General features: G+C 38.1%; 3 protein-coding genes across 3 annotated transcripts; 1 reads left to right on the top strand and 2 right to left on the bottom strand.

Moving 5' to 3' along the window:
* Nucleotides 1–5,593: 5,593 nt before the first annotated feature.
* Nucleotides 5,594–15,785, bottom strand: LOC122641586 (pre-mRNA-splicing factor CWC22 homolog). Its single transcript, XM_043834869.1, has 7 exons — nucleotides 14,230–15,785; nucleotides 13,933–14,122; nucleotides 11,656–11,759; nucleotides 11,462–11,564; nucleotides 11,061–11,356; nucleotides 6,170–6,475; nucleotides 5,594–6,081 (listed from the first exon to the last, which is right to left on the bottom strand). Exons 1-7 carry the CDS (start codon nucleotides 15,472–15,474, stop codon nucleotides 5,701–5,703), a joined length of 2,625 nt encoding a protein of 874 aa, XP_043690804.1. The 5' UTR covers nucleotides 15,475–15,785; the 3' UTR covers nucleotides 5,594–5,700.
* Nucleotides 15,786–24,224: 8,439 nt separating this feature from the next.
* On the top strand, nucleotides 24,225–42,285 carry LOC122641487 (sm-like protein LSM7). The gene is made up of 6 exons (XM_043834741.1): nucleotides 24,225–24,270; nucleotides 24,518–24,600; nucleotides 24,724–24,805; nucleotides 32,117–32,188; nucleotides 41,124–41,176; nucleotides 41,904–42,285. The coding sequence occupies exons 2-6, from the start codon at nucleotides 24,598–24,600 to the stop codon at nucleotides 41,991–41,993; spliced, it is 300 nt and encodes a 99-aa protein (XP_043690676.1). The 5' UTR covers nucleotides 24,225–24,270; nucleotides 24,518–24,597; the 3' UTR covers nucleotides 41,994–42,285.
* Nucleotides 42,286–46,667: 4,382 nt separating this feature from the next.
* LOC122641521 (serine/threonine-protein kinase UCNL-like) lies at nucleotides 46,668–48,220 on the bottom strand. Its single transcript, XM_043834780.1, has one exon. It carries the CDS (start codon nucleotides 48,198–48,200, stop codon nucleotides 46,836–46,838), a length of 1,365 nt encoding a protein of 454 aa, XP_043690715.1. The 5' UTR covers nucleotides 48,201–48,220; the 3' UTR covers nucleotides 46,668–46,835.
* Nucleotides 48,221–60,948: the final 12,728 nt, after the last annotated feature.

Below are 60,948 nucleotides of genomic sequence, written 5' to 3'. Positions count from 1 at the left end.
ACAACCAATGCATTTAAGGAGTCGTACTAACCTTGTGTAATAAACATGAAATCTACAGACTAGTCTCGGACAAAACTTTGCTGCTACACTTGTAAAAGGAATGCAACCAAGGAAATAAGATCTTAAAAGGTATTTTAGAAAATACTAAAACCTAGGAAGCTATTTATGAACCCAAAGGAGAAGTGAATTATTCCATTTCATTGGCTACCAGAAGGGTAACGAAGAACATTCCTGCTACAAGTGTAGAAGCAAAAAATTTTCAAACTGATCTCCAAAACGAATAAACACAATGAAGAGCATCAACATGAAGCTTCTAACAAATAGAAAAATTTTAGAACAATTACCCATAAAACTGTCATTAATTAGTAGAAAAGAGAGTATGAAACGACCCAAATGGAGTATGAACCCAACAAAATTCAGAAGATATAGCAAAACAACTATGTTTAACTTCTGCAAGACATGAACATGAACATATCTGCTCTTTGTAACATAGATGCCATTTGAGAAGAAAGGCAAGAAAGCTTTCTAAACCATATACACCATAGCTCAAGGACCTATCTGTAAAGTCCAGAAGATTGCGAAGGCTGTGAAGGGTGAGCAGAGTACAGGTGAGACCTAGTTGGGCTTAGGTTTCCACCATAATTGACTGGGTTTTCAGTAACCCCATACAATCCCAAAGATGAATTTCTATAGGGGCTAGAGAAGAAGGGACTTGCAAGCCAAACCGCCTAGCCGCTGAACCCAAATAGGGCGCAATTCGATCCGGCAACAAATCAGATTGCTGGTGAAGACTAGTAGTAGTCTCAGACATGGAATTCTGGGAAGCAGCAAACAGCAGGTGCAGATGGTCGAGGACGTTTAGTTGCTGCAGAGCGTTTACTCTTGGCCTTCTTCTCCAACTGTTTGATGCGCTTCTCAAGATTCTCACGTGGGTACTATGATGCAAGGTTGTGTTCTTGGATAAATCTGTGTCCTGTTCTTAGGCGACCAATTTTTTTTTTTGTCATAGCCTCATTTTGCGACTTTGAGTCGAGAGAAATTTTCCTTTACACAAATTTCCTGTGCTATTTTCTTGGTCCAGTTACAACAAACCGGTTGGTTCCAAATAGCTTTACCCAAAAAGTGAAACCGCAAAGCATCAGGAGTTTTTGGTAATCATCCCATCAGTAGTCTTTGGACCACTCTGTAAGTTCTGTTTTTTTTTTTAAAATCTGCATTAGAACATGATCCTAGATTCAGAGACTTGGATATACTGAAAGTGTAGTCACAATAAGAAGAAAAAAAAAAATCTTTAACTGGACAATTTGAAGATGGATATGGTGAGACAAACTTCAATATTACATATGATAATATATATAAGAGGCAAGGAACCTAAGGAGGATTCTCGACGGCAACTCCTACCACACATGGAAAGAATCGATCTAAAATGGAAATTACCTAATTACACCACTCCTACCATAGATAAACTGGCTTTAAATCGGCAAGCTCTATCTCAAGAATATATGAAAATATGTAGAGGGTTTTTTACCCCAAACAAAGAAGTGGAAGGAAAAAAAGATAAGAGTATCATGATATGCTTGTAGACTATATGGCGAACTATATTAGCAGATACAGTATCATCATTATCATAGAATTACAATTGGAAAATGCACGTTTATTAATATTTCGTGATCACATATGTACTTACTTGGATTATTGGTTTCCTCCCATGTCTCAGTATCATTCTTCATAACCAACACGCATAAATTTCCATGTTATCTGTAGACAAATTGATATTGATCAAAAGAGAAATGACTAGTTCTAAGTATATGAAGAAGGGTTGTATCATTTTGACTCTATTCCTAAAAATTATTAGAATTGGTTGTTGAAAAATCTTAAATGACAATAACGAACTAGAAGAAGAGGAATAAGAGTATCAAGAGGTTGTTCTAACACATCAAAGATGAGGAGGACAAGGATGGAGAAACAATAAATTTTCATCTTTTACAGAAAATGATTGTTGTTCTGTTTTGATTTCATGAGACACTAATAAATATGTATTTACTTGGCTTATTGGTTTCCTCCCATGTCTCATTATTATTCTTCACAACCCACATTCATAGATTTCCGTGATAATTTTATGGTAATATCATTTTACTTGTAGACAGACTGGTATTGATGAAAAGAAGAACAACTAGTTCTATAAATGTTTATTTTGTGATGAAAATATCATTGTGAATATGCTCCTCAATCTCATGCATAATGAATGTCTAAGAAGGTATAGTATCAATTCTAATTGGTTTAGAACATAAATTGTGTTTAGTTGGGCATATGCTGAATCACAAGGTCATGTATTGGTAATGAGTCTATATAATTAAACTTAAAAACTTTTGATCACGGATTTTAGGAAGGGTGACTTGTATAGGACAAGTCCATCTTTAGGGTGCTGATTTGGGCTTGATCTTGTGTGGAAATTTTTTCAATGAACACAATTACAACAATTGAAGGGTATTGGAGACATGGACCACAAGCCAAAGGGCCCATACTGCTTGCCTAGGAGAGAGGATCTGTTAGGGATTGACCATAAGTTTCATAAGTTATAAAACAAGTACCATATAGTTTCCATGTGAGGCATTTTCCTAATATTTGAAGGCGAAAGTTTTTCCAACCTAGCAAGACTAGAGAGTGATCTTAGACTAACATCATGTTTTGCCACATGAAAATGTGATATGGCAATTTTGACCATATGGATATCTAAAAATTGGTCTAGATTGGCCACATGTCAAATTTTGAACTTAGGTTCAACTATATATCTTCTTATTTTTTGTGTCAGCTATATAATCTCCAATTACTAATATCAATTATGGGGCGCTATTCTCCGTGTCGCAACGCAGGCTGTGCCCAAGCACATGGGGGTGGGTGCAATAACCACCCTGCCCTTTGCACAGGCTGCCCATGTGCCTGGGCGCAACCTACGCTGTGGCACAGAGAACATTCTCCCATCAATTATATACCTAGCATCCCATGTATTTACATATTCTTTTATATTGAATGCCATTCATTTTTGTTTAGAAATGTTCTTTTTTTCCATGTTAGGATCTACTTATCTATAAAATTTCAAACTCTATCTAATCAGCCACATGGCAAATATTTGCTTTAGTATAGAGAAACTCTCTAGACTTCGACTAGAAAATTTTCATCCTGTTTTGGCACTTATCCATTTTAGGTTATTGGTCCTGAGATAAGTGTAGAATCCTTTTCATAAGGATCCATCCAGGTACCATAGTTACCACGGCTTCTAGGCAACCCAAGGTGTTGGAGAGTACCTGGATGTTGGGTGACACCAACTAGACGATCTAGGCAATCAATACGCCCACCTAGGTGACCATAGTTGTCAAGGAGCATAGACCTTGACAACTATGCTAAGTACCACTACATGGTTGCTCATTATCCATTAAGGTTTATTGAAATAGTAAATTTTTAACCCTTTAAACATTTTCTTTTGGCCAAGGTTTTCCTCCATCCATAGGGTGCGGTTCACGCCCACCAATCTAAGGTTCACAAATCGCTCCTAGAGTTTTTGTATGTTCCAAAATACCTTCCTGATACCCATTCCTGTCTTCTCCTCCCACCTTCGGTGGAGGGAAACTAGGTCTTTTTCTTTTTCTGACAAGTATATATAGGAGACATACAGCATGTGTCAAAGTTCTTTTGTATATCTATATCATTTCCTCTTCCAAAGGGGAAAAAAACAGAAAAGGGAGTTCCCTTTCCTTTTCTATTGTCAAAGCAGTGGAGATATAAGCTCATGTTTATCAGTGTATGCCAACTTTTGAGAGACCATAAGAGCAAGTGATGTCTCAGAACTCTTTATATATCTTGGTATATATGCTAGTTATCAAACATGTATCGTGATTGGTACTGTAATGGCATCTCTATGGACTAAACTTTCAATAGTTTAATTAGGTTTGTCTTTAGCAGAGTTAATCGTTCTAAGTATTATAGCAGTTTACAGGATTCATTATGGAAGATTTGAGTTGTACGTGGACTATGGAAAAACTTTATATTTTTAGTTTGATAGCTACGATCTTGTATGGTTTATAGATTCAAAGAAATGATATCCTCAAAAACCATTCAAGCCCAAACCCTTACAAAGTCCCCATCTCTTGGAAGTCAAAGAAATATCATATTGTCTCTCAGTTCTCTGTTGAAGCCAAATATCGTACCATGGATAGGTACTACTTTTGAAATCACTAATTGGCTCCAATAATTGCTCTCTGATCCTCGTATTTCATGCCACACATCTACACGAAAGAACGAAGCATATCGAAATCGATTATCATTTTATACATCAAGATTTCTTTCGCTCCTTCTAAGCACCAAGTTGTTGATATTCTCAATAAAGCTTTAGGAGAGTCTGACCTATATAATCTTCTTGATAAGGTTTGTGACGTCCAGTTTCCAACTTGAGGGAGAGTATTGAACATATCCTCCACGTGTACAGAATATCGGCCTGCCTGTTATGTATCTTTCTTTCATTGCATTTATTCTTTATTTGTTAGATTCTTTCACGATGTAAATATTAGTTTATTGCATTCTCTTTTGTATATAATACCCTCATTAGCAATGAAAAATTCAATTTACTTCGATCTTCAATCCCTATTATTACACTTGAAAGTGCCAGCTTGTCGTGCTGGTAACATGGTTTTAGGTATCAGTAGTAGATTGGCCGTAACTGATACCGATACCTGATCGATACAGATCAGCCAATGTGGTATGGACAACTAATTTTTTGGCTTAAAAAAACGCTGTTTTGATCCAATATCAACTCGATACAGCTGAGACATATCGATATTAGTACCAGCATCGGCATCAGCATCAGTATCACCAGCGACCTATACTGGTGCCGATACCGTTAACTAATTTTGTTTTGCCACTTGGCAAACTTGGATTACCCCGGTAGCCGTTATTGCAAAGCGTGCATGCTTGCAGATCTACTTCCGAGGAATGTCGAACCCCACTCCCAAAACTTCAATCCCATTCACAATATTTGACTACAAAGCCAAATTTGTAATTGTAAAGTTAAAAGAAACATTATTAGTCGAACAGTTCAGATTAGCGATATTAGTCATAGAGTGAGAACTAACCTAACTAAACTCTTTTTTCCTTGTTTTGTTGCTTTCTTTACTTCACAAGACTTACAAAAGCCCAAAAATTTGTTTCACATTGGAATCACAATCCGCTTGGGATATGAAGTGAGACAGAAGTGAGGGAAGGAGTTGACCACTGCCTGACATGGTTAGATTGCCGCCTCACCCGATGATCTATCTGCAAATTCGTTTGTTTGATGCTTGATTTAGTTTTAAAAACTACACAATATAATGCAGCAGAGAGAATCTTTGGACTATTAATACATCGGATGTTCTATTATCAAAGTGTCAAAAGCCTAGACTCCCTTCCATATTAGATAAAGAATAGACACCATTTTTTAATGGCATTATAAAACAGTGGATTGAGAGACTTTAGAACCAAAACTGTATAATCAACTACATTTAGAAGGAACAAATGGTGTAGTTCCATCATACAAATAACAAAAGATACAATCCTAACATGAGATAGCCATCAGGCTAGAAGCCCGCACCGGGATAAGCAGTTTCAACTTCTACAAGTACTTCTGTCAATGCATCTGCTCCCTGACCCCAAAGCCACACCCAAAGAATCTTAATCTCTCCTGCGACGTTTGTGGCGTCTCTTATCCCTTTCACTTTCAGAATCATCACTACTCGATGACTCAGATACAGATTCAGATTGAGATTCAGAACTTGAGTCGTTAGACTCAGACGACTCTGATTTACCAGAATCTGATTCTGATTCTGACGCTGAGACTGCCTTCTGTTGTTGCATAATTAATCTAGGCATGTTCTTCAAGTACTCCCGCAGATTTTCTGTTATACCACCCAGTCCAATGGAAGTAAAGAAGTTAATCGAAAACCTTGTGTTCTTGGGATTATCTTTTGGGAAAATAGACTCGAAAGATTCTTGCATGGAAGGGTCTGTAAGGCGTTCATTCAGCAACCGGATTCCAAGGTGTTCAGACAATTCCTGCCATTATAGAACATATTACGGTAAGAATAAAAGCATCAACAAAGGAAACAGACAAAATAATGCTGATTGCAACCAAATTAGATACCTGGAAGAGAATTTTAATAAAAATACGCGATGATGATGTCGTGTCCTCTTCAGTCAGACGTATATAGGATAAAACATGCCAAGGTAGAGCATCTGTTCCGAGTAGATGAGCAAAAAACTTGGCGACATTGCGCAATTTATTGGTTTCAAGCCTGTGAATCATTGAATATTGTTGGACAAAGCATTTCTCAAAATTTTCCTGGTGAATTTTGTTGATCATGCAAAACCGCTGTCCTAAGAGACCATAATATCGAAGATATGTTCTCTCTTGACTGCAGCATTCCAACAGCATGATACACAACTCCATCTGCATAACCCAGATCAAAATAACTATAAGCTTCGAATGGCTGAATAAAAAAACCAGATAAAAACAGTTCCAGCATAAAAATTGCTTAATCTAAATAACCAAAGACAACTCATGAAACCAGAGTGAACAGCCATAAAAGTGTAGTGCGAGTTTGAACTCAACCCTATTGTAATATCACTCGATGTCTAAGGCCAGATTTTCTGTTTAGATGGTTTAAAACCCCATTTATAAATTATTTGGACCAACGACAGTAGGCAGTTGAGTTTCAGCCTAGAATGGATAGGCATTTTTCTCCCTTTGTATAGCAAGTATCACTAAACAGTCTCTGCCAAACAGCAAAAGGCACCTTTTTGACCCTTATGTACTAATAAGTTGCAAATTCGACAAACACCACAAATCCAATGTCCACAAACTCGCACACATGCACGTGTAATTACACACACAACACAAACACAGCAAGCCAATATCCCTATTTCCCCCTCCCCCCTCCAAAAAAATAAATAAATAAAAGGCAGAAAAAAAGGTCCTTCAATCCTATTAGTATATTGATGCACTGGTTCCACATGACCCTCAAATGTTCTCTCGTTTCTATACCTACAGATTCCAGAGTGAAGGCCCCAGGACCAAGGACCCAAAGTTTCTTGCCCCTTATCCACTAGCTGTTGACATCTGTAACCAAATACAATACTCTCTTGAAATAACCAACAAACCCATCACACAACAATGCTAAAAGGGAACTTGAGGAAGATGTTGGAAACATATTCAAGTCATTCAACAGCCATTTAGATCATATTATACATTCTGGAAATACTAATGAAATTTTCATGACATTCTCCTCCAAGCTCTAATATAAACCAAGGTTCCAAAACACCTAATTAGATCGTTATGGGGCCACCAAAGTGACAAAAGTCTCAAATAGAAGGATTACTGGCATTTTCAAAAATATTCAGAACACTTTAGGATCCCTTTGGAGTAAGAAAACAGAATCATGGACAAAAAATTCGGAAATCAAAATTAAACGTGAGGACGTTATTAGAATTTCTGAATAGAGTGTAGCTAACCTAAAAAATTAAGTATAGGATTTTAAATAAATCACAGAAAACCAGTCCTTAGTTTTAATTTATGAGAGTAGGTCATCACCAATCTTATGACATTAACAAACCAGTGGTCATCTCGCTTAGGAGATTTCAGTCTTAAAAATGCACCGTTTCATTGAAATTTTGGTCATTTTGTTTCGGTATTTTGTTCATTGCGGCATTTCACACCCCCGAAATGGCCAAGTAAAACTCATAGAAAAAATACAATGTTTCAGCAAAATTTTGGTAACTTGGAAATTCGGTTGGCTGAAATGGCCTTCCCAGACGAGATTTAGTACTATGCCTAGGATAGCGATTCAAGCCCCAAAGTGTGAGGCTGAGAGTGAAGGACACGAGAGAGTTCAAACTCTACCTAGCTGGACTCAAATGTCAGGACTGTGTATCAGCACATTTAAAAAAAAAAAAAGGGACAGAAGAAATTAGAATGGAGAAAAAAGAAAGGTTCACAATTAAGAATCAAGTATGAAACAGAAACACAACAAAGAGGTGAGTTCAACCCAACCAGTGGTCTCCAACACATGGAACCAGTAACCATCAAAAGGAATTCTATTATTTCAACTTTGCCTTCTGATCGATGGCTTGAAAGTATATAAATAGCATCAAAACTTCCCTAACAGTAATCTGAATAGAGTTTGAAACAGACTAGAACTCCTACAATCGAAAGCTTGCTCTAATGAAATTAAAATAAAATTCAAATTACAGAAATAATCCCCAAAAAAACACTAAATATCCCTTTGGACCAAAAGCCAGGGTTGAACCTGGTTCTTCTCGGTCTGGATCTACAGACAGAGTCATGTCGGTCCAGCCATGCATATACAACTGCATCAAACTCAATAAACCACTTTTACTTTAATTACGTTTTCTGCCTCAACCAACAACAGGCTCTATTATTATACAAGATCATTATACATATTTGCATGGGCTGTGCAGAGCCTGGACGAAACATAGTTAGGTGAGGCTCTGGCACAACAGGGTGGACTGAACTTGGCCCAAGGCTGACTTACTAAGGAATAGCTAACATACAGTCCTATGATAAAACCAAACTCACTTACCAAAAAAAAATAAAGATAAAACCAAACTCTAAAACCCCCTAAAAGTAGAGGGTGTATGGACTTCCAAAGACCACAAAGGATGGATTGAAACCAAAACATTTACTTCCACAAAAATACACCAATGGCTCCGACCCAACCAGGCAAGAATGAACCAGACATCACAAAACCAGAGATTGCTTTAAATATGGAATTGCAATCCTATATAAAGATATGAAGCCGAAGATCAATAATATAAGACTGATATAATGTGTGGATTCATGATGGTTGAGATGGAGAAAGAAAATAAGGTGGCTTCCTTAGATTCTACTTGGGTGGATTCTGAAGGACCTCAGGTGAGGTGGATTCGTAGGTCAAAGCAGGTGAACTCCTGGACCCTGTCTCTTTCCATATTCTCTTCTTATTTCTTCATTCAATCAGTTTTCTACACCTATTAGTGAATTGTGGGACCCCTGTTTTGAGCTTAAATTCTATCAAAATAATTCTGCTCGTCTCTCTCAGATTAGTGATCAGATTTTAAAAACTCAATTATTATTTGTGATCAGATTCTAAAAACTCAATAGTTATCATTCCAATATTATTGTTTGTTGATCTGATAAACAACAACAACATAGCCTTATCCCAACTAAATGGGGTCGGCCACATGGATCCTTGCTCTCTAGTCAGTTCTATTTGAAGTCATACATGATACAAGGCCTAAGCTAATCATGTCTTTCCTAACCACTTCTCCTACGGTTATTTTAGGCCTGCCCCTGGCTCTTTTAGTTCTCTCAATCTGAATCAAATCGCTCCTCTGTACTGGGGCATCCCAAGGCCTTTGTTGAACATGGCCATGCAATCTCAAATGACTCTCACAAAGCTTATCGTGAATCGGAGCTACTCCCAACCCAGCTCTAATATGGTCATTCCTTACTTTATCCTTCCTAGGTTTGCCACACATCCATCTCAATATCCTCATCTCCGCTACACTTAGTTTATTTATATGACACTTCTTAACTGCCCAACATTCTACACCATACATCATAGCCGGTTGTATGAAAGTCATATAGAATTTTCCTTCCAGCTGTAAAGGAATACGCCGATCACACAGCATTCCGGATGTACCTCTCCACTTCATCCATCCTATTTTTTAATTCTCTGGGCAAAACATCATCCTCTATGTAGCTTCTTTATTTATGATTGAGCTCAGGTATCTAAAGTAGTCAGTTTGTGGAATCTCCCTATCCTATATGTTGAATCTGATCTTTAGATTCTAATGTCTGCTACATATCACTACCATCAATACCTTCCGACCTGTTTTCGCCATGGTTCAAAAGTTTGACATTTCTAAAATGCTGAAATTTTGGCGAAATATTAGTTTTAACTATGGTCAAAACAAAACGACTATCAAATTTTTACCATAGTTGTCACGGCGTCACGGCGATCCAAGTCGGTGGAGGGGTGTCACGTCGATATATCGACATGTCGCCCGCCATGGCGTTGCCATGGCGAGCATGTCGACCATGTTTTATTTTTTATTTTCTCTATTTTTAATGTGTTAATAGATGTATACTCAAGCCATGTTTTATTTTTTCTCTATTGTTTCTAAATGGGGGGAAAAAGAAATTGAAGAGGGAAAGAAGAAATCGAAGAGGGAAGAAGAAATCGAAGACAGGAAGAAGAAATCGAAGAGGGAAAGAGAGTCAGGAGGAAGAAATCAAAGAGGGTCGCCATGGCGTAGGTCGCCATGCAGCCCTCTCCAGCGCCAGGACGCCATGACAACTATGATTTTTACATGCAAAAGTTACCAAATTTTACTGAAATTTCACCAAAATATTTCAGTTTGGGCGGGGGTGGAAATCCCACCAAAATACGAAATTTATAACCTTGGTTTCGCTAATTGTCCCTGACAGTCCTATCTTGTCTCTGTTCAGAGAAATGATGGATTTTGGTTTTAGCTCTTATCCACAGGATAACTCAACCAGTCTCCAAGGTTTCAGATCCTGGTTGCTAGTTTATTCAATTTATCCTGTTTTCACCCTTTTCTGGTCATTATTGATTTCTGCTTATTCTATTTTCTTATTCAACTTAACTTTTTCTTTCAGTTCAGATCTGCTATTCTATAATTTCCAATTCTTATTTATACCATAATTCCATATCTGTCTCTATTTCTTGTTTCCCGGGAAATCCAAATTACGAGGTTCTATTTTGAACTGTAGATCAAGGTCTGGAATATCAATCTGCATAAAGCAGCCAAAAAACACAAATACAAAGATAGCAAAACCAAATAATTGTGTTATATCTTATTGGAAATGCATGGAGATTTCTAAAAGGCACATTCCTACGTACATCATGAGCTTAACAGCAACTTATAAGACTGAAAAAATAGTGGGACTGCATAACTAGTTTGTACCTTCGATTTATATCGCAAGTACAATAGGCAGAATTTGTACAACTTACCTCTTGCCCTGGCTCTAGTTTGATCTTTAATAACTTATGACCAGCCTCCTCGAAATCAACACTGGACATGATTGTCAGATAAATTGTCCTCCGTAGATTTACAAGATTTGTTTCTGTTTCATCATTTATCTGCATCATTTCTTCTTGCTCTTCTTCATCATCCTCATCATCCTCATCATCTGTGCCTTCATCTGAGCCTTCTTCATCCTCCTCCGACTCCTCCCCAAGTATACTTTTCTTCAACTCCTCAAAACGCTTCTCATTCTCCAGAAAATTTGGATCCGGCTTAAAAATATCTGATTTACAATAAAAAATATCAAATATAGCAAACCTCAGCAAATGTAATCAAAGGTAGAGAGCAATTTATTAAATCAAAAGATGTTTTATCTCCCTAAATATACCTAGAGCAATCCGTGGATCGATCTCATCATCAAGGGATAACTCATGAGTTAATTGATCTTCTTGCTCCACAAGGTCCAGTTCTGGACGGACAGCTGGGTAACCCTAAAAAAGGTAGCAATCCAAATTTAACATTTTTGGTTCATTTATCATCTCAAACCCATATAGGAAACCAGAATGTATAACAATATTATACCTGAAATTTTGCTTTTCTTACTGCAAAGAGGCCTTCAATTAAGAACTGGACCCTCTTGTCAATTTCTCCTTCATGAAGTATTCCACGAAACCGCTCAAAGATACCTACACAGAAATAATAATATTAATGTGGTTTTTTCCTTATCTTGTATAGACATTATCATCAAACAAAATAATCAGTAATAAAATACTAATAAAATAAAATAAAAATTTTAAAATCCAAAGACATCAGAACTCGTCAAAAACGAAGAACACTCACTACCATTGGCAGGTAAAAAAGCAGTAATGTTAGCACCATACTTGTTTGAAGCAACTTACATGAACAAACTTAGGTTGTAGAATTGAATATATTCATAAAACTAATAGCAAGGATGTAAATAAAACATACAAACAAAGACTCTCCACAAGAAAATGTAGACCTCATAACGCATGCTAGATGTTAATCCATGCAGTTCTCATGAAGATCTGGAATTACAGAAAAGGGGCGTTCCCCAGTGCATGAGGCTCCCGGCACTCTGGGGTCTGGGGAGGCTCACTATGCGCGCAGTCTTACCCCCACTTCACGGAGAGTTTGTTTCCCAACTTGAACCCGCAATGGAGCAACCTTACCATTGCACAAAGGACCGCTAGATGAGGAAGAAACCTAGGCCACTGCAAGATAATTTATGCTTTCTATTGCTACCATTATGCTGTCCAATGTTAATACTAGTGATTAATACTTGTTTATGAATTCTACTCCAAGTAGAGGTCAGATTATTCGATTAGAAAATTCTCTTTTGACCCTCTCTCAAATGAATTTGATGTTCTTTGCCATTTACTTAGGGGTGATTTCGATTTCAATTTCGGATTGATTTCACAAAATAGATCAACAAATAGATTTTTGGTCAAGAAATTGAAATTGTTTTGGTTGCATCAATCTGAAAATTTTCAAGAATAAGAAATCCATTTGGTAGTTCAATTTCTGAGAATATATTCTCTATATTTCTTTGGGAGAGGGTGGTGGTGATGGTGGCGGCAGCGGCAGAGGCAGGGTGGGGTTGGGAAGGGTGGTGGTGGTGGTGGCAAAATAGAGTGATTTTGCTTTCATTTCTTTTTAAACATGCAAATGACACATTTACCTGTTATTACCACATGCATACTAAAGTGGAGTGCAGAATAAACTTGAAATTGATTTCATTTTCAATATTGACACAGGGCCCTCAGCTATTTCACTATTTCGGATGAAATTGATTTCAATTTCTCATAAATAAGGTGAAAAATCATACCAAACACCATAATTTCAATTTATGACCCCCCATGAAATTGAAATAGAAATAGAAATCCTACTACAACAGCCCTTAATCACTGAGTACATGAAACTAGATTCTTGAGACTTGATCCGTTTTCTATGATAGACAAATCTGCAACTAAATTCTGTAAGCCTTTCTCTCCAGTCTCCCTGATGCAGTACAAGGCCAGCATAGAAGGAAGAAGGCCCAGCTAAGCGCTTATTTGGTCCCATTGATTTAAGTTATAACCAGCCAAGCCAAGCCCCTCTTCTGCCCATCGATTTAGTTACAATCAGCCCCATACTTAAGCTCATACTCTAGTTATATCCAAGGCCCATATAGGTTATACTTATTAAACCCACATTCTTCCCATAATATACCCATCGACCTACCCATCTAAAGCCCCTATTCTGTCCCCATAATGTGGCCAAGGACCTACAACACCATTAGTGATTCCATTCATATCTAGCAATCTTCCTAAAAAAAAAGAGCATCCCAGTGCACAAAGCTCCCGCTACTACAAGGTCTGGGAGCGGCAAATGAATGCAGCCTTACCCCCGCCGCTTCACAGAGAGGCTGTTTCCATGATTCGAACCCGCAACCAACAACCTAATGGTTGCAATAATGCAACTTAACCATTGCGCCAAGGCTTGCCCACTAGCAATCTTGCTTATCCATTTTCCAATAAATCCTTTCACAAAAGTTTCATGACTATTTATTTTTAAAGGACCCAAAATCCTCTTGTTTGAGTGTTTCCACAGTTTTTTCCTCCTAGATGGTCAAATTTCCCACTGGAAAACCAAGAAATTAAGTTTGAAAATAAGATTCTTAAAAACAATGAACATGGTATTTAAAATAAAAAATATATTTTAAGATTGCAGCAGTTTTAGAACATTATAAATTTAAATATAGAAAATAAGAAACAAAAGAATGATATGGGAGTTCAATAACTATGCCAAAAAGGAATTCTGCTCCACTAAAAAATCATCTAGAACCACCAGCACCCTCACCGTGGAGGCCTTGTGGTGAAAGGTCTTGAAGCAATGAACCGCATTCTGTGACAAACCCAACAGCCACCTCAACACTATCATCAGTAGGATTTTCCAGCAGTAGAGTGAGCAACTCCAAAGCAATAATCTCATGTGCCACTTGTTGATTCACAATATGAGCTATAAATTTAACTGCAGCCAGCAATTGAGGCTGTCCAAGGAAAACTATGTATCAAGAGAATGATCATAAACAAAAACAGTGCATCAATGCTAGCAAGTAATAAAATAGAGAAAATGATGAAGAAAGGTAATATATACCTTGTCATTCCTCTTATATGCCCGTTTGAGCTGCAAAACAATCCTTCTTAATAGAAGATCACCCACTTCAGGAAACTTGGTGTTGACAACAGCAACCAATGCTGCAAAAACATCTGTAAAACCTGGGGATGCCATCTGTGACTTCATACATGACCGGCAAAAGAGCCCTCTACCCCGTACAAGATTCTCAGCAAATAATTCTGGGATAATATTCTTAATGTTAGTCGCATTAACCTTGTTTACAAGTCCATTTATACTCTTACGAAGAGCATCCCACGTCAACCGCTGGTATTCAATGCTATTTTTATCTTGCACATCCTTCATCATCCGAGCCAACTTAAATGGAGGAATGTAAACTCCTCCACTCCTCCCCAAGTTTGCTGTATCACCATTTGGGTTCCCATCTTGTAACGTCGATGGCTTCTGAGATTTTGAATCTTCCAGTCTCTTACCATCTCCTTTCTTCTCATTGATTACCTTTGTGCTCTTCTCTCTTCCATGCATTTGATCATCTCGTCGCTCCTCTCGACTCTTCTTATGATTTGTATCATTGTAATCGCTTTCCCGCTCACTTCTAGACCTCCGGTCATGCCTATTATCATCTCTTCCATTTTTTTCTCTGTCTTGATTATGCCCTCCACTACCATCAGTGTCTAAATTCCTACGTGATTGCCTTTCTCCGTTCCTGTCAGTTTCTGTGTCTCTCCCATCATCATCGCCTGAATCCTCACGGAACCGCCTGTCCCTGTCCCTGTCCCTGTCTCTGTCCCTGCGACTCTCAGTTTGTCGCTGTCTACGGCCATTCTCATATCGGTCACCCCCATCAGCATCTGCTTTGGACCTTCTACTATCATTATGCCTCATACCCTCATCCTCCAATCTCCCATCCTTTTCTCTATCAGATGATTTTTCATCTCTATGATGATCTCGGGGGCGAGATTCTCTCCGCTCCTCACGTCCATGGCGTCGACTATCATCTCCACCCCCATCCGTCGAATCCCTATTATCTTCGCCTGTAGCCCTAATATCTTTACTCTCCCTAATTTCACCCTCTTCATTCTGTTCGCTATACTTATCACGCCTTTCGCTTCTGTGCTTCGATCGGTCCTCCCTAACTTCTCCGGATTCTGAGGAATCACTTTCATTCCCACGGCGACTATGATGATGAGAACTCGACCTGTGTTTCTTCCTATACTTATCGAGATCCACCCTATCCAATACTTCCTCTTCATCTCGATTAACCATTTTTCATCCCAAAAAAAAAAAAAACCCTAACTTTCAATATACACAGCAGATTAACTAATTAAAATTAAGCGAGAGAACTAACAGTTGCCTGAATGAAATAAGAAGGGAAAAGGGATCAACTTACTCAAGCCGCAAACATAAGATTATGAAGAAAAAAAAGATCGACAACAGGAATGAAGTTTCTTCTCTTCGTCAAGCTTGCAGGTTGCAGCTAATCCACGTACATTCCTTGCCACACACTACCTTATTGTAGCTCAGGAATGGCGGATACAGCGTTCCTTCGTCACTGTTTATTGAGATATAGTGAGTTTGTGACTCAGAGAGATGGTCGTAAAAGTGTAAGAAGGAAAGGAGTTGCTAAAAGCACAAAGCGCACTTCCGGAACTTTCGCTCGGAAGGAACTTTGACTTCAAGCCGGAATTGATAATTCACTGTTTCAAAACTCGGAATTGGATCCGGCCGATTCAAATCAAAATCAGCACCGATTCGATCCCCAATTTCGAACTTTTTATAACCCTGGGTTGTATTGTGAACCGACGAAATGGCCAAGGAAAATATGAATTTTTTTCGTATACAGTTCCCTGACCGGTGTGGTTCCTAGTGCCTCTCACAAGAGGAGGGTGGACCCCACCTGGGCAGGGTGTTCAGTCAGGTACCCCGGGTGGGTCCCACCCCCTCTTGTGAGAGACACTAGGGAACCGCACCGATCAGGGAATCATAGCCGATAAGGAAAATATATGCAAACAAGTGGGAATGATCCGATTTATTGGGTCATATTGGTCTTTAAATACGATAAGTCTGGATCGGCCTGCAAGTTTTGAAAATGTTACTTTTTCGGGATCAAACCTCGGATCGGCCCAGTATCCTTGGAAGTGGATGATACTCTTGTATGATTGACAAGTATCCTATATCGATTATCAATAAAAAAAATTCATTGTGTTTGACTTTCTTGGGGGAAAATTATTTAGTTGTTATTCGATGGCCGGTAAACCTCTCACAATCAATGACACATACTCTCTTCTCTCACCATGTGGGCCTCCACATCTTTTCCTATCGGCCATAAGTTTGATATGGAAGATACCAATACATACGGACATCATGTCGATCCCCCTTGTAAGATTCACTAATTACATGTGTTTTTCTCTATTTCTCCCTTTCTTTAAGGCTATGTTTGGACCATCAAACATGCAAATATTGATATGAATAAGCTTATATGATTTAAGTACGTCTATGATATCGAGTGTATAGGCTTCATCCATATGACAGGGTATCAAGAAGGTCTGGAACTATGTTTCAAGCAATGAAAAGTGGATGATAGGTGATGGTGCTGGTGTCAATTTCTGGTATTTGGTTGAGAGATTCATCTATTGCTGAAATTTATGGTTCGAGTCCAAAGACCTTAAAAAAGAAAAAAAAAAAAAGGGGGCAAGGTATCAGATTTTATTGTGACTTACAATGGAGATTACCTCATGTGCAATCAGTTGTTTCACAAAATATCTTTTTCACGGGTTAAAAGAATTAATATTCCTTACCAAGTATAGAGGGATGAGTGTGACTGGTTGTTATTCCAATCTGGAGTTTTCTCAGTCAAATCAGCTTGTGACGATATTATAGCTAAAGAAGCCAAAGTCTCTTAGGCTGCATATGTATAGGCAAATTTCTTACAAACATAGATTGTCTTGGTTGTAATATTGCGCATCAAATGTCATGCTTGGGACAATATATGTTTACTTGGAGATGGATTCATATGAAGCTTCCTACTAATGACCATGTTTGATTCCTCTTGCATCGAGATGTAAGCTATGTTTGCAATATTGTGAAAGTTTTAACTGCCTTTCTACAGTGTCCGTTCTCTATTTTTGTTTGGAGAATGATTTTGGATTGGATCTCTTTCTTTCTTTTGGCCGGATAACCCTTCGATGATGGAACTCTTCCATTGATAGAAAAGGAAAGCCTCCACTGTCTCTTCGAAGGCTGTGGAATGTGTTTTTTGTCCTCATCCCCTACCATATATGGTTATAAAGGAATGCTAGGATATTTGATGGGATCAAGTAACAGGTTTCAGCTATTGTTGAGAAAATTAAGAGGGACGTTAAACTAGTCTCTTAATTGTGATGATGTAAGATTAAATTGGTGGGGTGGGGTTGGGGGGGGGGGGGGGTGTTCGCCATCGTCTTCGTCCATGATCCTTGAAGTTGTTTGACGGAATCCTGATGTTGGATGGTTCGAACTAAACATTGATGGTAGTGCCTTCGGCAATCCAGTGCTAGTGGTATCTTTAGAGACTACAAAGGCAATGCAAAAGGATTTTTTTTTTCTCATTTCTTGGGCCACAAAATACTTTTTTTGCAAAAAATCTTGGTCTATGTATTGGTCTTCAATTGGCATGGCGGAAGGGTTTTGATCTCCTCTAGGTTGAATGTCATTCTGATGTGTTTGTCTAGTGTGTGAGATGTCAGTCCATTCCTTTGGAGTTTATGTAGCAAAATCATGAAGAGTTTGTATTCTATTTCATGGAAAAATAACTCATTGTTACAAATATGCTAATCCTGTAGCTGACATGTTAGCAAATAGAGCTATGTTTTTCCGATAGGGATATCCAACTGGGATGTGTGCCCTGATTTCATACTTTATGTAGTTCTTTGGGATGCTCAATGAAGATACGGATTTAGATTTGTTTATCATTAAATTGAGTTTTTCCTTGTCGATGGAAATGCCGATGGTGAAGTTAAAAATCAATTGTGGAGTTGAGGCTTCTGTTGATGGCAATGTCGTATGTAAAGCCTTAATTCAGTATCTTCCTTGAATTTTATTCTGGGTATGCCTAGACTTTAATTTTGTACATCTCGTTTTCTTAACATAACCTTCGCTAATCTTTAGCAAAAAAATTTGTTTTTTTAAATCGCTAGTCATTTGGTTGAAATTGATATGAACCTAAGCTAGCATATTTTCCCCTCCCTAAATATAGTTTTAAAAACTATGGCTGCAATATTGATCATTGGCAATTCAATTGATTTCAATTTTTAAGGCGTTGTTCTCTGTAAAATGTATTTGAAAATTTTAAATCAAAGCAGCCTGTTTGGAAAGAAATCAACTATAAATGATCCACTTTTGCCACATGAAAAGAGTGAGTACAATTGTGACCATTGGTATCAAGAGAATGGTGTGGCTTGGCCAATGTGTCAAATTTTAGGGTCTAATCCACTCAGATTCCCTCATGTGTATTAGCATGGATTCCCAATATGTCCATGCACGTCTACGGTTACTCCGACCACTACTATGTACTTTCCCACAATCTTAGATTTGCCACTTGGCAAATTTTGACAAGACTAGAACATTACACATTAGTAAGTGACATTTGAGATCTATTTGTCTATAAATTTGAGATCCACCTAGGTTGCCATAAGGAAAATATTTAAGTCTACTCGGGTTCCTCCATAGACAAACCACTTAGAGAATGATATCCCGTAAAAACTTTTCATATTTTTCAATTTTATTTTCCTTTTTATTGCTTCAAACAACAAAAAGTGGATATCCTCTTTTTACTAAAAAGGTTTTGTTTTTTTTTTTTTCACTCTTTTTCCGTGGAAGCAACAAATTCTATAAGTTGGTTGGTTGTCAAACAAGATGGGGTTCGGTTGTTTAGTTGATCAATTTCAATATTTGTTTTGCTTTTTTATCTTACAAAATCATGATCAATCAAAAAATTTTTTTTTTGGTGGTATATTTCTTTGTGCTTAGATTACCCACTATAGAGCCACCCACGAAAAGGCCAAGAGAGAGCCTACGAGGAGCCAAGATAAGTCCTACAGGGCCGCACTTATTTGAGTGGAGAGTGCATTACATGCAATATGTGATATGAGAGGGATGTCTTGAACTCGAGACATGAACCTCAGGCACTCACTTTCAATGAGTGGCGCCAACACACCCAATTAGTTGATTATATTTACAATGGGAAAAAATGATGTACGACACTCATACACACACCCTCTCTTTTCTCTCTAACCATGTGGGTCTTCCTATATACAAATCACGAGGCACTCCCTCCCATGCATCCAATGGTTTAGCGTGGGATATGCCATCAAATGTGAGTGGCAAGTACATACTTTGACTTTACAAATATAGTCTTTATTTTTTCAAATTTACAAAACTATGACATTGGTCCTCCCACTTGTTTACCTCCCTTGCTACATTGTTGGCAATAGCAAGGCTAAGTGGTTAATGTTGGTTGATGCGGCGCAAATTGCCATATCAGCATAACTCTCTTTATGTTGAAATAAAGGTACAATAACGGATGCATATCAAGTGAGAGCTATAACCTCCTCATTAGGTGGGAATTGTACCCGCATTACCTTGATGGAGGTATGGAAACAATTATAGTTAAGTGATATAAAAGAAGGTCTTAGCTTCATGTTGCATAGCCAAAAAACTCCATCGTCTTCTCTTCTACACTTGAGAGACAAAAGAAGCCCGAAAGACTCTGAAAATGATACTGAAAGGCTCTAAAGGCGTTGGACATAGGGGTGTAAGTTTGGCCCTGTCGGTCGGAGCCTGCCCTGAGCCCGAACAGGGCCTGGGCGGGATTTTCCAACCCTGAGGGCAGGTTAGGGTTGAAATTTTTGGGCCTTGGATCAGGGTCGGGCTGGGCCAGGATTGAGGCTTCGGGCTAAGCCCAGCCCTGCGTTACGTTATGCTTTATAATTTATTGTTTACATTTTGCAATTTTTGTTTAGTATCTAATTATCTATTGGTTTATCAAAAAAAAGGCTTATTATCTATTGGACGAAAATATTTACAATTTTAAGATTGGATTAAATTTTTTAACTCAAATAAAAGTCTAATAGTCAATTGAGTATGAAACAAACCAATACCTAATCACATGTGTCTCATTTTTTATTATGCATAGGACGACGTAAATGGCAAAAAAGCAGGGCAAGTTAGGGCCAACCAGGCCCTAGCAAAAATCAGGGTTAACGCAGCCCTTGGCAAAAATCAGGGCCAACACAGCCCAACTTGGCCCGACCGTTGTCAATTAGGGTCCGACTGGGCTGGGCCTTAGTTAGTAAATACGCGTATAATACGCGTAAATTTTTAAACGTATAATACTCCTGTCCCTGTATTTTCCCGTATTTTTATAAAAAAATGTGTTTTTAATCGATCGAGTATTGTACTCGTATAATACACGTATTATACATTTTTTTTTTAAATTAAAAAAAAAATACCCAAAAGATTAGAATTTAGGGAAACGATTTCACTTTCCCTTTCGTCCCTTTCGATTTGCGTTGAACATCCAACCATAGCAGGCAACAGTAGCCGCCATCCATCTCCAATCATCCTCCCCATCTCCGTTCAACAAAGCGGCACTTAAGTCTTGTACTCTCCTCTTGTTTCTCTCGGTATTTGAACTTTGATGGTGGTAGTGAAGCAAATGAATCAGTGTGATATTGGCGAAACGGCTCAATCTCTATTCTAATTCTCTATTCTATTTTATAGGAGATCCATTCTCTCTGTTTTTCTTTAAGAACACATAAAATATATGGTTCTCAAGATAATAAAATGTAATGTTGAATAAGATTTAATGATAAGGTAATCAACTTGCTCATCTCATTTTCGACAATCTACATTCATTTCTTGTAGATTATTGATATTTTGGTATGTTAAATGATAATCTTAAAGATGTTATATAGCATATTATATTATTGTGTTTATTTTAGTTCATAAAATCATGATATTATTTTGTTTATTAGGTGATGAATGCATGTTATATAATGAATATATGTCCGTTTTTTTAAAAGAATTATTGCCGTCTATGTCGTATTATACCCATATTAAAAGCGTACCGTATTATTACAGTATGCATTTTATGAAGTCGGATTTTTTAAAAGTATTATTACCGTCTAGTCCGTTTAATTGCCGTACGTATCCGTTCCCGTTCAATTGCCGTTTTCGAACTTACTAACTAAGGGCTAGGCTAAGCCCGACAGGGTTGGGTTGAACTAAGAGGACTCAGGGTTGGGCTAGGGTTTTAAAAAACCAGTCCTGTTTCACCCACAGTTTGACAACATGGTGGGATTCTCGATGAGGAGGTAAGTTCTGCTACCCTCGTCTTTCAATTTCAGAGTCTATTTCTTTCATGTGGTATCAGAGTAGGTGCCTAGTCTGTTGTTCACACCTAAAATTAGCCAGAAGTGATCAGTAACAATAAACAACCACATTTTTCAGAATTGTGGGTAGTAGCTATAGATACCCAGTTTGTCACTTTGAGTATGTTTCAGGGCAATGATGAGATGACAATTATGGGATAAAGGTGATGACCCATTTTTTAGTTTTTTATTTATTTATTATTTTTTTATAGTTACCAAAGCTACCCCTATGATAACTTAACTAGGAAAAATAAATAAATAGTCTTAAAGAAAGTCTGAAATTCATGATTTAAATATATTTTATCATAAAAATTCAGTATTTGAATATGGTACACAAATAGCTTAATTTGGACATCATTTCATATGATTTTTATCCATATGGGTCTCACACTTGAAATAAAATTTAACTAATTTTTAGCCAAATTAGTGTCAAAATTCTATTCCATTGGATAGTATTCGGGATGAGCTTCGAAATGACATGTGGTTTATGAAAATCAGACTTACAATTTGAAAAATATGATTTGATTTATAGTTGTATGATAAAAAAAAATTTCTGGTTAGATTGGTCATATCACATATCAAACTACGGTTCAGAACGTTGGCTAATCGGGGGTTGAATGGTTGACCCTGGTCAAACCACGTTGATGTCATTAGCATCAACACTTATTTGGATTTAAAAAAGAAAAAGAAAAAGAAAAGGCGATGGATTTGGACCATAGGTTGTACAATGACCTGACTTATGACCCAAACCTGACCCACTTTCGACACATTCATTGCACCGTAAACAGATCTAACAGTATGAAGCCATAAAATTGACATTTAAAAGATCATTAAAAAGTCATAAAAATGCTAAAATACCAAAAAAATCCTCGGGCTGTTGTGCTCAACCTAGAATACAATCATGAAGTTGGAAGTACCGGAAATTCCTAGAGGCATACCATCTGAGAAGCTTTCTTGACCTATTGGATAGATCAAGAAAATAGCAGTAGCAGTTGCAACAAGAGTTGAATATTCAACAAACAATCCAAGGGCGCATACCTAGACGAAACTAAGTTCCCACTCATGAACCATATAACGAACTACACAAAGTAAGCAGTATTTACAGAAAGGTATTTGGTTATTGGAGAACAATCCATATACTAATGGTGAAAATAAAGCACTGAGTCGAACTTTTTTTGGCTGTCAATAATAGCTATGAATAGTCATCGATTCTTGGGAAAGAGTAGAAGCTTTCTGTGCTAGTTGCTGAAGTCGAGGCCGCATAAGATTTGCCTCACCTCCAGGCTCCAGCCTCCCTCGGCCACCTTAAGAGCACCCTTCACCCGCCCACCACAAGTGGAAGCAAGCTACCCCAACATAGAAAACCAGAACTCGTTTAGGGTGGTCGTAGATCAGCTAGGGCATTTAGAGCGAAGAAAACTACAGGGTGGTCCATGATTTGGGCTTTCGTTTTCGTCACTTGAGTGCACTTCGGCTTTGCCATGGGAATTTCACGAGAGTTTTTACCGCTTTGAAACATTTTAACAATCTCACAAAAAATCTGTGTTTTGTCTATAAAAACTTAAAAGGTTCAGCTAGAAAAAAAGATCTAAAAAATTCCCACCATATCCCCAAATTATTTTTTCATATAATAGAAACTCCTTCCACAAGTTCCACACTCAAAACCACAACTCCCAACCTTAGAGCAGCACCCTCTCTCCTCTTTGTGCAAAGTTTCGATTTCTATTTTGTTTTGCCAACAATTTTAAAGATAAAAAGGGAAAATTGGAACTCGGGAATGACCAGGGGTGCGACGGTTATTTCGCATACCACCGTGTCAAGGTGCAGGGGCAATGTGTCTCATGCGATCGGGTAGTGTTTTTTCTCCCGTCAAAAATCCAAAAAAGTCCCAAAAAATCATAAACAATCACGGAAGCATTTCTAAGCATTAGAATACCTCTAGAACCTCTTGGAAATCCCAAAAATCCTTAGAAACAACCAGAATGTCCAAATAGTGCTAGCATTTGCGATGTAGAATCTCCACAACTTGGAGTTGGCACTGGATGAGCTCAAGGGCATCCTCCAGAAAAAAAGTTTTTTAAGCTAGGTAAGTTCATATTTTATTCTGAGACAGAACACTTACCTGGTCGTGTGTAGTGTGTGGCTCTTGCGCATAAAAACATGGCCGCGTGAAATGACTACCACACAACGATGGTCGTAGATCAACTAGCGCTACGATGCGTGCTAACGTGTGCGAAAGGAGATGAAATCAAAGGCAGAAATCTCCAAGGGTGCGACGGTCATTTCGCGTGGCCCTGTGTCTAGGCACAAGATCCTTGCATCGTACACCGTCAGGTAACATTCTCTTTCCTTTTTTTTTTTTTGGTAATTTTATTCTTTATTTTAAATTGGTTCAATCCTGGACCTTGGGGCCGAATCTATTATCGGCCGATTTGGTAGACCATTTACGTTAACGGTTAACCCTAGCCTAAACCGATCGAACCTGCCCATTTGACATCTCCTTGTGACACAGAGCTCATAGAGAGGGAGAAATCGAACGTCACCAGAGGCAGCAGGGGGAACAAGTACAGTCGGCCAACCTAACAGTCGGCCAACCTAACGTTTCCTCAGAAAGCAATACGCGCCCATGTTTTCAACGACTACATAGTCTACTGTCAGTCTTGGTAGTCAAATTTCACAAGGATTTGCTCTTTGCAGAAGCGGGAAAAGAACGGCGTCTACTAGACACCGTCGTCGTCGGTTGCTCTTACTCACGGTCATCATTCCTTTACATATCAAACGGTATATTTGTTGCCCAAAACTTTGTATTGTTTTTGTTTTCAGTTGAGTTCTCAGGGTTTTACATTCCTTCCGTTTGATCCATTAATTGATACTGGATGTTCTGTGTTTATGTGAAAATCAGGGAGGAAAGCTTGTTTGTTTATTTCAATATTTCTCCCCCGCCGCCCCTTTCTGAAGGAATCCGGGAGATTATTACAGAATGGCAAATTTCCCTCTCTCTCTATCGCTTTCTGAGCTTCTTTTCTTTCTGGTTATATTGCAATATGTTGGATTTTGTTGTTTTGGAGGCTATCTTACTTAGTGTCATACCGTATCGTTGTTTCAGTCAGGCCGGAAAGAAACAGTTTTAGACCTGGCAAAGTTTGTGGACAAGGGTGTCCAAGTGAAGCTAACTGGTGGTAGACAAGGTAAGCCTCAATCTTTATAATTAGTAGTAGTACTTGTGAAATTGATGTAGGAATGTGAGCTTTATTAACGGATTTAAACCCTTTCCTCACCCTCCCGACCCCAAAAAAGGGTGTTTGGGGTTGGGGGTGGAATGGATCATGGAACCTCCGTATTATACAGCTTCTTCCCCCTACTGAAGAGGAATTTGAATGACATCTACGAGTAAGTTTTGATCTGTATGGAGTTTTGATACTGCCATTATCATTAGTGCTGAATCTGTTCAAAGGCCGTACCCAGTGCACAAGGCTCCCACATTTAACTGGGTCTGGGGAGGGTCAAATGTATGCAACCTTACCCCTGTTTCTAGGACTTGAACCTGTGACCGCGTTCAGCAAGTGAGCACTGAATCTGTTCAAGTTAGCAAATTTAGTTACTTATGAATAGGAAAAGCTACGCAGAATGCCCTTATAATGATGTATCCATTACTCCCTGTAACACTAGGCTTTTACAGCTTTACGGGGGATTCTGCTAGAGAAATAGAATATTTCTTATGAGTTTTGCATCACAAGATCAAGTTAAAATAGATGGAACTTATTAGTTAGAATGTTTTTCTTAATGTAGCTAGAGAGCATGGTACAAGATCTCGGTGAGATCTCGCTATTTTGTCGGTTTCGTGGTCTACCAAACAAGATGCATGGTGATATACAAAATATACCATATCTCAACCGAGATTTTGGTTCATTTCGGTCGAACCAGACCCAATTCTATTGTTATAAGTACCCATTTTCGACCCAGAACTCGACAAAACTCGCCTAACTCAGCATACCTTGCCTTTGTTGTTTGGAAAACTCCTCCAAACAGTTGCTTTTCACCATTTTTGTTGGGAAATGTCACATTAACTGCTGGAGATTGAAGATTGAAGATTGAAGGTTGGAGATTGTTGATTGAAGCTTCAAGTTCCTTACGTTTCGGAGATATATACCCTAGGTTAGGATACCTCTAGTACGCTGATGATTCCATTTCTAGGGCTGTTGTGGATGAATTCGAGTGTTACTTCCAGCATAATATGTCATGGCCAACATTTGTGATTCAATCATAGTAGAGCTTGATTCGACAAAGGCAACAACAACAACATGGTCGTTTTGATGATCCGGCTCGGCACTCATTTCAGCACTAGCTACTAGGATAGTAGGATCCTAGGACTTGTTACACTTGTATTTGTTTAATCTATGTCTCTTTCGAAGTTTCTAAAAATTATTAACAAACCAAGTATAATTATGAATATGATGCCTAATGCATTAAATGTTTATAGTTTGATGTTTTTTAATTCCTAATGCTTAATTAAGTTGTTTTGCACTTCTAATTTAATTATATGTGTTCTAAATATTGTTTGGAATGGCATAGGGTAGAGCTCACCTGCGTCTTAGACTACTGTAGACACTGAAATTTTGCCACCACCCTTGGCGATGATGACGACGGGACACAGATGGAAAACGTCGCACCCATACCCCTTGAGAAGTACAAAGTAAGCCCAAACTAGCCCAGAAAGGCCCACAACGCTGGTGATGTCGTGCCCAGAACACGGCGCTGTGGTAATTCACCACGGTGCTGTGAAAGGCATTCCACGACACCGTGGAAAAGGACGAACGTCACCAAAGTGACGTCATCCACGGTGTCGTGGAAAAATCTTCTACGGCGCCGTGATCCGTGGGGTACCCCTATAAATAGGAGGGTCCCCCTACCCCCATTTTCATAGAGAAATAGGCAAGGAAGACCCTCCAAATCGATTTCTCAGCTATCTTTGGGCCACTTTGAGTGATTGTGAGTAGTTTCTCCCAAAGCATGGATAGATCCTTCGATTATCCCACTTGAGTGATGAGTGCTCTCCTCCTAATCCGGCTGTTACTCTGCCCGTATACAGGTAACAAGAATCTTCTTTCATAGCCGTTATTCCGTTTGTGTACAAATAATAAGAAACACCCTCAGTGAGCCGTGACTCTACTCGAAGAACCAATGATGATACGCCCATCCGTCTCCACCTGAGCTAGGGGACCACCGATAGTCAAGGAGTTCCCGTGTGAAGGTATAATCATTTCATCTTCATCGTTATAATGTAGTTTTTTGTGTTTTCCCGTCCTTGTTTGAGTGTATATAGTATAGATGGAATGCATGTTGTACAGTTATTTCAAACATACTTTATGAGGAGAGAATATTCGGCATTCAGCATCTAGAATAGAAAGACCGATTCAATCGGACAAGATGGGTGCCTAACACCTTCCCATACTTGTAACCTGACCCCTTATCCGATCTCTGACCAGATCATATGGAATCTCGTAGCCCATTTCCACTCATACTGGATAGGGCTACCCCCAATTGGGTCCTAGGCCCTAATCCTAGATGGCGACTCCATTCTTATGAAGCATGATCCCCATTCCCATGATGATGTGTCGCAATGACATGCCATCAACATCAGAAGACTAATCCCTATCGCCTAAAGGCCGGGTGGAACCTCGTCCCTGAGGACCGCGGTACTTGTAACTACCAATCTAGGTCCGAAGTCAAAGTTCCATTTTGGGTTTAAATTTGTAAAAACTAATGTTTCCATTGTATTTAGAAGCCTAAAACAGGGTGGATGTCAAGTTTCAAGACTTATCTTGGCCATATGGCCACCGAAACCCACCACCAAGTCTTGACAGGAAAAAATACACCAACTCGCCGAGATCTTGGCAGAACTTGGTTTTGTGGCTGGTCGAAACCGAGTCCTAAAACCTTGCTAGAGAGTAGAACACTCGATGCAGGTTGTAGAACTCAAATTTGCAGATTGTTCTCGTTCAAAGCTGCTGGAAAATTATCCATGCTCGCGAGGGGGTGGGGTGGGGAGGCTAGGTTATGCTAACAGTTGCAAGAGTGCCTGTAAAATATATAGTGTGTTATTCGAGACTCACATATAGAAATTAAATATAATTTTGTCAACTTATTTACTAAATGAATTCAGCTTACATTTAAAAAAATATATATATGATAAAAGCCGCACATGGGACTTAGTTTATTCAATTCAGAAGTGTGAGTTGGACTAAGAATGACACTCTGAAGCTAAACCACACATCCCCTTGTTTTAGTTTACTATCTCTCCTTCTTTCTTTCTTTCTTTCTCTCTCTCTCTCTCTCTCTCTCCCCTCCCCCAAACAAACCCATCCTGTTTCTTTCCATGGAAAAGAGGTGGGAAGATGACTTGCTGGCTGTTAGCAGTTAAATGGGTTGCACTCTATAAGAAAATGTTCTCTGGTAAGAACCTTTGGGGGGAAAAGAAAATGCTGCGTATTTGGGGGAAGTGACAGAACTTCTGTCCACACCCCCAAACTTTCCCCTTTGAAATTATAGTGAAACTTGTTTCATGATCTGAAAAAGGAGGGGGTCGGCAAAGGACTCAAATAAGAATAGATAGAAGTACTAATGTAGTCCTAGATAGGTAGAAGACCTACTAGGAGCCAGGTAGAGCAAACCCTCACAAAAAGGTGTTGGCCGATTGGGGTATTTTAGGTCAAATCTAGAGTTAGGTTTATGAGAATAGGGTTGAATCTTATATGGTTTTAATGGGCAGGTCTAGGAGAAGCTAATAGGGTAGGTTTGAACAAGGTTTAAACAAAAATTAAAAATTACAGAAATTAGGGTTAGGGTTTCGGGTTTTAGAATTTAGGTTAAAACTAGGGTTTAAACTTGGAATTGGGGCAAGGGGCTAAGGTCAAGTCTTAGGGGCAATGGGAAGGGTACTCGTCTGTAATATGGTGTAGTTCTGATGGCTGAATTGGGCTATACAGAATTTAGGGCTTTTTTTGGGTTTTACAGAGACAAGACAAATTAGGGTTCGAGTGGTTGGATGAGGCTGCAACTTAGGTCGAGTGAAGGAGGAGATGAGAGGGGGCTGTGGTTGAAATTTGGTTGAGATTGGATGGAGGAACAAGGCTGGACAGAATTTGGAACAATTAGGGTTTATGGGGATCAATGGGTTTTTAATGGAAGAGACAATGTGGATCGATTAGGGCAGGTGGGGCTTGGGTTGGAGGGTTAAGAAGAAGAGGGGAATACTGAAACAGTAAATAACTTATTGGTTTAAGGAGATCTTCAATGGCAGCAACCTTGAAGATAGCTTTGAAGATGAACCTCCCGATCTACAAGATGCAAGGAGTCACTGGAGATCCACCAACCCTTCAACCTTGATATGACTCACAAGGCAATCTCAGAAGAGAGAAACAGCTGCATAGAAACGAATTTTTTTAAAACTTTAATTGGTGGAGGAGCCTCTCCCATGATTTCTATTAAGAAGGGCCTAAGGGCCACAATCATACTATAATTTAAAATCCTCTCTCTTCCAAAAACGTGGAAGGAGTGTGACGTAATGAAATAACTCAAAGTTAAAAGTCCTAATTACCTCTATTAACTTAAAACACTTAAAACTCTTAAACTAAGAAGATTCCTTATCAACCAGTAGGATATAAGATTATAAGATGCCAATAGCCAATAGGAATACTTCACTTAAATTAAACCAACTTAAATTGAACCCAATTGGATGCAACCAATTTGAACCGGTTCAATTAAAGACATAAAAATAAAACTAAGTATAGAACTGAAATAAACTAAGTATAAACTAGTCTAAGGCTCCTACTAAAACCCTATGATTAGGGGGGCTTCTTCAGCTCATGAAGGCTTGGATCTGCATCAAGTACTTTTTTCGCTGCACAAGAATTTCTGTCACAGGGAAGCCAGTCCAGCTTACACGATGGTGTGCGCGGACGGAACGTTGACAAGAATCTTCCTTGACCGGGCATTCGGCCAACCTTCTGTCATGAGTTATTGGTGCTCAGCTGGGCTCCACACTCCAAGTCTCCAACACTCCATCGTGAGAAAATTATATTCTGCTATCAATTGTCATCTGAGGTTGGCAATTCTTGACCCAACCCACCAACATAAATCCTCGTTCCCCCATCCCGCAAATTGCAGAATCAAGTTCGGTATAGTGAGGACCACTGCAGGGGTTACAATTGGGATCTTCTTAGGCAATACAGGGAAGTGAGACTCATTTAGAGCAGAAATCATGGCACTCCAGTGGGACTTGATTTTTCTGTTGTGGAGGGTTTCTTTTGCATTATTGTGGAAGTTGATTTTTCAGACGTCATCGCATGGATGTCGGATGATACATAAGGTGAAGGGAACTTGAAGGTTTGTGCATGGGACCTGGCGTCTCAGGTAGGCTCCTTGTTCTAGTGGAAGCCCAGGTTGGAAAATGGTGAAATGGTGTGGGGTCCTTCATCACATAATATAAGGCGAAGTCACAATTGATTTAACCCCAAAATAGGATCACAATTACAACCAGAAAAATAAACAACTTCAGAAATAATGGATACAAGCACTGGATGGACCTAATCTTTTAATCGAAGAGAGGTCTATTTGCAAGGAATAAATCCAGTTTTGAAGTATAATCCACTATAAATAAGTAATATGTAAAATATATCATGTATAAGGAAGAGAACAAAGTACGAAGAGACAAGTGCATTCCATTCATTATATATAAAGTACGAGGTTTCTTAATGTACTACAACAGCAACAACAACAACTCACCCTTATCCCAACTAAATGGTGTTGGCTACATGGATCCTTATTCCTTACCCTCCAATCAGCTCTGTTCGAGGTTATACTTGATGCAAGTCCTAAACTATGCATGTCTTTCCTCACCATTTCTCCTAGAGTTATTCTAGGTTTGCCCCTGGCTCTTTTAGCTCCTTCAGTCTGAATCAAATCCCTCCTTCATACTAGAGCACCCGAAGGTCTCCACTGAATATTTTTTTTTTTGAAAATCCGTTCAAGTGTAGGTTCCACGTGCAAAAAAATGGAATCTTTCATAAAATATAGGAAGATAAGCTTAGTTTTCAAACCATAATACAAGGGTTTTTACGTTAAAAACCGCCTAACCATGCAATAATGAACTGATTTCTAGTAAGTTTGACCAGTCAAACTTACCAGGGCAATCCTGTCATTTTTAGGGCAGTTTCCGAAATTTCTCCATGGTGATTCAGGTTTTTAAACTAAGTCGGGAGAGTCCTCTCCTGCCAAAACTAGGCCTCACACCATGTTCCAGAACAATGTTTCATCATTGCTCCGTTCATCCCCAAGGTGACAAAATGGGGGTGTCTACAAGTGGATCCATGTGATAGAGGACCCCACACCCACTTTACTGGTTAAATTTCAGCTGAAACCAAGTGCATGAAGTGCTTGAAAAGTGAGTTAAAGTTTCATAAAGTGCATGAATGCCATTACAATAATTAGATTTCATTCTGAAACTTTGAACTTTCTTTTTGAGGCATTTCAACCACTTGTTTTGAGCTGAAATATGACTAGTGGGATGGGTATGGGATCCTCTATGGAACCACCCATGTTCGCTTATGCAACTAGTTGTTATAGATTTTACAAATAGTTGTTATGAACCCTTAACATATAAAATCGCTAGAATATTCAATCATTTATAATATACAAGTCTATGCCGTTTTAACCTTGCATAGACATATATTATATAAGTCTATGCACTTTTTTTTGTTTCATTTTAATATGCTTGGTTACTAAGGTATCATGTAAACTTGTTATGTACGAAGTATCCTCTTACCTGTGTAAAGTTGTTGGATCCACATTAACTGACACCCAGTATCCTAAGGTTTATGTTTCAGAGTGATCTGACATCTAGACACATACGGGCACTTGAGCTCATGTGGCTTCATTATCCCGAGACCTCAATCATGAATCTTAATTTTGAGGACACTATAGTTTCTGCTTTGTTTACATCCCCCAAACAAATAGGTGAAAGCTACATTATTTATTTTATCTTTACCTAGCATTCTTGTATTGCTTATTGTTTGCATTCCATGCACTTTATGGGGTAACTTGGTTTCAAGGATTTATATTTATCCATCCTCTCCCCCTCCCCCCAAACCCCCCCCCCCTCTCCCAAAAAAAAATAAAAAATTAAAAAATATGAAAGCTGGATTTTGTCTCCAAAAAAGAAAAGGGGGAGGGGGGAAAGAAAAGAGAAGAAAGGAGGGGAATGCCAAAAGTCTTGGGCTGATTATGAAATCATCCATGGTTCTCCAATGCCCTCTCCATACTAACAATTTCCACTCCTGAAATAACCTGCTGGCAGTTCATCTCTCTAAACATTGGAGAGGGAAACCTGTTGAGCAACTTCTCTGTTCATGTGTCATGCTACAAGATCTCAATAGAATAGCATGTTCATATCCTTGATCCAAATTGTCATACCTCACTGAGTGATCTTTTTTCTCTGACAGTGACAGGAATTTTGAAAGGATATGACCAGCTGTTAAACCTTGTACTGGATGGAGCTACAGAATTTCTAAGAGGTACTCACTTACATGGTTTATTGATAGTAGTGTCAATGGGGAAGCATGCATGATCTGCACTTGTTCATGATAATGACCAATCAAGTTCATGCCTTATTCTCTACAGTATATGTTAGCTTGGCCACTTTTTTCTAGTAGATTGATCAATATGCATGTTCTAGAAACAGTCCCAGGCTTTACTTTCCTGTACATTAGTCTCCATAATTATTGCGACCACCATTGACATAACGCCAGTTCAGTGTTTGGCTGTGTAGTTTCTGGTGGCTTAGATTTGCTGCTAATCGCTGGCCGATATGTTGGACCAGCTAGTTGGTCAAGTCAACAAGTCAATCTGGTTCCTGTATAAAGTTAATCCTCGAGCCAACCCGTGTAGGAGTGTCCTGAGTAATGTTTGTTCAATGAGACAGTTTTGCCTGGGTTTTATGACAATTTTATCCTGTTCACTACTGACAATAGGAGGCCATATCCTTATTGATGCATTCATTTATGCCGTTCAGATTAATGAATGAATTAAACATATGATTGGTTTACTCTTATTTGTGGCACCTCCAAGGATTTAATGCAGTGCTAATCTTGAACCAGTGAGATGGCGATATGCTTGCGACAGGATCACAAGTAACGAACAAAACCAGATTTCCAAAGAGTTTTAGTAACAAAGAATCAAGGGATCAGATTCAGGCAAAATTTTGGTCAAAAGGCTCTAATTGGATGGGAGAATATAATATCGTAAATCAGGCTTGATCCAACTTTTAGATTCTTAGGATCTGAAGATTCCTACTTGAAGAATGAATTCCCAAATCCGAGAATTGATAGAAGGTTCAGATAAACCAGATTAGAAATTGATTTCAGTACCATATAACAACCCTAATGATAGTTAGAAATGTGAGATCAGATTAAAAAACAGATTTTGAAAATTGTTTAAACCGAAATCAGACGTGTAGTAAGAAAGTTTCAAGTTTGATTTTTGAAACCGTAAGAAGATTCAGAACAGAACCCAATTGCCAAGTATAGAAGCAAAATTGAAATCCAATGGTTAGATTTGAAGTTTCAGAAAATTCCTAGTTGGAGTAGGGATTTAAGGAAAAAAAAAAAAGGTGTACCCAGTTCATGAGGCTCCCGCCACTGCGGGGTCTGGGGAGAGTCATAATGTAAGTAGTCTTACCCCCGCTTTGCGGAAAAGCTGTTTCCCAACTTGAACTTGCAACCACTAGGTCGCAATGGAGCATCCTTACTGTTGCGCCGAGGCCCGCAATGGAGAAACCAGGAACAAAATAAGATTTTTATGATAGGAACATAATCAGAACTAACCTTGTAAGTTGTAATCAATGGAGAAGAAGCAGAGAAGAGAAGAAATAAAGTCTGGGATACCAATCCCGTATGCCAAACTCAACAGCTCCAAAACTCTTTAAAAAAACACTCTTGTTCTTTACTCAATACATCTCTAATAGATGGGGGGGGTATATGGCAAATATAAAGACCTTATAAAATTCCTAAATTGACTCACAAAGGGACTCAAATCACTCTTTTATACTGACTTAAAGTAAGAAGACTTAAAACAGAAAACTCTTAGAAACTATTAAGTATCTTAATCTAACTCAAACACTTAACTAATTAATCTTGTGTACTAACTTTACTCCCTCTTTATGGCCTTTTAAATTAGGCCCATTACATAAATAAACCCAAAATAAAATTTCCAAGGCCCATAGAACACAATCATGGGCCAAAATAAAGTCTTCCGATGCGTAATTGGCCCGATTGGACATCCTTAACTGCATCAAATTTGTATATGACCAAGTCCCATCATACAAATGAGCTTGCTTTTTTGGTCTGCATTCTGCAGGAATGATGTTGTGTATATTTTTTTTTTCAATTAACAGACTTTATTCAGAAAAAGGAGGACAACAATAGGAAAGGACCCAAGTATGAGATGTACAAGAATATAAACAGATAAATGACTCTTCAAGGGAGTCCACTTCCAATTCTGATGACAGATGAATTCTTCTATATTCCCTTTCATTGAGAGCAACTTGCTTTAAATGCAAAAACTACAACAAACTTTGCCATAACCCACATGTTGCCAATGACTCAATTAACTGAGCTGATCCCGCTACTACATAAGTAACATAACTTACCCAACTACTAAAATGTAAAGACACATTCAAACAAGTAAATAATATAACTAAATACTGACGCACTACTTCCTATTTTATTGGACTCAGCTGGTGACCCCTTGATCCAAACTTGAATAGCCCCATCTTGCTCTGTAATGCACCCAGCTCATGCACGCTACAAAGTACATTGCATCCTTAGAAACTGAGTTTTTAATTTTGGGTAAGCTGTCTGTGACTTTGTTTCATTGTGCTACCTTGTGGTAGTGATACATGCCTATTATGAAAATGATTCCAGAGGTGCTCCATAGAAATAAACTAGTAAACAGGGGGAAAATTGCGAATTCATGGCCCAACCAGATTAGCTTAATCTGGTCCGGCTATGTAATTCTAAATGAACAACTTTTACAGGTTTAGTTGCCTGCGGACATGCTATTCTAAAGTCAATCCTTGCTCCTTCTTGGATGTGGAACATTCTGTCTAGATTTTTACTTGTTCCTAATGGATTGTCAGTTACCATCTATCTATTGAATACAAGGTGTCTGAGTATCAAGACTTTGGATGAAATCAGAGCAAGACTTAGGCCGATCTCAAGTTACTATTGACTGGTCAACCTCCATGATGTACTCACCCAATCGATGGAACCAGATTTTGAACCAAAAAATTCAGATCTGTACCAAACCAACCCAATCCAGTCCTGCATTAGTATGTAGCCACTATCGAACTGTCTCGGGTTGTATCAACCGAGATGGTCTTTATTGGTTCGATACTTTATATATAAATATTTTTTTTGTTTTACAGTTTTGTCTCTTTGCTGTATCACATAGTTGCTACGGCATCTAGGCGACCTGAAGTGTTGTAGACTTGTAGGGGGGCTTGAATGAAAGGTGACACCTGCCTGGGTGACCAAGGTGCCTGGATGCACCTAGACAACTATGCTGTATTGTCTTGGTTCCTACCAATACCGATTCAAATTGGGCGTATTATCCCGATACGTATCGATACTTAATCCTTGATATTTAAATAGGTAGCTCTTAAATTTGAACCACCAAAATGGTAAGTAACCTTTGGGATGGGACACCAATTGGCTGAACCTGCCAGAACAAGATTTTGGTCAATCTCAAGTTACTATTGACTGTTCAAAATTATCTGATCATGTGATCTCTGACTTATGAGTATTGGTCCAAAGATCTGGTCCCACAGTTACTGTTGAATGGATGAAACACATTCTGGGTGAATGGGTTATGTCTAACATTGTCTTACCGACATGATTTTGATCATGTACCACTAGGCAGGGTCTAAACTCTAATACTACCACTAAATTGTCCCATCAACTTCAAGTAATAAGCTCAAACACCAACTGAAAGGAATTCTTATTTAAGCTAGAAAGGAATAGCAAGTTTTTTAATGAAAAATGAACCAGCCATCTTGCAAAACTTACCAAAGTTTGTTGGAAGCTCCAAAACTGAATTTTTTTTAAGTGGCAGGTTGATAGATGAAGACCCTCCTCAAATTTGAGCTCAAACAGACTTTAAAAGCGGAGGAGGGATCAAACAACCATGTCACATGCCTGGTTGTAAAAGGTCCTTTCTGAAAACTAGCAACCTTCGAAAATTAGATATTAATCAGCTTTCCCGACGGGAATTTTTTAAGTTTCATATTCTGAAAGTAGACCTCGGGTACTTTAAACCCACCAAGTTTCAGCTTGATCCAACAACTCAAGCTAGAGTTTAGATTGGGCGTGCTACGAACAGTCATGTTATGGGATTTTTAGACTCCTTTCCTGAGATCCAATTGAGCTAAATTTTTTTAGAAAGGTGTTCATCTGTTAATCTGTTATTTTTGTTTAAAATTTCATCAAGCTGTAATATTCCTAAAATTTGCAAGGCTAAGTAGCATCTTGGAACATTGGTTCCTGAACAGGTAAGAGTCTAGAACTGATTGATGTGATTAGTAGAAGAATGATTAATATTGCATGTATTTAGGAAACTAGATGGAAGGGTAAGAAAGCTAAGGAGTTGGGCGATTTTAAACTGTGGTATACGGGGATGCAAAGTAATAAAAGTGGAGTGGGCATAGTAGTGGATAAAGCTCTAAAGAATGATGTAGTGGATGTTAAAAGACTTGGAGATAGGATTATATCCATCAAACTTGTGTTAGAGAAAGAGGGTAGTCAATATTATCAGTGCTTACGCTCCCCAAGTAGGATTGGATGAAAGTAGTAAGTTTCAATTCTGGGAACATTTGGATGGATTAGTGCAAGACATTAGTCAAGGAGAAAAGATTATTATAGTGAGTGATCTGAATGGTCATGTAAGGAGAGATCGTAGAGGCTATGAAAGTGTGCATGGAGGTTATGGATTTGATGAGAGGAATGAGGAGGGTATCTTAGTTTTGGATTTTGCGGTTGCTTATGATCTGTCCATTGTAAACACCTACTTTGAAAAGAGAGGAGCATTTAGTTACCTACAGAAGTGGACATCATAATAGCCAAATAGATTTCTTCATAACTAGAAGGTCTGATAGATTGTGTTGTAAGGATTGTAAAGTTATCCCAGGGGAGAGCTTAACCACTCAACATAGATGGTGGTCATGGATATGTGTCTCCTCACGTGAGACTCCTTGAAGTCATTTACTGACAAAGTGGTCAAAAAAGGAAAGTGGGACTTGAAGGGAGATACTAATTTGATGTGGAACGAGATCTCTACGTGTATTAAGAAGGTGACTAACGTGGTCCTAGGGGAATCAGAAGGAAAACGTCACTTCCAGAGAGACTTGGTGGTGGGATGATGCGGTCCAAGCAGCCATCAAGACTAAGAAAGCTAGTTTCAAGGCATGGCTAAGGATGTAGAAGATCTAAAAAGGTGTAAGTCTGCTAGAAATGAAGCTAAGAAGATTATGGGGAATGCAAGGGCGAAGAAATACAAAGATCTCTTTAACAATCTAAACACTAAGGAAGGGGAAAAACTATCTATAAGATAGCTAGAATGAGTAGAGACTTCGACCATGTTAGATGCATTATAAGTGATGATGGTAGAGTTCTAGTAAGGAATGAGGACATCGAAGAGAGATGGAATGGTTATTTCTATAACCTACTTAACGAAACCAATTCGAGTTATAGTGGACCGGAAGTAGGCACTACACATCAAGTCACCTGTCGGAGGTATATACGTAAAATTAGGGTTTATGAAGTAAAAGGAACACTAAGAAAGATGAAAATAGCCAAGTAATGTAGGCCTAGATCGTTAGGAGACCAACTAGGAGCCAGTAAACCAAGATCTATTATAAACAGGTGAATCAGCTAGGTCAAAATAAGGTTTTTGGTGAAATTAGGGTTAGGGTTTGATGTATGGGTTATGTCAAACGGAGGTAGGGGAGTTTATCAGTGAAGGTCCTGAGATGTTTTGATGGTTGGAAGTAGGTTAGATTGAATAGGCAGCAAGTTAGGTTTAGGGTTTGGGGTTTTGAAAGATGGAAGATGATGGAATCTAGGGTTCATAATAACAGGAAATCAGTTGGTTAGAGGGGCTTAATATTTAGGTTGAGTGTAGGTAGGGTGGAGGGGAATATATGCTGAAAGTTATGGCTAAATCAGATGGTTAAATCTGGAGTTATGGAGGTTTCTTAGTAGAGATAAGATAGAGGCGTATAAGTGTAGTTTTAGACAATCAGCTGGGTGGATGGTAATGAAATTTGGATCGAGTCTCTCTTAGGGTTTGAGGAAGATTCGATCAAAATTTTAGCAGGTTCTAACGGTTAGATTTGGCTGGGCAGAATTCTCTCGAAAATCACCTTGCATGTGACCTTCTAGAAGGGAAGAAGAATAGTTGCAGGTTTTCAGTTCTAGACTTACTTGTGGATGAAGAACAGATTGGATCAGACTTGGGGTGATGTTATAGTCCTGAACAGTGCTTGATGATGTAGAATCACTCTTGAAATCAGAACTTGAATGTGACAGCAATGGAGAAACAAATAACCAATTTGAACCACTCGGGCTTCACACCGCAAGGTGTGAATCGGATCAAACACCAAGTCCTTCAAACGATCCTCCTGGGCGTCACATTGCAAGGTGTTGATTGGATCAAACACCAATTCCACCAACCTTGAACAAACACAAGACAAAAATCTTCAATGAAGAAGAAGAGCAGCAAAAAGCTTTTCATTAATCAAAATTCGTGTTCAATACTTACCCCCCTTACAACCTTGTATAAAAGACTAAAAAATGGACTCCTACACTAAAAAGGAAAGGCCTAACCCAATCTTTAACCTGTTAAGTAATCTAAACTGATTAGGAAAGTGAAATAACAAATGAAATAAACTCAAAACATGGTTGGACTTATAGAGTCATAATCCAGCCCAACTGAAATAGTCACATGACCACTTAACCTAGTCACATGATCACATGACCACTAATTACATAAAAATAAAACTAAGGAATCCCATATGCAACCTAATTACCCATATATTAGGCCCATAAAAGTGGCCTATTACATAGAGAACCCATGGGATCAAGGCCCAACATGTATATAACCAACCCTAGACTTATATCTAAGCAAAAAAGTCGTATTTGGTGACGAGTCTGCATCACCAAGGCTCTATAATGTATATCGAAGCATGAAGAAGACCAAGAAAAAAAGAAGTTACTGTTCATGTGAACAGTATCACAAGGCATTGTTCAAGTGAACATCGATTTGGGGGAGGAGTGATTTTTGATATGGACTGAGTACACCACGACTGCTGGATTAGAGGAGTTGATTTTTTGTCCGTGTTATACTCCAATTTCATCTCAGGGCGGGTTCGGGCGGGTTCGGGCCAGCCGGGTATTATTGACACCCCTATTATTTTCATTATTAGATACTTATTTAGTTTCTTATTTGAGTTATAATCCTAATTGGAAATCTTAGTTCGGTTAGAAAAGAGAGCTCTATTTCGGAGAACCAATTTGGCTTTATGCTGGGAAGACCCACAATAGAAGCTATCTACCTACTTAGGAGACTCATGGAAAGATTTAGAGAGAGAAAGAAGGATCTCCATATGGTCTTTATCGACTTAGAAAAATCTTATGACAGAGTTCCTAGAGAATTAATTTGGCATATGCTAGGGAGGAGAAATGTTTCAAGTAAATATGTGTATGTATGATGGTGTGGTGAGTAGTGTATGAACCGTGAAGGGTCAAGGTAGTGAATTCCCAATGATAGTTGGGTTACATCAAGGATCAACATTAACCCTTATCTATTTGTGCTTATCATGGATGAGTTAAACCATAGGCATCCAAATGAGGTCCTTGGTGCATGTTTTTTGCAGATTACATTGTTTTGGTGGATGAGACAAAAGCTTGAATTAATGCCAACTGGAATTATGGAGATCAACCTTGGAATCAAAAAATTTTAAGACAAGTAGAACGAAGACGGAGTATATGGTATGTAACTTTAGCAACTCCGGGACAGATAATGAAGGGGGTGAAAGTTGATGAGATGGAGATTCTGCAAAGTGGCTTTTTTAGGTATCTAGGATCAATCATTAGTAAGGAAGGTGATATAGAAGATGATGTCTCATAGAGGATTAAAGTAAGGATGGCTGAAGTGGAGAGGTGCATCAAGAGTGTTATGTGATTGACGGATTCCTTTAAAGCTTAAAGGAAAATTTTACAGGACTGTTATAAGACCGGCTATGATGTATGGCACGGAGTGTTGGGTAGTTAAGAAGCATCATATAGATAAGTTAAGTGTAGCGGAGTGAGGATGTTGTGATGGATGAGTGGCAAAACTAGGGAGGATAACATAAGGAATGACCATATTAGAGCTGGTTTGGGAGTAGCCCCGATTCAAGATAAGCTACGTAAAGGTTGCCTGAGGTGGTATGGAATGTTCAACGGAGGTCGCTGGATGCTCCAGTTCGGAGGAGTGACTTAATTCAGATTGAAGGTACTAAAAGAGCTAGGGGCAGGCCTAAAATGACCCTAGGAGAAGTGGTGAGGAAAGACATGCATAGTTTAGGCCTTTTTTCTAGTATGACGTCGAATAGAGCTGATTGGAGGGCAAGGATCCGTGTAGCCGACCTCAGTTAGTTTGTTTTAGACTGATTAGTAGTTGTGGTTGTTGTGTTCCCTTTCTTTTATTCGTTTTATTAATCTCTTGTTTTTTGGGTCTTCGTAAGGATCCCTGTAGCTTACCCCATTTAGTTGGGAAAAGGCTGAGTTGTTGTTGCAAGGCTAAGTAGACTGGCTTTACTTTCAATATGACTTTGGGTTTTGACTTAGCGTTCAAGTTTCTCATTTGAAGTTAATGGGCCCATTACTTGTAGATTTGGGTCTGTAATAACCTTCCTACTTCAATCCGTGTCAAGAGTTGAATGATCCAACTCTAGTCCTTTTGATGGCTACTGATACAATGCAGCTCGTTCAGAGTTTGAACAAAACTTGAAGAAGTCTCTTTTATGAAACGTTCGAGAAGCTTTTATGCGAATCAAAACAGAAATTCTAAGTAGATTTCAACATGTTGATCAATCTCTGGAAAATATGGAAAAGCTATTATTATACTTTATGCAAAAAGAAGATCATCAAGAAGATGTAGAACAACCACTACTTCTGAAATACCGGATTCTGCAATAATGCTTCTAAGAGAACATTTGGCAGTGTGCAGCAGCCTCCCTGGGAACTGAATTTCATTGGCTATCATGATCTGACAAAATTCCCCTTATAATAACACTTATTTGTGGCTGTGCTTATTAATTTTTTTTATATATATTGTGACATCTTGCTAGTTTCTATAGAATTGGGTGTGTGAAATAGTGATTAATTACTGGTGGTTACTGCCTTTGTGCTGCAGATCCAGATGATCCACTGAAAACAACTGATCAAACCCGGACTCTTGGCCTAATAGTATGTCTTCCCCCAATATATTTAATTTATTTTAATCCTCTTTTGAAGTTATGTTTTTTATCTTTTTCATTTTATCACAAGCCAGCTATGGGAATACCTTAATGAACGAAAGTCTCCTACAGTACTTGCATATCTGTGAGTTTGGGTGTTTCATATCTTGCTTCCTACTTTTGGGGGGGGGGGGGGGAATAAGTTGGGGAATCTGAAGCATTGTTACCAAAAGGTTTAAAATATATTATGTACTTTTGCTTTAAAAAAAAACTCCATTCCCAAGGTGCCCGACAGGGGGAGCAAGGTTTTCTAAGAGATCTGATTTCCAGCCCTTGTTCTCTATTCGAACTCAACGGAACATCAGATTTCTGACTTGTCCAATTATATTACTATTAAAAAATTACATTCATAGACATGCGAAAAAGGAATATCTTGTCCCTGAGGCTTCCCAATTCAGCTGCAGCCCCTGAGTTTTTTTGAAAATAACTTCATCATTCATGCTGCGAGTTACGAAGGTCCCAGGCCATGTGTGGATTCTTTGATTCCTCTTTCAAGATGGTGGCTCATGAAAATTAAATAAACCTTCAGTTACTAAAATTAATTTAATTTTTACATTAAAATTGAGGTCTGGTTCATTACATTCTGAATCATTTAAGGACAAAGGTTTGTTGAATTTTACTCTGATGAGAGAGGCAAAGGCTCATGGATTTAATGTTTATTTTGATTTGTTTTGCAGGTTTGTAGGGGCACTGCAGTGATGCTTGTATCCCCAACTGATGGTACTGAAGAGATTGCAAATCCCTTTACCCAGCCAGATGGTGTGTAGGGCTCATCTTCCATTCATGCACCAAATTTGCAGCTAACTAGGCTATAGGTATGCTTTATTTAGTCCCTTCATGTTGGTTTTGGGTGTTACTCGTTCATGATGGAGTTTGGTAAGGCCTTGGATTTTGTCTATTGTTGATACGACTCAATCACCTCTGAATGTAACGGTAGTAGCATTTAGTGTATGTTCAATAACACTGAAAATAATGGTGTTGTCACCTCTATGATATTGCTTAGGATGGTATGACCATTTCTTCTCTTAAATGGAATATAAATTCAGTATTTTCAAAGAATGCTTTTCTGGAACTACACTGTTGACTGATTGAAGAGGCTACTTGGGTAAAGTTTAACATGAGTACCTCGAGGACTAAGGGAGTTAGTTAGTTCAATGGTGCAGGTTAATGTATTAATTTAGTGTCATCTTGTCCCTGTGGTGTCAATGGACTTCCCTTTCTCTGATGCCTGCGTGGACCATCATGGCATATGGTAACAACTGAATATCTACAGACAGTTTTGGAGTCATGGGGAGGAAACCCACATGACATTTTCTCTATTTCCCTAGGTCTGCTTATGAAAGTTGGGTTGAGAGGGAAGAGTGGGAACGCGGATCCGAGTGCAGATGCACACAGATGGGACTGTTTCTGTCTGTTACTACCCGACAAGGGAATGAAGAGGCAAATAAGCCACTAAACTCTCCCTTCTCCCCCTCCCCCTCCCCCTCCCTCTCTCTCCTTTCCCCTGGTTGGATGAAAATTTTCTGCTGTGAGGGTCAAGGCCTAATAAATTGCTGGATACCAAGAAGCTGGTAAAGAAGACAAGGGATGGTTCTGGCTTATAGCAAATGTGGGGTAGCAGCAGCAAAAATTCAGCAGAAAATCCATTGTAATCACTAGAAATTCCTAGACAATCATAAGGTAAGGTAATCTCGTTCCCTTGATAACTGTTCTATCATGAGCCTTTTGTCTGAGATGCTACAAAACACTTGCACATGATTTGTAATTGTTGTCCTCCTAGTTGAAGATTTCTTTATGAGAACATGTGCTTTGCTCTTGCAGTAGTTGAGGCATGGGCCCTAATTTGGACGCAATTGTAATGGACAATGTCTTATCTGTTGCAGGAATTTGGGGGTTCTTTGGAAGGATTCTTTTGATCCTTTCTTGGGAGTTGATCGTTGGTCCACCTAGCCCATGGATTAAGGTATCAGTATCGGTATCCATGGTGATTGATACCGGTACCAATACCGTAAACTCAATCCTTGACCTAACCAAGTTAGTGAGTGGCCCCTCGATATACCTCACATGACACATGTATATATCATATTGCCATCTCAATTCTCAACCCTTCGATACGTGGAGGGATCTCTCCATAGAAGCCATATTTGGACTATGGAATGGAATTTCATTGCCATTGGCTCAAATCCAACTGTTTCCTATCCCCTAACTCACACTCACAAAATAAAATTTCTTTTTCACAGTTGTATTGAATTTTTTTCCCTTACAATTATTTGAGGAAGCATCATTCTCACGGTTTGAGAAATTGGAGTCGATCGGTTCATACTTGATTTCTAGGGTTTCGATTGATTCCGACAGGTGCTCGGCCAATTCCGGCTGAATCGGAATCCATGGAGGCCGATTCTCCTTGAACTGTGATCATTCTACCACTTGATTTTGGGTTGAAAATCTTGGAGGCTTATGAGCTTCCAATGCCACAAGACAAATACTTGGATCACCCAACAAAGATTGGCTTGGTAGACCACCCACAGAACAACTGCTCCCACTGGTGGATAGAATTGAAATTGGAATTGGAATTGGAAATGGAAATGGTGGGATAACCCAACTCAGAATTTTCAAAATTTCAAAGGAAATGCATCATGGAATTTTAATTATTTGAATAAAATTTGAAATCCTTTTGTCTTTTTCCATTTGTCCATTGGGATCGTTGTGGTTTAACTTCCATGATTTCAGGGGTTTATACATTAAGATAACTAGATAAGGATAGGCTAAGTACCATGTTTCATTATTAAGAATTAAAAAAATTTATCGTGTTTCAAGGGAGTTGGAACCTCTGCGTACGTGGTGGACTTAATTCCTGCCAAATAATTATATTTTAGTGACGCACGCACACGGATGTAGGGATGTAAATGGGTATCTAAAAATCCGAATTTGATTGGCATCCGTATCTGTTTAGGGGTACTTAAATTTTTATTTGAATAATTCGAGAAAAAATTATCCAATCTAAATAGATATCAAACTTGATATAGAGGGGTTTTGAAGATATGAGAAGTATGAGACTAAAACAAGGATTGAGACTGAGTCATACGTTGAGGGTCGAAAATCTGAATTCAATTTGCATTCGTATCCATTTATGGGTATCCATATCCGGGCAGAGACATCCGATCCATTTACATCCCTACATGCACCAGCACATCCCTCTTGTATCTATAATGACACCCCTCACTCTCTCTCACACAAACACCCTTATAGATCCATAGTGACCTCTCTCTCTCATACCTTATAGAGTCATAATGACAGATCTTTATCGTCTCCATTTATGTGCCCCTCCATTTCCTCAATTACATCTCATAGGGAGGGGGCGGAAATAACCACCCTACCTGTCCAAACACACTACCCGGGTGGGGTCCACTCTCGCCTATTAGACGTAATGGAGAAAATGAAAGGGCAGATAAATGGAGACGATAATTTTCCCCTTAATGTCACCTCTCTCTCTCAGACAACCCCCTTATAAGTTATAGATCCATAGTGACATCTCTCTCTCTCAATACAAATGGACATGTGGCAAAAAATCATGGTCAAAATGTGGGTAAAGAATCATAAATGTAGAATGGAGCTCAATAATTCAAAGGTTAAAAATACATGGGAAAATCTAATAAAAAATTGCCTTATGGTTGAGGTTGACAGTAAATTTTTTATTTTTTTTTGGTAAACGGGTTGACAGTAACATTTGACATTGTAAGTAAACCAAGAGAGTGACCTGTCAAACTAATGGTTCGTTTGACTTCCTAGACTCTCTAGGTGACTAAATTACAAGTTTGCCATGTCATAAAAAGAGTTTTTCTTTTCTTTTTCTGGTAAACATCATAAAAAGAGATTCAGCGATATTGAAAATTTGAAATGTCAAAAAAGAGATAACAAAAAATACTTGTAGAAAAAAAGCCAACAAAATGCCATATGGTTGACTTGGACTATAAATTTTTACCATATGACCACCCAAGGAACGAGACTAGATCCCTCGCACCGTCCAGTCAAACCAGTTTTGTATACATAGACACCCTGGGCATAATAAATATGTAAAAGACGTGTGTATAAACTCCTACAATTGTACCTATCCCTCATAGCCGAACATAGGGCTTAAATAACAATCATAAATAATCTACTCTTTTATGAATTATTATCTCTATCTCTTAACCTTTTTTGTCAAGTATTATATTAGTACATATATATATATATATATATATATATATATATATAGTATATATATACCTATGGAATATGTATCAACATCCCAGCGGCTTTATTGACACCCACACCCAAGATAGATCGCATGCACCGATGTACAATGAATGAAACATAATCGAATGATCAACATCCGATCGCATACATAGATGATCCGAACTCTCAAATAACTCTTTATGGTCCATGGATTTCGATTAACCACAATATTCCCTCCATGTAACCTAAAAACCATGTGTCCGTATCCTCAATTAAGAAGGCTTTTACATATGGTTTCTCGACAACATGTGTCCTTCTGTTTTCATAGATACCTCTCTGTATTGCCATTAAGAGTATTGTAAAGGGTATTTGTAGAAAAAAAGGATACATTATCACAAAGCCTTGTAAAGAGTCGTTACATGCCATATACAAGGAGCTAATTGGATTAAAATCCTCGGCATGCAGTTTGGGCTTGAGAGTTCGATATGTAAAAGATGCTTCATCCAACAGTGTGAGCTCGATTGACTCATTTTTTTTTTTTTCTCGAGTTTGGCACCATTAGATGTTGCATCTTCCATATGTTGAACTCTTAGACCCGAACTACAAGACACCACAAGATTAAGACACTGCAGAAAATGTTACTCCGAACTTCCATGTGAGTTACCTCAAAGTTTTTCAGACCTGATCTAGGCCCTAAAACCAGGGGCGGATTTGAGCAAATACAGATGCATGAGAATTTCCTCTGGATTCAAATCCAACATTGAAAGGCACAACACTAGATTTCACGGGAATCTAGGAAGGGGCGAGATACACTGAATCATGGCTATTGGTTATAACGCTCCCTTCCCTTCCCTTCCCTTCTACCCCCTTTTCATCCTTTTGAGGTAAACTCACATTTCTTCCTTCTTAGTGGAAACTGATATCATAGCCAAACCCACCGTGTGAAATCATAACTGTTGGATCATCTACACCTTTTCATGATTTCACTTTGAGCTCAAAAGTGCATTTTTCCACCGTCAGATTCATTGAAAATTCACTAATCGGACGGCTAATCATCTCTCGACCTAGAGTGAAAAAAAAGAAGGGAATGAATTGCCGTAAAAGGCAAGGCGTACGTGCACTTCCCAAGTACCACTATTTTAGATCTACACCGTTGAACACTTCGGGGCCTTCGTGCACAACAAGCCAACGATTATACACCACCGGCGTACCGGGTAATTACTCTTTAAAGTACAATAGCTTTAATGAAAATTAGCTTTAAACAATACAAAGTTCCTTTCTTCTAACGTCATTATCAGGTATATGATTTGTCTTTTCTCTGTATGTACAAACGGCGAAAGTAACTTTCTTTCGTAGGCTATAAAGTAATTACACTTGTGAGAGAGACTAGCTAGTCAGAATTCCGTCAACGAAACGTTTACCCGGTATTCAGATGACGGCGACGGTAACGGTGACGGAGGAACTGACGGCGGAGCCTTTAGATTCTGAAAGTACTCTCTAATATCTGTCCCACCACCCTTAATTTTCTCCGTGAAAGTCTCATCTTCGTCTTTTAACGCCAGAAACGGCGGTCGTAACACCTCCGTCAGCAAATCCCATCTCAACCCATTAAAGAAAGGATGCCTTTTAATCTCCACTGCTCCTTCATTGTACCCGAGCCTTCGTGTGGGGTCCTTCTCTAACAACCGTTCGATCAAATCCATGAGAACCGTCCGTTTACCTACGAACTCCGGGGGCTTGATCAAAACGTTCCGAAACGTTTCCTTTCGGTTCTTCCCCCGAAACGGCGTCGAACCATACATCATCTCGTACGTTAAAATTCCCAAAGCCCACCAATCGACGGCGAACTCGTGTCCTTCTCCACGTACTACCTCGGGTGATACGTACTCTTCCGTACCCACGAACGAGTTGGAACGTTCCCCGTTGGAGAAACTCGGTTTCTTTCGACTCACCGGAGAGACACGCGCAGACTTCACTTTCGTCAACCCACCTTTCTCCGATACGACCGATATGAGCCGGGTTAGGTTCCTGCGGTGTTTCGGTTTATCCTTCGCCGCTGCAAGATCAAGCACTTCCGGTTCGGAGACCCAGCCGGCCGGTCTGGGTTTGAGAGTTCGAGTGAGGTCGAAGTCGGTGAGGGTGATGTGGCCGGATTGTTGAATGAGGACATTCTCCGGCTTGAGATCACGGTATACGATGTTCATACGGTGTAGATACTCGAGTGCACATACGATTTCAGCGACGTAGAAGCGGATGGCGGAGGAGGAGAAGACACGGTCTGTTTGATGGTAGCGGAGGACGTTAAGATCGCCGCCGGGACAGTACGGAACCGCCCAAGCCATGTACTCATCAGTCTCGAGAGTGCCGAGAAGATTTGGAAGGAAAGAGTGGTTCAGGCGAGATAGAACGGAAACCTCCCATCTTGCTCGTCGATCACCCTCGAATTTGCCGTAAAGGGTTGATTTCTCCACCACTTTTAAGGCGAAAGGTGAAGAGGCAGATGGGTCTGTGGTTTGATCGTGAACCAAGAACACAGTGCCCATGGCTCCACTTCCAAGAACCCTGATCGCCCTCAGATTGTCTAAGTCTAGCTCCGGCGACGTCTTCTCCATCATTACACAGAGAGAGACAGAGACAGAGAAAGACGGAGAGAGAAGAAGGGCGGGGAGAGCTGGAGAGAAGAACTTCGAGAGTTGAGAGAGAAAGAGGAAAGAAAGGTTTGCTTTTGAGGAGATTCGGAGCTCAGGGGTTGATTTCATTTTTGTTTAATTTAATCTTTTCGCCTTTTTTTTTTTTTTTTTTGCATTTTAAAGCTTCGCTTTTTTAATGGAGAAGTTTCGATCTGTTTCGTCGTTAGCCAACATATCAATACTATTGTTTTAAAAGCATATATACCCCACTTTCTAAGTGGGGCCCACAATCATATCTGACGGTCTTGATTATCTATAAAAAGTAAAGTGAATTGTACGATTCAGATGAATTAAGTTGTGTATCATAAATAGTACAGTAACACGAACAGTGTTTGCTTTTGTCTTATGTGTTGTAGACTTGTAGTTGTTCTGTTGAGTTGGTTAGGGCAAATGAAGGAATGATACACACGTGTAAGATATAGTAAGATATGATATGAGAGAGAGATGAAAGAGACAAAAGTGTGTACTCGAACGTGTATATTGTGAGGGTGGGTTAAGAGGTTTGTTGGCAAAACCCATTATTTTCTTTTCTATTTTTTAACAATCCAAAGTTCCAAACACACCCTAAGATTTTGAACTTATTATACTCTTCTTAGTGTAATTGGTAATTATTTTTGTCTTTCCTTCTCTCGAGGTACATAAAAATATATATATACTAAATAAGAATGATTAAATCAGTTAAACCATTTGGATTGGTCTGCATTAACTAATTATGATTAAAGATTGTGATTTGTGAGAGAAGATTTGAAGGTAAATGGGGTTATCTATCTAATCTTATGCTGTAATTAAAAGGCAAAGATGATGATGTTAGCTTGCAAATTAAAATGTGTTAGGTAAATGGGTAAGAACTTAGTACTTGGTTGTTTGAGTGGGAATTGTTGAAGAATTTAGTAATGTTTTCTCATTACAGTTTGGTTATTAAGTATTCTTAGTACAACATGTATTGACTTAAATCTCCTTATAAATTATTTTGGGTTAGGGACCAATCAATCGAAAGTGATCGATTCGGCCATGACCGAATCTAAGCGAACCCTTATCGGTTTGGTTTTGGGTTGGGGTTTTATAAAAATCGCTAGAAATCAAAACCAAACTGGACTGATCGAATGCACCGACTGAAACTGAAAAGTGGACTGAACCCGATAAAGATCAAGTCCGGACCGGTACAAAACCCAAAAAACCCAGAATTTTTCCATTGATTTCCTTTTGTTTATATGTAAAATGAAACAAAATTAAAGCGGATCAAACCGGATAATAACTCGATTACAAATTAATAACCAAAATATAATGATAAGAAATCGGACCAAAACTGAAATCAGCCGAAAACCGAAACTTCCTTAACAATATGGATTTGGATTGGTTCAATAATAAACCAAAACCGATTCAACACGATGGAGCCGACCAATTGACACCCTTACCAAAACCCTACCAAGTGTTTTTTTTTCCTTCCATCTTATATGAATATGAAAGTACAAAAGTTGATGAATAGAGTTAGAGTTGTGCCTTAATGGCTTCCTTATCATTACTTGTGTCAGTTATGTATTGGATACCAATTCACCATTCAATTTTGTGCTTTTCTTTTCTTTACATCGTTCATATATCACAATGACAAAAAGCTAAAGTAGAAAACTCCAAAATCCAACTAAAGAGATCCACTATTTGTTTGGGACAGATAGTAATGAATCCATTTCACCCAAAATAAATAGTTGAACATTCCCTCTTCAACTCAATTAGGTTTGACTGAATTTTCATTAACTAACAATTAGGATTCTAGATATCGAACAAGGACTTAATTTTGGGTTCTTCCAAGGTGGAACATGCAAATGTGCCAATCGTTTGGTTCGGGCTGAATCGGTTTTGAGGTGGTACTGGTGAATCCGAAACCAAATTAATTGAGAAAATTTTGGTTTGGTTTGATTTTGGGTTCTTATCAGCTTAATTTCGATTTCAGTCAGATTTAGGTTTGATTCGATTGTACTCAAAATAATGAAAAAAATACATTTTTAATCAGTTTTGGACTCTTATCAGGTTAAAGCATGCATACATATACATAATTTTTCAAAACAAAAAAGATCCATTGCCAACCCTAACTAATAATGGATGCAAAATGTGTTGGATAGATTTAGTGTATTGGAATAAGTTGAGATGTTCAATGATTTATGATTTTTGAACAAGCATCATGTGGTAGGCGAAAAAAATAGTCTCACATCGGATATGAATGAGGAATGTGAGAGGTTTATATGTAGTTGAACACCCTCTCCTTAACAACTAGCTTTTGAGGACAGAGTGGAATCAGAGTCAAATTGTGACAGAGCCAAACTCGGGATAAAGTCAGAGCATGGGAACCGAGTGTGATCTCAATAGATCCCGCATGGAAGGGGGGGATTGTTAGGGTTCCATGTGTTAGACGGAAAAAATAGTTTCCATTAATTTGCATGTAATTTTTGATACATAAGATTATCCTTTTGGTATGGTTATGAAAAATATAATTTCATCGGACCTATTTAAATGGTCTAGCCAAGAACTTTGGTTGGACATAATAGGTCTCAAGTTTCTTAGAGAGTCATCAAGGAACTTGCCACAATGGCATCTGATGATTGGTATATTTTTGCTCTATCTAAAGATACTAAGATCCAATTTTAGGTCTTCCACACGGGGACATTATTTTGAATATCAAATTGGTAATAATGTCTACAATTTGGCCCATACAAAGATATATTACTTTATATACCCATTTTCAAAAGACATGTTGTCCTTTCTTAAAATAAAAAAAAATGAGAAAAAATTCCCACGATGCCGGAATGGGGATTCCTTTCCATGCCTTCTCATATATTGAGTCATTAGACCTACATCAATATACTCTGTATAGGCAAAATGTGACTCCCTACTGAACGAATCTGTTTCCCACTCTCTCATTGGTGCAGTTTCTTATTCTAATATTGTGGGATGCTTTAGTCCTTAAAAAATAAAAGGGAAAAGATTTTTTGAACCCTCAATTAGATAAAAGTATTGGAGAGAGAGAGAGCTTAAAAACAAAGGGGAAAAAGATTCTTTAATCCCTCAATCACATAAAAATATTGGAGAGAGAGAGAGAGTATTTTTTTTTTTTAAATTTTATTTTAGGTGGGGGGAGGAGGTAGTGTGGTTTTTGACAACTTGATGTTTGAACCTATGCGGAAAGTTCTCTTGCTCTAAACCATGTGCTTTTGCCTAGTATTCAGCTTAAGCTTTTGCCTTTCCTCCCTAAATCAAGGTTTCTTCTTAGCTTATTATGGTCCTGATTTAATCTTTCTCTTTAGTTAATTTAATTTTTTTCTTTTCTCATTAAAAAAAAGATATCTCCCTAACTTATTCCTATTTCACCTAGATACCAATCAACTAAGTCTCACTATGGTCCCCTATCTGAGTCATATGTTTCATTTTAAACCTATAAATTTAATTTATCCATCATATATTTTTTTTTCCAAATCATATGGTAATATATAGAGAGAGAGAGATAATTATTTATTGGGAAAGAGATCTCTACTTGGTCGCATGGTCTCTACACAATCGTTTGGGCCAATAGGTGCCAACGCCTGGGTATCTACACAGGGGGTAGAGGCATCATCTCACGGTATCCTATGAGAGGGTGTAGGAAACACCACCAAGTAGAGATATTTTTCTCTTATTTATCCATAGTTGATTAAATTTAAATTCAATCAATTAGTTTGTACATGATGCCGCTTTTTCTAGAATAATAATACTAAGGGTAAGAAATCTCTATTTGATCGCATGGTCTCTATACAAGCGTCTGGGCCAAAGGGGGAGCACGCTTGGGTATCTACCTAAGGGGCAGATGTGTCAGTTCATGGTGCCTTGTGAGAAGGCGTAGAAAACAGCACCAAGTAGAGATCTTTTTCCCTAATAATAATTATGTTAATTGTGTCAAGTAGCCTTATCTTCTCTCTAATTTTGATTGAAAATTAAACTCGCCTAATTTTACTAATCCAAACCATGGATCTAATATTGAAACTGATCAAAGCGCTATCATTCAAATCGTGTACTATGATGATCATCAATGAACCCTAATTATTTACATCAAGCAAGGGCAACAATCAATCTCTGTCATAGTCATACTCTCCAGCTGTTAAGTAACATTAGCAAATAGAATCTCATTCTAATACCATTAGCTTTTCTTAATCACTATGAACACAATTAGCTAGCTACTAAACTCCAAAATTGAAAATGGATTCTTATAAGACACATCAATGTTAAGAGAATAATTTACTATTGTCTTAATGGAAAACCAATATGCCCGACCAAAAATCTCATGGGTCCTTCTAGGTCATGTCAATGTATCTTTCCTTAAGCATTGTGTATGTTGGAACCTTGCTTAAGGAGAGAGAAAGAGAGAGAGGGCCCCACTCTATGCCATCCATACTACATCATGGGTTCCTTTGGGAAAAAGGGACTCCACCTTAGACCCTCCTTTTATCCTCTTTAGGTGACACAAAATCTTTTATACTATTTTCTTTTTGTTGGTGGTTTGAGCGTGTAAATGGACCTGACAACCCCACCCAAAATTTTTTCTTTGAAAACCCTAAAGTTTCTAAGTTTCATAAAAATGGAGTCTGGTCTGCTATCATTAGGTTGTGGAGAAAATGTAAGCTTTCCACCAAGTTAAAGTATAAAAAATTATACTAATTTAAATATATATATCTCTACCAATGTCAAAGTTAGCAACTCAGGTACTTTAAAGATGAAGGTATATATGTATTCTTTGGAGATGCCATGGTCGGCCATGATTTTGCTAATGAAAAGAACCCCTTTACATACTAGAGAAAAGATTGCTTTGTTTTATGATTGAAAAATGTTCTTTGATCATTTAAGGGAGACATAAGGGAGTATTTTTTGAATATATGTGGTGTCCATATGTTTGATAAATTCTAAAATAGTGAACCCCCCCCCCCCCCCGTCCATTTTTGTTGAAGCTGCTTCACCCCTCACTGAAGTGTGGACAACTTGAACCGTATATTAGATTAAACGTAACAATTACTTGAGTTGAAAGAAAATGAAATTATTGAGTGTAATGGCAGAAAGGATCTGTAATAGGGTTTCCAAATGTTGTTCTTGATCTTTTATGATTTGGATTCGATCTTGAAATAGATATATACTAAATGTGTCATTATACTCTCACAACTCATTCTAATGAAGTGGAATCAAGAAAAATCAATTTCACCTAAAATTGACTCTCACATAACAGAAGTGCAATCAAAACATCGCCTAAATCCTTATAATATATATATTTTTTTGTGTAAGAGATCGCAGCTTGGTTGTGTAGTCTCTGCACCAACGTGGAGTCACTGACAGCATGAGCAACTGAGCATGGGTATCAACATGGATGGTTTTTTTTTTTTTTTTTATATTTTATTTCAAAGAGATGAGATAGTAAATTTGCATGCTACTATGTCTAGGCACAGGAATCACGCGACCAAGCAGCTTTCGTTTTCCCTATTTTTTTTAGGAGTCAAGTTATTTTGACAATTATGACTAATTATTCACATACTTATCAAGTATTAGATGATAATCTATTTAAGAGACTTTTTTTTTTATGAGTTACTCATTAGTCATTACAATAGAGCTAGTATGCTACATGGATAAACACACGTGCATAGGTTATACTCTTAGTAAAAGACCCTAGTGCCCTAGTGGTTGGCAATCTTCAAGGTTACCATGCCCTACCTGGCTTATAAGTCAATACTAACACATTATTTGGTTGTTGGTGGCACAGATGTTTTAATAATTCCTATGGAGATGATGGTTTTGTCTACGATTGAAAAGCCAATATATTTATATCCATAAAGGAGGAATGATTCAAGGAATTGAAATTAATCTCACTAATTAGTACATCACAGTACACATATAATACTTATTCGGATGTGGGTTCAGCCTAGAATCTTAAGGCATTAGATTGGTATATGAAGACACCAAAAATTTGTACAAACGGATGTGGGATTAGGGTTCTATAACTCTCTACATCTCAACAATACTTGTGCATCAATTAATGCTAATTGCATTACAAACAATTATACCAAATTTACAAATAAATTAATCTGAGCAGAAGACGTGGGCGACCAACAAAAAGTGAAGTGAACAAGAGAGCTCCGGAGTGGACTCCGACGGCAGATTCTTCGATGCCTAAGTCAGACCTGTGCAACGGTAAATATGAGGGAGTATAGAGAGATTATTAGTTGTTGAATGAATGTACCTTAATTGGGTCCTTCCTTACTATATAAAGGATAGGTGGTTGCAGAGCTGGTTGTAGAATCCTGATTGGAGGAAGAGCCATTAGGGAATTTAGTTAATCCCCTCGTACGTGATGAAGTGGGGCTCGTGCCTCCCTCAATTTGGGGAGCATACTCTATCTTCTCACAAGTGGTGGAGAATTCGAGTCCCAGTACAACTCTTCCAGTGGAGAGTCGGTTCCATGTGCAAAGTTTGAGTCCTTTTAGAGCTCTAATCCTGACGGATCCGTGTCCTAACAGTTCCTTCTAGCTTTGGTCCAATTCCTTCTTTTAACCAGTCTTTTATCATGTGTCGATCGGTTGTTTACTAGAGGGGCATTTTTATGCGCATCAGTGTGAAAATGCTTAATGGTATGGTTCCATCAAAATAGTTTTCCTGATAACTACTGTAATATTGTTACACCTTCCGGAGTTTGAGGGTTTGAAATATGAGATTTTCTTATTGACACCCTTAAGGTGTCAAGAAATTTGTAATCTTAATTTCTTATTTTGTCCTTTTGTCCTTTTTTGGTTTGACATACATTTTTTTCTTTTCTAATGAGAGCGATAGTGTCATTTTATAGGCATGCTCGAAAAATGTATATTACGATGACACCTTTTGATAATGACATAATGATTTGTCACTTTCAATTTATTTTTGAAAATCTTTTTATATCTCTATCTTAATAATCTTTTGAGAATAAGACAAGTGGCAATTAAAAAGTATAAAGTTTTAGATACACCTATAGAGGAGTCATTCAAACACTCCAAATATATGTAGTTTTAAAAATTTGAACGCGATGGACTAATTGAATTGAAACCGATCAATCATCAATGGGATTTAATTCCACACAAGATATGACCCAGATAAACTGAAACTGGTCAATCTGCTTAAGCTTGTCAATTTAGAATCGGATCCAAAACTGAACATTTAAAATAGAATCGAATCGGTTTAGGAAAATGAAATTATATTCAGTTTTGTTTTGGTTTTAAATAAAACCATCGATTTAAACCAAATCAAATCGAATAAAAGCGTAAACCATATAAATCAAATCAAAATTGAATCTAAGCTATACTGAAGGGTTAAGTTATGTGAAATTACTTACTCTGGGTTTTTTTAGTTTATAGTTGTAAAAAAGGTTGAAAGGTACCAAATTTGACATTATGAGACTCTATCTCATGAGTTTGTAATTTACTTTCTAACTTTATTTGTTTCAATAGTTTAATTTTATTTAAACCGTTACCAAGACTACATACAAACTAAATGAAAATAACTGAATAAAACCAAACTGATTTGATTTGATTTCAATTATGAAATTATGAAAATTATTCAGTTTTAGTTTGATTTTCGATTTTATATATTGTATCCTGAATCGAATCAAAATTAAACAAAAAAATCGAACTGAATTGATTGACACCCTTCAATCTATTCTTCCTTTGTTTTTTTTCCTGAGTTGCTACAACAAAAATGAGTTGGACAAAGACCAATCTGGTCCAGATTTTTTTGATGATTCCATGAACCGGTTCAATTTCTTTAAAAAAAAAAAAGGAAGCATGATGTGGCAGACTCAGGATCAACTAATAAATTATTCTAAATTAGAGACGGCAACACCGATCTACACATTCTATAATTGGATAAATTACACGTCATCCCCTGGTTTTTAAACAAAACTCAGATCACCCCTTGGTTTTTGAAAAAACTCAAATCACTTCCTGGTTTAGACCCCAATATGACAAATTAATCTCTATCGTTAGTTTTATGCTGTTAAGTGATGATGTCAGCTAGTTACATAAATTTAAATCCATAAACTACCCTTGACCAATGTTGAAGATGAAAGAAAGATAGTATTGTACATTTAATTCTCATGTTTTAGTACAAAGGTAAAATAATATTTTCACACCAATAACTAACAGCAGACTAATACTGTTACTATAGAGGAGGTGGTTTGAGTTTTTTCAAAAATCAGAAGATGATCTGAGTTTCGTTTGAAAACCAGGGGATGATGCGTTACCCTTCTATAATTAACAAGAGCAGGGAAACACTGAATGCATTCATACACCATCGAAAATTTTTTATAGGTTATTGCTTAATTTGGCTTGGTATACTCGTGGGCTCTTTCTATAATAGGTTTTTTTTAATAGGTATTTCTATAATAGTTATTTATAGGTGAAACCATTCATGCACCAACTAGCACACTTCATTCTTTAATCTTTTTAATATTGCCTACACGGGTGCACGACAGTAACACATGGACCCAACTAAAGATACCTGAGTGATTATTTTAGTCTTCCTTGTGCCTAAATTAAAGAAACCCTTAAGACCTATATTCTCTTACAATTTAAGAATTAGATGTACGATTTTCATTGAAGTGATGTGAAATGAGAAAAGAAGAAAACAAGAAACTTTGATTGGAACTTGGAAGTAAAGTTGGTAGAAAAGTTATTTTTCTTGATGTCCAAGATAGGGTTTACTTGCAAAACAAATGAAAATTTTCAATGCATTTGATAATAAGAAAAAATAGTTTTTTTTTTTTTTTTAAATATGAAATTTAAGAAAATTTATTCTTACAAAAGTTTGTTATTTTTTTAAATGTCACAAAGTATCTATTCTACCACGTGGATAGATGATATGTGCATTCTGATTACTGGATATAGAGGACATGGTCTAGATTAGCCATGTGTCAAATTTCAGAATCTAATTCAATTAAATAACTTCTTTTGTATTGGCATACATCGCATGTGTGTCCATGTATGTGTACCATTATTCTAGCCATTATTATGCGCTCTCCCAACTTTAAATGAGAAACAAATAATTTAACTTAAAAAAAAAAAAAAAAAAAAAAAAAAAAAAGGAAAAAAAGTAAAATAAATGAATCAGATTTATCTTAAGATTTTCATAAATATCACCTTCCATTGTTACATGGATAATTATCCTAAAATTTATTAAAATTTGTTGACATTACTTCAATTTTAATCAAATGAATTGTGCTCTCAAATCTCATCTTAGCTAATTAATATATTGGGTGGAGAAATGCAATGGGGACCATTTACATCCCTAGTCCACCCTTTGACCTACTTATGCAGAGGATGCAAAGCAATGCAAATAGAGGGTTTTATATATCACACCTAAAAACTAGTGTTTTATATAGGATACCTTGACTCTGCCCTCCCAAAAAAATACGAAAAGAAAATTACATAGGATACCTTGATTCTCATTGTAGGGTGGTCAGGGGGGGCAGTCTTTATATCAGATAGGTCTTCTCAGAATTTTGTTTTTGTATTTCTCATTAAAAAAAAACAGTTTAAACTTAAAACAATCAAATTTTGCTTAATAGTTAGGATTACAACAAGACTTCACTTTCGAATGTGATCGTGCAAATCAGCTAGCATCAATACCAATCTTGTACTGATTATTGGTTTCAAATATATACTAAAGCTCAATTTTATCAGTATCATTGTGATTTTTTTTTTTTTGTTGTCATTATTGCTTCAATAATAGAAGTAGCTGTTCTTCATTCTATTGTTATCAAAATTGTTATTGTTATCATGGGAGAGAGAAGACTACTTGGTCACGTGGCCCATGCGTCAGTATAGGAATGAATGGGAGTACATGCTTAAGCATCCAATATGAGGGGGTGAGGTGGTCATTTCGCCACCCATCTGTCTGGGCGTAGGGGGTGCGACCAAGCAACCTTTTTTTTCTTCTTCCCCCTCCCACCACATTCTCATTTCGATATTGAATGTGCCGACTGTGTTACATTGCACCTTTAATGGCACATAAAACTGCTAAAAGGTCCATTCATCGGGTATATCAATCTATGCATGTGGGTAAGTTTCAATTTGAAGATCATAATTATGTGGTAAAAATGAGTTTAGTTTGATTCACTAAACATATACTTACATGATTATTTTAGTCTCCCTTGTGCTTCAATGGAGAAACCCATTGGCTCTCTTCTCTTACAAATTAGGAACTTATTTAAGATTTTCATTGAAATGAAATAAAATGAGGAAACAAGAAAAAAGAAACTTTTTAATGGAATCTTTAATTGAAAGTAAAGTTGATTGAAAAATATTTTTTTTTTCTACTTAATGCGCAAGATAGGTATGCGAAATAATTCACTAGGAAAATATGAAAGCTAACCATCTTATATGACCTTAGAAGAAGTAAAGCTTGGCTTCAAAGTGAAAAGTTAGAATGCATTGCTAATAATGAAAATTAGATTTTGATGTAAACTTTGTTGATTTAATTTTCTTAGGAAAAATTTATTGACTTTAATTACTTCACTTCTAAACAAATAAACTAATAGTGTAATGTCATATCTCAACATTAGCTAATTAATATGATGGTGTGTCGCTTTTGAATGTGATTAATTGTGTGTGTGTTCTCGCTTTCAAATATGATTGTACAAAACAGCTAACACCAAAGCCAACCTTGAACTGATTATTGGTCCCACGTGGGGTCAATCTGAAGGAGAAAATGTCATATGACTATAGACATGTTCAATGAGGTTCATTGAATTCATCTTCTTACACCTTTTACTTTTGTCTATCTTTGAAAGCAGAGGGTAAGACTCCATGAATTATGATTCTCCCCAGATCCTGCAGTGGCGGGAGCCTCGCACACTGGTTATACTTTTTTTTTTTTTTTTCAGTTAATACTTAATGGTGCATGTATTTAGATTTTTTTTTGGGTAATGAAAAACTTAAAACTATTGTATGAAAAGAAATGTGGCTCAACACTTGTGGATGCTGATTTTTTAATATCACCCGAGATCAAATGATAGAATACCAAAGTTTAATTCTACTAGTATATGTCACTATTATATATTTTTTTTGTCATTATTGTATCAATAATTGTAGTAATTCTTCTTCTTCTGGTTCTTGTTCCTATTATTGTTCACAACATTATCATTATTATTATTATTATTGAACTTTACGTTAGAATAGAAAAATACATGTCATTGATATATCCTCAATGGCTAAAAGCTTAGGAACCTTCAAAGGCCCTTCATGTATAGGCCCCATTGCCTGTTTTTTTAACCAATGCTATATTCAATTTACCAAAAGACATTTTTGTACTCGAGTAATTTTAAAAATTCAGCATCCACCCATACTGAGACAACTATATTCTTTTTCTCTTTTTATTTTCTTTTAGGGGGGGGGGGGGGGGGGAAATAGGGAGAGGGGTAGGTACCAGCCAGGAGGAATTTAGATTTGCTACCCACATGGAGACGGGTGGGGATAGATTTGAACTCTCCATGGGGGTGTGGGACCCATGAATCCGGATCAACTACCCACATGGGGACGGGTGGGGACAGATCTGACCCCTCCATGGGACATGGGTCCCACACCCCCATGGAGGGTTCAGATCTGTCCCCACCCGTCCCCATGTGGGTAGCAGATCTGAACTCGGGACCCATGCCCCATGAACGGGTCAGATCTGTCCCCACCCGTCCCCATGTGGGTAGCTGATCTGAACTCGTCAGGAGACTTGAACTTGAGACCTCCTGGTGAGCATGGACATGAAACGCACCACAGCTCACCAACTGCACTAGGGAGCTGTTGGTAAGACAATTGTATTCTCATACAACAGTTTTATCTTTTTCTTCACTCAAAAAAAAAAAAAAATAAAAAAAATCTATACACGTGGTAAGTTTCAATGTGAAGATCATTATATTTAAAAAATAGAGTATTTGAACTCTCCATGGGGGTGTGGGACCCACCTCTAGGGTGTGGGACCCATGAATCCGGATCAACTACCCACATGGGGACGGGTGGGGACAGATCTGACCCCTCCATGGGACATGGGTCCCACACCCCCATGGAGGGTTCAGATCTGTCCCCACCCATCCCCATGTGGGTAGCAGATCTGAACTCGGGACCCATGCCCCATAAACGGGTCAGATCTGTCCCCACCCGTCCCCATGTGGGTAGCTGATCTGAACTCGTCAGGAGACTTGAACTCGAGACCTCCTGGTGAGCATGGACATGAAACGCACCACAGCTCACCAACTCCACTAGGGAGCTGTTGGTAAGACAATTGTATTCTCATACAACAATTTTATCTTGTTCTTCACTCCAAAAAAAAAAAAAAAAAAAGATCTATATACATGATAAGTTTCAATGTGAAGATCATTATATTTAAAAAATAGAGTATTTGAACTCTCCATGGGGGTGTGGGACCCACCTCTAGGGTGTGGGACCCATGAATCCGGATCAACTACCCACATGGGGACGGGTGGGGACAGATCTGACCCCTCCATGGGACATGGGTCCCACACCCCCATGGAGGGTTCAGATCTGTCCCCACCCATCCCCATGTGGGTAGCAGATCTGAACTCGGGACCCATGCCCCATGAACGGGTCAGATCTGTCCCCACCCGTTCCCATGTGGATAGTTGATCTGAATTCGTTAGGAGACTTGAACTCGAAATCTCCTGGTGAGCATGGACATGAAACGCACCACAGCTCACCAATTCCACTAAGGAGCTGTTGGTAAGACAATTGTATTCTCATACAACAGTTTTATCTTTTTCTTCACTCAAAAAAAAAAAAAA

Source organism: Telopea speciosissima, chromosome 10 (assembly GCF_018873765.1).
Source record: "Telopea speciosissima isolate NSW1024214 ecotype Mountain lineage chromosome 10, Tspe_v1, whole genome shotgun sequence".
In the NCBI taxonomy this organism is placed as follows: Eukaryota; Viridiplantae; Streptophyta; class Magnoliopsida; order Proteales; family Proteaceae; genus Telopea; species Telopea speciosissima.
This window is presented reverse-complemented; position numbering and strand designations above follow the sequence as displayed.

Bases quoted from the DNA above. Each gene is read 5' to 3' on its own strand.
- LOC122641521 (XM_043834780.1), bottom strand. From the start codon at position 48,200: ATGAAATCAACCCCTGAGCTCCGAATCTCCTCAAAAGCAAACCTTTCT.
- LOC122641586 (XM_043834869.1), bottom strand. From the start codon at position 15,474: ATGGTTAATCGAGATGAAGAGGAAGTATTGGATAGGGTGGATCTCGAT. The intron at 14,123-14,229 runs GTATATATTACC...TTCCTTGGACAG, and splicing joins CATATAAGAGGAATGACAAG to CCTCAATTGCTGGCTGCAGT. The intron at 11,760-13,932 runs GTGAGGGTGCTG...ATTTCTGTGTAG, and splicing joins TTCACCACAAGGCCTCCACG to GTATCTTTGAGCGGTTTCGT.
- LOC122641487 (XM_043834741.1), top strand. The intron at 32,189-41,123 runs GTACTCACTTAC...TTTGTGCTGCAG, and splicing joins AGCTACAGAATTTCTAAGAG to ATCCAGATGATCCACTGAAA. The intron at 41,177-41,903 runs GTATGTCTTCCC...TTTGTTTTGCAG, and splicing joins CCCGGACTCTTGGCCTAATA to GTTTGTAGGGGCACTGCAGT.